The sequence below is a fragment of the Lactuca saligna genome, chromosome 4, assembly GCF_052625555.1.
Source record: "Lactuca saligna cultivar CGN05327 chromosome 4, ASM5262555v1, whole genome shotgun sequence".
Classification (NCBI taxonomy): domain Eukaryota; kingdom Viridiplantae; phylum Streptophyta; class Magnoliopsida; order Asterales; family Asteraceae; genus Lactuca; species Lactuca saligna.
The window spans coordinates 27,382,194-27,454,282 of record NC_136420.1 but is presented as its reverse complement, the minus strand read 5'-3'; the positions used below and the strand labels follow the sequence as shown (position 1 = coordinate 27,454,282).

Here is a 72,089-nt window from a genome sequence, read left to right as displayed (position 1 = left end):
TGCTCATAACCCAACAGATACTACTTACGTACATACGCCTTTCCAGGCCCTGACCTTCCGGTCCATGTGTCTCAGGGGACTTCCGTCCTAACTCGGTAAACCATCCGGTCCTACCTGCGTCAACCTTACGGTCTACATCACAGCGCCTTCCGGCCCATATCAAGCATACCATACATAGCACATATAAACAATTAACTTATCATATACAATGCATATAACTCATAACATATCCGACCTTCCGGTCACACAATAAAAACCCTTCCGGGTATAGTATAGTGAGAAAACTCACCTGACACTAAGAATCAACCTCCAATCATACTGCTTGCCAAACACCGACTTCTAACTCTGTGTCAAATCCGACAATTAACCCAATCAGGAACTAAGTCCAGTTTCTCAATCACCAGGTCTAAAGATAGACCAACTACCAGTCCGTTACGGTGCTAACCCATTGGGCCCACCAAGGCCCAATAATAATTGAGTTTTCCCCAAGGCCCAACCTCATCCTACAAGACCAGCCCAACATGAGGCCCAAGACATCAGTTTAATTCTCAGATCACAGGCTCCACTAAGCAGGCCCAAGGATCCCGACCTATCACTTAAAGCCCAAAAGATCACCTAGTCCAAAAGCCCACAGAGGGGTTACGTGGGGCGTACCTCTCTTGGTACGCTCAGCGTACTCAAACATGCACAAATTTGATCGGGGATCTCAGCCTAGTACGCGGGGCGTACTAGGATTACTCTTGGCGTACTCTCAGTTTTGCTTAAATACATTTTTGGGTCTTAACCCGTTAAGGGCTTGACTTATTAATTGGATCTGGACTTCCCAACATCTCTTACTCCATAAAGTCATCGACTTTAAGCCTTTGCATGGCTGGTGAGGTCACAACACATAAAAACTCTTACTTTCATAACCCAAAATGCTCACAACATCATGCATGGGTAGATTCGCATGATCAAGATCTCATTTTTATGGTTCTTCACCATTAGATACCCTTAAAAGGATGGCTATTAAGCTTTGGAGTGCATCAACTCATAAAGTCTCAAGCTTGGGACCAAAAACCCTAAAATGGGCCCTAAAATGCACAAAACAGAAAGAGAGGGAAAGTTTGGAGATTTATACCTTCAAATGGTGCTCAAGCCCCAAGGAAGCTCCGATCCACATGTAGCACCTGGTTCCTGGTATGTAAATCTTAATTGAGTATTTTCCTTTTTAAGCCTTGGACTCGGCGAGTCATAGGTCCGACTCGCCGAGTAGGGACGAGACCCCGGGACGCGTTTAAGTTGGCGAATCGGCGAGTCCATATCCTGGACTCGGCGAGTCACCGCTGTTGGATGAAACCCTAAGTTTCTGGGGTTCGCACCCTTTTTAATCCCCCTTTCCGCCCCAGGCCAGCCACCATTCACCCCCTAGAGCTCCCAACCCTCGTTTAAGCTTGTTCTTTGAAGAGTTGAAGCTTTTGTTGTGCATTCTTGAAGGTTTTGAAGAAGAAGGGGAGTAGATCCAGAAGAAGGGGAGCCATCCAAGCACCATTGTGTTCTCTCAGCAGTTTCTTTGAGGTATATTCCATTTTCCCCATGTTTCTATGCTTAAGGCTTCATTTAAGACATTCTTGGCTCATTTCCAAGCTTGTATGTGCATGATAATTCGAAATAAGTTGATTGGTCTCTAGATCCAAGCATAGTTGAGATCCAGGAGATCAGATCCACTACCGTTATGAGCCCATATTGCATACAAACCTTGGATCTACTCTTTTGGTGCATATTGAACCCTAAAAATCCCATACATGGATATTTACACGTAAAGTTGGAAACCTTACGTGTTATTCATGCTCTAGGAGCCCAGATCTATGAATGACATGGATTGGATTCGAGCACAATCACATTTTTAGCTCTTGCATGGAGCGGACTCGGTGAGTCCAGTCGCGAGTCTTCGGGTTTGTCCCCTTTTGTTATGTCGAGTCGCGTGGTGAGTCCAGGAGGGACTCGGTGAGTTGGGAGCTAAAACTCACCCATAGTGGAACTCGGCCAGTCGATGCCCAAACTCGGCGAGTTCAAGGCAATCTCCTTAGATCAAGATCAGACTCGGCGAGTTGTTCATACAACTCGACGAGTCTCAGTATAACTTGTTCATCGGTTGAAGATGAACTCGGCGAGTTGTTCATACAACTCGGCGAGTAGGATGAAGGACTTGAACATCAGTTTGGAAGGAGAACTCGTCGAGTCGACGCCTAACTCGACGAGTAGAAACATAATTCAGGACAGTCGTTTGGAGATGGACTCGGCGAGTTGGCGAGCCAACTACGCAAGTCGGGTCAACTGGAAATTGACTCTGACTTTGACTTAGGGCATGATCAGGGGTAAAATGGTCATTTTACCCAAGGGTCAGTTAGCAGTTTTTGACTAAGTGTTGGTGGGAATGCAGCCGGAGGATTTCCGGATCAGCAGCAGCAGTCAGACTATTCCCACGAAGATCAGCAGCTACTCCGAGGTGAGTTACCTTCCAGTAGCGGTGGGTCTAAGGCCACAATGCCGGCCCACCAGTAGGAGATGTATGATAGATGATTGTCTTTGTGATATCATCTAGGTTTGCTACTACCTGATATGTTATATGCTAGCATGATATGTTGTATGTAGTAGAGTTCGGTCGTTAGGACTGAAGGGTAGTTGGACGCCCCAGATACGTCTGACAGTATGTGATGATATGTTTGCATGCTGGCTTGTTATGTTATATGCGATAGAGGTAGTAGGAGGGGACTAGTCCCCGAGTTCGGTCGTTAGGACCGAAGGGTAGTCAACACCCCAGAATGGCTTGACACGGGTTGGTCAGCACCCCAGAATGGCTTGACATGGGTAGGACGGCACCCCAGAATGGCCGCACGGGTAGTCGGCACCCCAGAATGGCCGTACCGGGTAGTCAGGCACCCCAGAATAGTCTGGCAGTATGTATGTTATGTGTTGTATGGTATGTGGTATGATGGGGGAACTCACTAAGATTTGTGCTTACAGTTTACAGTTTTGGTTTCAGGTACCTCTTCATCGAAGGGGAAGGAGCTGGCTCGGTAGCGGCAGATCATGCACACACATTGGTTTCCGCATTTACTAGATGTCCTTGGGATTTATACTCTGATGTTTCTATTGGTTGTACGACTTGTCTTTTGAACATGGTTTATGTTGTGATGTAGTTTGGTCAAACAATATTTTATCCGTTAACATTTTCTAAAAGTAATTTTTTAAAAACGAATTTTTTGGACGTGAAAATTGGGTCGTTACACCACAGCTTGTTCTTCGACTTCACACCCTTTCATGCTTCTTCTTGACTCTCCAAAGTCCACAAGAACACAACAAGCTCATTCATGGCCACCACAAACTTCAAGGACGGATATTAGGGTTTGAGAGGGTCTAACCACTGAGGAAGGTGGCCAAAAATGAGACCATCTCTTTCTTTATATAGGGACACTTCATTTAATTAGGGTTTTCCTCTGTGCCTAGTACGCCCAGCGTACCCCCTGGTACGCCCAGCGTACTAGGTGGCTCAGCTTAAGAAAAACGTGCGTATGTACGCTAAGCGTACGCATTATGTACACCCAGCGTACTTGGTTGCCAACTTCCTAAATTTAAGGGCTTAACTTGTCAACCCTCTAAACTTTCATAGCTTCCAAGATAAAACTTTGCTTCCACCATCCTCCTACATATCGAAAAGTAATGAGATCCCTTATCTTTCACGCAACTCGCCTCAAACTGAAACCTTCTCGCGCCCGACTCGTGACTCACCAACACGAATCACGAACAATCTGAAACAGGATGTTACAATCATAACCACACCTAGTCTTTAGTTCCACGACCCCCCAACTCAAATGTTATGGGGTGCAAATGGTTGTTTCGCACCAAATACCTGGTGCATGGCTCGATTGAACGACAAAGACCTACCTCGTTGCTCAAGCCACTACAAGAAAAAGTTGAAATAACTACAGAAAATTGCTACAGAAATGCAATCTGTAGTGATTCTGCTATGAAATATGCTACAGAATTGCTATGTTGCTATGGAATTTGCTATAGAATTACATTCCGTGGCTAATATTTAAATTGCTATGGATTTTTGCTACGATATTAAAAATCGTAGCTATTCTACTGCGGACTATGCTATGGAATAGTTAGACGTAGGTATATTTGCTATGGAATTAGCTTCGAAATTATGTTTTGTAGCTAATATTTGAATAACTACAAAATTTTGCTATGTAATCGGAGTCCATAGCTAGAGTGCTACAAAATTTGTTAGGGACTTATAAGTTATAGGTATTTTGCTAAAGAATTTACAACGGATCAAAGTTTGTAGCTATTTTGCTACATAAATTGTTATAGAATAAAAATATGTAGTTATTTTGCTACAAAATCTAAGTTGGTAGCTGATTGCTAAGGCATTTGTTACGAAGTCAAAATCTGTAGCTATGCCGCTATAGAGTTTGCCATGGAATCAATGATCATAGGTAGGGCTGTAAACGAACCAAACGAACACGAACAAGGTCTTGTTCATGTTCGTTCGTTTAAGTTAACCAAACAAAAAACGAACACGAGCGGATAAACGAACGAGATTTTCTTGTTCATGTTCGTTTGTTTAACAAATTACTTTGTTCATGTTCGTTCATTTATATTCGTGAACATGCTAAACGAACATAAACGAACAAACATAAACGAACAAATATAAAAAAAACATAATTGAACATATATGAACATAAACGAACATATAATATAGCAATAGAATAAAAAATAATTGAATATAGATGAATATAAATAAACTTAAACGAACGAACATAAACGAACGTAAATGAACATCATAAACGAACGTTCACGAACATAAATGAACGAACGAGACCATTGTTCGTGTTCGTTCATTTAACTAAACGAACGATAATTTTTGTTCATGTTCGTTCATTTATTAAATAAACGAACATAAATGAACTTCCCACCGAACAGTTCACGAACGGTTCGCCGAACGTTCAGTTCGTTTACAGTCCTAATCATAGGTATATACTATAAAATAAAAAAACCTTAAACATTAGGTGGTGAAATTTTCCAATAAGCAGTTTTAAGTATTTTGAGGATTCTCAAGTAAAATTTAGACCCTTGAACGACTCTAAAGGGCCAATAATAAGCCCCCAATACTATTCAATTTTTTTTAATGTTGGAAACATTAGAAACTGATTTTAATGTGTTAAAGATTTGAGGTTGACACATTCTATTTGAGACTGGAAACCAATATGCTTTCCAAAACACAATTAAACAAAAACAAAATGAAAATCATTTTTTTTTTTCTTTTCAAAATGATAAAACTAATAAAAAGATCATACATGTCCTAATGCGTTTTATTTGAAATCAAATAAAAATACATGAACTCGGTCAACCTCGGTCGGACTCAATCAACCTCGGTACTACTCGGTCAAACACGATGCTATTTGGTTAACCTTGAAAATGCTCGGTCAACCTAGGAATCGGTTAAAGCTAACTTTCACTTAATTTTTTTTTTTTTTTTTTGTTTTTGTAAAAAGTTACATAAACCTTACATAAAAAAACCCTCTTTTCTTTTTCACGTTCACATTCGCGCTCAAGAATTCTAAGCTTCCGCTCCCAAACACGATTTTCTTTTCGTCGAAAGTAGGTACCGGTGATGTATTTCTTCTTCGACAAAAATTGGTAGTTGGTCGTTCACGTTATCATGATTGAGATAAATTTCATTTGACTATGTTCATCTAATATTTTGAGATTGCAGTAGGACTTCAAATGTTTATGAAAAAAAAATATGTTGTATACTATGTTGTTACATTGCTTAAAAAAACTGCCGATTGATGTATACTTAAAAAGTCAATGATGTATACTTAAAAAGTCAAGTTAGATAAAATATCATGATTTTATACATATAAAATATATACGAATATATACTTTAAATATATACCAAAGGAATATGTCTTTAATAGAACTTTAATTTTGCATTGTAATATAATTAATTAATTAATTAAGAAATAGTGGTTATTCATGTATGAAATCCTATGAACAAATGGAGGCATTTTCGTTGTATGACATCTTAATAGTATTCCAATAGGTTATTCTACAACCAAATGAGTTTCGACTCAATTACAAACATATTTATTTTCAAAAATAACAGCCTATATATATATTTGATAGAAATTAACTAAGATTTGACAATTGACATTTTATTCACTCCTTATATATCTAAAATCATTACATGTATAACCTCTATATATCTTTACTATTTGTTGTATATAACTAACAATATTCAAAAAATAATAATAATAATAATAATTCCATATTCCCGCTTCTTGCAAAACAAATCTCCCTATATTCACTCCCTTCAAAACCGTATCTCATTAATTAGACCCAACTTGCCTACGACCAGAAAATTTTACTCTGTACATTTTTTTTCTAGTCTTGCTTCCCTCGTCTTGAAGGTCTGTTCGTCGCTTTATATCCTTGCGATACCAAGTATGCTTTATTTCTTCTCTTTTTTTTTTTTCTTCCCTCATATTCCTATACTTCTGCTTCTTTTGTCGTATATGAAACCAACAATATAGTAAGAAAAATCGCCCATAACTGAAATAGATGTCGTTATAATTCCAAGTATGTTTTATTTCTTTCTCTTTTTTTTTTCCGTCATCTTCGTGTAGTTCTACTTCTCATCTATGAAACTAAAAGGAGTATAGGTTACTGATGTACTTTGTAAATTATAGGTTCAAGAATAAATGAATGGATGCATTTTCCAATTTTATAATCAGTTGAACACCTATTATCGTCTCTAGATCTGTTCTCTTCAGACCATTGTTATCTCTATATTTTCATGTTGTTGATGGGAGATTGTTGTGCAATGTATCTTGCATATTTCAATTTGGAGTACTTGTTTATTGATTTTAATAGAATATGACTATTAATTCCTTATTAGATGCAAAGTTTTAACTATTTGTTTATTAAATATGTACGGTACTTCAATCCAAATTTGTTTATATGATTACGTTCATTAGTTTAGAAATTATATGATCATGTTATTTCTTAAATAGTTAAATGTGTAATATATGTATGTCATGAAATTATTAATGCCTATAAATCGATTAGTTCACATGTAATATCTATTGGTATGAACCGAATATGCATGGTTTTTATGTACATGTTATGTATTTTGATTGGAAGATAATAACTAATTCACCGTGATATTTAAAAATTATCATGTTGCGTTTCTATTTAACTTATATTACAGAAAAGATGTCTCCTCTCCCGTTAAAAGGAGCTTCAATAAGGCCACACAAGAATATGCATCATTTGATATAAAGGCATGCTAATGAGTCATCTACACCATTTGGTACTATAAAAGAAAATTTTATATGTTTGGATGTGACATGTCCATTTTTTTTTAAAACTTTTCTCAAACATGCACTTCGCCGCATACAAGATCGGAAGAACATCACCTCGAGTCAAAGATCTAGAAAATGGAGAAATTATAGAGCAATAACGGATGGACTTGAATTATGTATAAACATCGGTGTGGTGCGGTTTTTCTCAGTTTCTTATATTTATGTAACCGAGCCTAAGCCGAAATTTTCGATTTTTGAAAAACACAAATCCCAACCGTTGGTTTATGTTTCGGTTTCGATTTTTTTCGGTTTTCAGAGTTTAGTTTTACTCACCCCCTTAAGATCCATTTGTACTGTATAACTATATATTGCATTAAACGTGTTGATAAATAATTAAATATTATATTTCTTTACACTTAAAAGAATACAATAAATGAATGAAGATATGACTACAAGTGCAATTTTCAGAGGCAAATACAAGAACCCGGGACTAAGCTAGCTAGGGAAGAGCACCACATATCCTCCTTATCACTCCTTCTTGACCCGTTAACGGCCTGATCTCACTCATCTTCACCATCGCTTCTGCAAACTCCGACTTGAACTTGGAAGGATTGTTGCTGTATTCAGTAACTATGCTGTCTGTGGACCCACCACTGTAAAGCACCTGATCCGATTCAAGAAGACCCTTCTTTTGTATCAGATTCTTGAAGTAATTGTAATCAAACGAATTCGGTGTCACCAAATCTAATGGTGCCAGATTGCCGTTTCCATCATTTACAGGGCAACCACGTCTACGTGTGCTAGCAAATCCGGCATCAATATCTGATCCATTGCTGTATATTCTGTCACGAAACAAGAAGCATTGAGCTTGTCCAATTGTATGAGCTCCTGATAAAGCAACCATGTCCCTTGCGTTAAGTCCGTTATCTTTGAAGGTGGAAATAAGTGAATCGAGCGGAGCTTTAAAGCTAGGAAGACTGGTCTCCGCTAGAACAAGGCTAGCGGTGGTGGAATCTCTTCTTCCGAGCTTCACCGACCATGACGGACCACCAACCATTTCTGATGCATCACGGGCGGCCACCGTCAGTATGTCTGCACAAGATACAACTCCGGGACATAGTTTCTCCACCTCAGATTTTGCAGCGTCTATCACTTCGTAGCCTCTTACAGAACCCTTATTAGGCAACGCATTCCTTTCTCCTACTATCGAAGGCCCGTCCTCCAACATGATCGATGCGTCACAACCTTGAACGAAGCAGTCGTGGAAATGGAGACGAAGGAGGGAAGCCGCCATGCGACGTTCACGAGATATGGCTGTTCTGATGGTGGTTCTGATTGTACGGAGTGCAGTGGGACATGTAGCGTCGTAGAAGGTAGAAGATAACTGTGCGTTGCAGGGTGTGTGGTTAGTAACTGAGAGAAAGAGCAAGAAGAAGATGGCTGTAGAAATATGTCGAGAATCCATTTGAGAAATAGTTTTCACTGAATTATGAAATACGATGAATGTGGGATGAATCGAAAATAAAAGGACGAAGGAGAGATTTATAGGGTCGAGACTTGAGAATAGACCGCGTGGTTAAGCTGTCTTTGTTTGATCAACAGTGGGCTGATTTTGTCTTTGGTGGTAGATGCATCGAAGCACAGTAAGAAAAAATGATTTGAATTTTTCAAAAGATTAATTAATTAACTAAATAAAAAAATTAAGTGAACCTAAATATGAAGATTCGTTTAGATTTTTTGTGTTATTATAGTTTTTTATCACAAATGTCTTAAATATGTTTGACAACATTAATATACACTGGAAAGTTACATATTTGCCTAACGAAATAACGATTTTATCTTTCTTTTTCACGTAATTTAGATTGGTTAATTAACAGTACGTATTAGGCGCGTTTTATTATTAAGCTTCATGTTAATTAATATATTATAGTTGTTTTTTCCACTTGTAAATTAAGAAGATAGATATAAAAATAATGTCAATGTGTGGCCTTTTTTGACATTTTTCGAATACAATTTTATATTCATATATTGTAATCTCCGCCGCAAGACAACATGCGACAACTCTATTTATTAATGCAATTCATATGTATGCAATACATTTATTTAATAAAATTGCTTAACCATCAACTAAATTGGGGCATGTGCTATTTCTGTTTTGAATAAACTTGGACATTCATGGTAGACGTTTTCATGGTTTGCCACTTGATAATAATATTTGATAATAATAATAAACATGCTTTACATGTATTTGCCTTAGTCCATTGTGACCTTTGGGGCCTGTCACCCGGTTAACTCCTATCACTATTATATGATATTTGTGGATGATTTTTCTTGATTCACGTGACTATACCCACTCAAGTCCAAATCAGACTTCCATGTTATTTTTGCAATGTTTATTAAATTTGTGCATAATCAATTTTCATCAAACATTAAGGTTTTTCAAAGTGATACAGGTACATAAATTTTAAATCACAATATTAAAACATTACTAAACCATCATATCATATTTCATCAAATTTCGTATCTATATACCCCGCAACAAAACGGGCGGGTTGAACGTAATCATCGCCACATTGTTGATAGACTGTGCTTGCTATGATGTTTCACGTACACATTCCGACATCTTATTGGGTTTATGCTTTTAACTCTATGGTTCACATCATCAATCGACTTCCCTCGAAGGTGCTTTCCATGTGGTCACCGTTTGAAGTTTTATTTGCACGAGTACCCTCATATGCGAATTATCGACCGTTAGGGTTTAGGGTGTACTCTTATTTACATGACTACTCAGAACACAAACTATCTCCATGGAGCATTCCGTGTGCTTTTATTGAGTACAACTCGCAATACAAAAGCTACCAATGCCTCGATCCAGTATCGTCTTGTATTTTTATCACTCTTCATACCCGGTTTGAGGAGTCGTGTTTTCCATTTGGTTCTTCTACTAAGGATGCACCTCTCACCACCTTACCATTGCACTCATTCTTGCCAACTGTTCCTCTAAACTCAGGTGATTTTCCGGTGTCTGCTCCTCATCCACCGACACCTGCTCCTATTCCCAAAGATCGCTTGTCTATGAGATTTGCGATGACTCCGCCACACCAATCCGAACACTATGCCACATATGGAAACTCCACCTGATGCACCCGATGTTGCCACTATCTTTACCGACATCTGACCCGGTGCAACCACCTATTCCAAATATAGTCTCTTCTCAACCCTATTTGCTACTCGGGATCCTACTTTCTACTTGGGATCCTACTTCTTATTCTAATACTATGCATGATTTGAAATGGTATGATGCCATGTGTGCTCCACAGCATAACCACACCTGGTCTTTAGTTCCACGACCCCCCGACTCAAATGTTATGGGGTGCAAATGGTTGTTTCGCACCAAATACCTGGTGCATGGCTCGATTGAACGTCGCAAGACCCACCTCGTTGCTCAAGCCACTACAAGAAAAAGTTGAAATAACTACGGAGAATTGCTATAGAAGTACAATCCGTAGTGGTTCTACTATGAAATATGCTACATAATGGCTTGTCGTTGCTGTGTTGCTATAAAATTTGCTGTAGAATTACATTTCGTAGCTAATATGTAAATTGCTATGGATTTTTGCTATGATATTAAAACTGTAGCTATTCTACTAGGGACTATGCTATGGAATAGTTAGACGTAGGTATATTTGCTATGGAATTAGCTTCGGAATTACGTTTTGTGGCTAATATTTGAATAACTACAAAATTTTGATGCGTAATCGGAGTCCATAGCTAGAGTGCTACAAATTTTTTAGGGAATTATAAGTTGTAGGTATTTTGCTAAAAAATTTATGACGGATCAAAGTTTGTAGCTATTTTGCTACAGAAATTGTTATAGAATAAAAATATGTAGTTATTTTGCTACAAAATCGAAGTCCGTAGCTAATTGCTACGACATTTGTTACAAATTCAAAATCTATAGCTATGCTGTTATAGAATTTGCTATGGAATCAATGATCATAGGTATATACTATAAAATAAACTAAAAACCTTAAACATTAGGTGATTAAATTTTCGAATAACAGTTTTAAGTATTTTGAGGATTCTCAAGTAAAGTTTAGATCCTTGAACGACCCCAAAGGGCCAATAATAAGTCCCCAATACTATTCAATTTATTTTAATGTTTGAAACATTAGAGATTGATTTTAATGACCCCAAAGGGCCAATAATAAGTCCCTAATACTATTCAATTTATTTTAATGTTTGAAACATTGGAGACTGATTTTAATGTGTTATGATGAGATTTAAAAACTCTTTGATCGATTAGATCTTTGTAACAGGTAGATAATGAAAGTAAAAACAATGAAACAATACTCAAGTATGGATCTGAATGAGTCGAATGATTAGAACGTTCAATCCTCAGCAGAGCTCGATTAAGAACTTCCGTTGTAGAGGATTTTAGGGTTACAAAAGAGATCTTCTAAATTACACGTAAAAACGATCTATCAGTCATCGAAAAGATGCATGCAAGCATCTATTAATACACAAACCCTAACAAACAAGACACGGATGGACAAGACCATACCGGATACAAAATGGGGCTAAGAGACGAGCCCAAGACGCAACACCAAATACCCAACAATCTCCCCCTTTGCGTCAAGAGGGGCGAGACCTCACTCCAGCTTGCTTACTCCTATGGCACTGGCTTTCTTCACAGTTTTGAATAGGCAGGGAATTATAGCAAGAAGTGTTTGTCGGAAGTGAATGTACCAATTGATCATATCGTTGAAGTATTTCTTGTCACTCTCCGAGTTCTGTTTGCATCGATTGATGATACCCAGAACATGCTCCAAGCAGGAAGTGGTGTAAAGATGTTTGTCAGCCAAAGCAAATAAGCATTTCTGACCTTCTGCCCTGGTGAACATGACCGAGTTACGTTTTGGATCAATCTTTCCCATCTGCATTCTGTTTAAATCACTTGCGGAACCGACTGGAGTGATAGTGGGCTTCTTCCTGAGAACATTTGCAACTTCTTGATCCAGCTTAGCAACCTCCAAAATATAACACACCAACATTCTCTTGAAATGATCTATGATCGGACCATATTCCACTTCATTAACAAGAAGAATGTTGTGCAAGATTATCCAGTCATGAGGGTTTAAGTTGGGAAGATCAGCTAGAGAGATGGAATGCTCGGTTTTGTCGGATCCCCTTAAGACCTTGAATCTGACATTGGTGAAGTTACCCTCCCGAACAGGTTTGAGAACCCGAACATTGATGATCTTCTGTGCGCTCCACGTCTAATACTAAGGTTGAGCTGTCCTCAGATAGAAGTCTACAAGCTCCCTATCAACCTTCGGGTGAGGATGAGGAACTTCAGCTATGTGGGTGAATGCATGGAAGATAAAAGCTTTTCTGGTCAAGGGCATGTCAAATTGGGAATCCATAGAATTAATCCGGTCCAAGGAGATCACTGGTTCAAGCCAAAGAGTGCAGGGGGACTCGATAGCTTCTTTAACAAGCTCTTCAAGAGTCCAAGGAGGAAATAGAGTTTTTCTGCTTTCAAGGAGATCATGAGCCTCCTTTATCTTCCTCTCTTTGGCTTCAGCCTCTCTGGCAATACGAGCATTTTCATCAAGCTCCTTCTCTCTGGCCTGTTTCCTCAGTAGGCTGGCAATCGGTTCTTGGTCCTCACTTTCATCACTGTCATCGATGATTTGTTTGTCTTTGCTTTGAGCACTCAAACCTGATGCAGAAATAGTTGTTGGTTTGGGTTCTTTCGGAGGAACAAGTGAAGAAACTGGGAGTGATTGAGCTTTGGAAATCGGAGGGGGTTTTGATTGAGCTGTGGGCTTCCCTTCTCCCCCTTGGTTCGGATGTTCCTCCTGCTCAGGAATCCCTTCAATGCGGCTAAGCAAGGCAAGGGCAGGAGCGAGCTTCTCTGCAAGAGTGCGCCTCACCGAGTAGTTAAGAATCGGATCATGGGCTTGTTGTTGGATAGAGCCCCATGAGCATCCGAAACACAACTCCTAACCACAGCTTTCTCAGACCGAAGAGAATCGATCTCCTTCTCGGCTTGGGAGAGCTGATGAGTTGCAAGATGAAGCTCGGAAGATTTACGAGCAAGCTCATCCTTTGTAGTAGACTCGGCGGCAAGAGTTGCTTGAAAGGTAAGAAGACGATCCACAACCGAAGACTGAAAAGACTGATTGTCTTCTTTGAGGCTCTGACGGAAGCTGGCAAAGTGGTCTTTTTCTGTTTCGAGAGAATGGACTAGCTTCTCCACAACGGTGCGAATCTTCTTGGTATTGGTTTCTGATGCTGCTTGCAAAGACTCCAGCCATATCTGAGCATCTTGAAATAGTTTTTCGACTTTTTCGATCGCCGCAACACTAGCCTTTGTAGATTTGTCAATAGCAGCAGCACCTGAGCTAATGGAGGCGTCATGTGCTTTGGTGAGAGATTCCACCATCCCCTGAATGGCGGCCTCAGAAATGTGAGATTTTGAGGTAGAGGAAGAAGCCACAAGATTATCAATCTTCTCGTGGAGTTCCTTGATGTGCTTTTTGGTAACTGGAGCATCATCATCATCATCACTTTGGACTTGGTAGGGGATGTTGTAGATGGAATCAAAGATCATATCCTCCCCTCCCAAAAATGATTCGGTTTTAGCAGAGGGAGTAGGAGATAAGGGTGTGGCGGATGGTTCGGTAGTGGAAGTGGGTTCGGGTACGGAAGTAGGTTCGGGTTGTGAAGTTCGAACCCCCGTATCAGATACGTTGGTTGGAATCTCACTGGTGGTGGTTTTGGTGGCTTCAGTGAAGATTGGTGGTGGTATGGAAGTAGTTGTGGGTGGAATGGTAGTAGAGGTAGTTATGTGGGGAATAGAAATAGGGTTAGATATGGAGGGAATGGAAATGGAGGAGGTTATGGTGGGAATGGAGGGTATGGTGATAAGAGAAGAAGAAGGAGGTTTTGATGAAACTGGTACCTCATGAGCAGGCGAGTGAGGAGGAGTATCGCCTCTAGCTGACTCATCTGAGTCAGATTGGTTATCCTCTGAATCGCTTGATGAAGAAGAGAGAATAAGTTTCCTCTTCGGCTGTGTTTTCTTATTCTTCACTGGGGGGGGGGGGGGGGGGGAAGATCTGTCTTTGAGGGTTTTCGCTTCTTAGGAGAAGGACCCTTTGCTCCCTTTGTTGCTTTCTTAGTCTTCCCTTTCTCAGGTTTCTTCCCTCTAGCAGCTGGTTTATCTACGTCATTGATGGATTGAACCATTTCCGCAGAAAGTTCCCGTGGGCCCGAAGGACGAAAGTCCTTGTAGGCCTTCGTGATAACACTCTCCTTGGACACACCAGCGGACATGGAATCCGGAATGGATCCGACGAAGGAGAACATGGTCGGATCAGTGACGATGATCTTGGTGGTGTGGAAGACGCTGATGGAGAAGAGGAGGGAATCGACAACAGTAGGAACATGAAGCTTATCCATTGCCCACTTGGTGATCAGTGTCCAAAATCTGGCATAGGACACTTCAGTATGGCGAGAGGAGGAGGCAAGGCTCTGAATGAGTTGTTGCCAGAGAACCGAGCCGTAGTCGAGGTTTATGCCATTGTATAGACCATAGAGAATGGTCATGAACAATTTACTGGCCCCATCAGAACCAGAACTTCGCTCAGATAGCCCTTTGAATAGAATGATGAAGAAGCCATTCCATGGAGGAGGAAGACACGACTTTTTGAACTTGGTAACTGTCGTGAGTATTTCTGTGTAGCCCATGTTGTAGAACATCGAGAATAACTGTCCTATATTTATGGAGTCGGGATTAACCCTAGTGTAACGCCGTAAATTTCAAATAAAACATAATTCAATTAATATTCATAAAACAACCATATTAATTATCTAATTCAAGTCAATACAAAATCCCAAGATCACAAATGTAAAACTTTGTGTGTGTGTGTGTACGGATCAAGCCGGCGCCTTCCCGCGGTCGTCACTAGTACCTGAAACAATAACATCAAACACTGTAATCACAAAGCTTAGTGAGTTCCCCAAAATATCACATATAACACATATTAGCCACTCGAGGCTATAACTCTGTGGGTCCGTGCACCCAAACTCTGTGAACCCTCAGGTTCTAGCTCTAATAAACATGCACCACATAAATCACATAGAAATAATGCAGTACAACACATAACATACATAACATACAAATACTCTATCATATAACTCTGGTTACCTACTCAAGGTAAAGTATAGTGAGAAGACTCACCTCGCGTATCTCGGTATCTCACGAATCCTGGAAATCCCTCGTGCTCGATCCTTCGAGCTCTAATCCTCCTATAACATCATATGTCTCTAGTTAACACTTTATATCTTCTAAGGTTGACTATCCCTAAGAAGTCAACACAGGTAAACTTCGGTCAACGGTCAACGGTCAACGGTCAACTTTGATGGACTCGGCGAGTGCGCTATGGCGACTCGGCGAGTCTAGACGTTTTCACCAACTCTCTAAAATTCCCTTCCTACACGTCGAGTATTCCCCCCTCACTCAACGAGTTCCATCTGGAAGAATCGCGTGGCCACCCCGACTCAACTCGCCGAGTCTCAAGAACAACTCGGCGAGTCCCAGTTCGACTCAGTCCACCTGTCGTCCCTCTCCAACTCACCCTGACTCACTAAGTCAACCCATGACTCGATTGGACCACTCACTGAGCGAACCCAAGGCAATCTTCAAACTACTCGCCGAGACCATGCCATGCAACCACTCCAACTTGCTTCTAAGGTCAGATCTGCTTCCACAATCTATAGATCTGGCCTCCCTAGACTGATTCATCACGTAAAGCTTCTATCTTGGTGCCCAAAACACACCCTATGGCTCATAAATAGAGTTTTGACCTAAGGCATAAGGATTCCAATCCAAAACCTCCATTGATTCCCAAAAAGCTTGGGCAAAGGGACACTCTGGACCTCCAAGGGTCCAGATCTATGGTTTAAACCACATAAGGGACCAAGGGGGCACTAGATCTTGACACAAAAGGGTTCAACAAACCCTAAATCAAAATAAACATCATCAAGGAAGAAGATAACTCGAAATTATTACCACAATAGTGATGCTCTGGACTCCAAACTCTCAGAAGTGGCTCCACTTGCTTTCCCTTAGCTAGTTCTCTCCTTCCTTGCAAAAATGACACCTCCAACATCAATAATGGCCTTCTACTTTGCTCCAAACACTCACACTCGATTAGGGTTTCACTCAAGGGACTGGTGAGCACAAATGACGGCCATAAGGCCCTTTAAATAGGTCCCAAACCTGAGAAATTAGGGTTTCATTACACAGCGCTGACTCGCCGAGTCCATATCCTGGACTCGCCGAGTCCAGGGGCGATCCCGCGACCAGATCCGCGAGCCTACTCGGTGAGTCTGAGCTCCAACTCGCCGAGTCCCCTCTCAAAACACCAAAGAAACATAAATATACAAGATACCTGAAAATCCGGCTGTTACAACTCTCCCCCACTAGAACTAGACTTCGCCCTCGAAGTCTCGCTCTGAAAACAGCTCCGGATGCTGCTCCTGCATCATACGCTCTGGCTCCCAGGTCATCTCTGATCCCCTCCGATGTTGCCACTGAACCAACACCAGAGGTACCTCCTTATTCCTCAGAACCTTGATCTTCTGATCTCTGATGGCCACTGGTCTCTCGACATAATTCAGGCTTGAATCCACATGAATATCCTCTAATGGAACCACTATCGATTCATCGGCTATACACTTCCTCAACTGCGACACATGAAAAGTGTCATGGATCTGCCCCAACTCTGCTGGCAACTCCAACCGATAGGCTACCTGGCCTACCCTCGCAATCACACGAAATGGTCCTATAAACCGGGGCCCCAACTTGCCCCTCCTCCTGAACCGAATCACACCTTTCCAAGGGAAAACCTTCAGGAGAACGAAGTCGCCGACCTGAAACTCAAGCTCGGACCGGCGCCTGTCCGCATAACTCTTTTGTTGGCTCTGGGCGGTCAATAACCTCTGTCTGACCTACTGTATCTACTCTATCGTCTGAATCACGATCTCTGTACTGCCGATCACTCTCTGCCCAACCTCACCCCAACAAATGGGGGTCCGACACCTCCTACCATACAACAGCTCAAAGGGCGGCATACCGATGCTCGAATGGTGGCTGTTATTGTAGGAAAACTCCGCCAAGGGTAAATACGCATCCCAGCTACCCCTGAAATCCAACACACATGCTCGAAGCATGTTTTCAAGCGTCTGAATCGTCCGCTCACTCTAGCCGTCTGTCTGGGGATGATATGCGGTACTAAAATGCAGTTTAGTACCCAACTCCTCATGAAATTTCTTCTAGAATCTGGAAGTGAAACGCACATCACGATCCGAAACAATAAAGATCGGCACCCCATGCCGAGATACCACTTCTCTCACATAAACCTCCGCCAACTTCTCCGCTGAAGAACTCTCACTGATGGCAAGGAAGTGAGCGCTCTTCGTTAACCTATCCACAATCACCCAAATTGCATCAACTCCTCTGGCAGTCCTCGACAATTTGGTGATGAAATCCATAGTGATCTGTTCCCACTTTCACTCGGGAACCTCCAATGGCTGCAACTTGCCATGCGGTCTCTGGTGCTCTGCCTTAACCCTTCGGCAGGTCAAACACCTCTCGACAAACCGTGCGACGTCCCTCTTCATACAGGGCCACCAATACTCTTTCCTCAAATCCAAATACATTTTCGTAGCCCCGGGATGGATCGAAAATTTCGATCTATGTGCTTCCTCCATCAAAGTAGTACGTGTACCGCCCACAAACGGTATCCAAATCTGGCCCTGAAAAGTCATAAGCCCTCGACTATCCGAAACGAACTCTGAAACCAAACCAATGACCCGTTCTCTCTTCTGCATCTCCGGTTGCACAACCTCGGCCTGTGCCCCACGAATGGCATCCAGAACTGGAGCTATCACGATCAATCTCAAACATACATTTCGCAGTAGAGTACTCTCCGTCGTGCGGCTCAACGCATGAGCTACCACATTAGCCTTGCCCGGGTGGTACAGGATCTCACAATCATAATCCTTGACCACATCTAACCACCTCCTCTGCTGCATATTTAGGTTAGGCTGATCCATCAAGTACTTCAAGCTCTTATGGTCCGTGTATATCGTACAACGAACCCCATACAAGTAGTGATGCCAAATCTTGAGGGCGAACACCACTGCCCCCAACTCTAGATCATGTGTGGGATATCTCGTCTCATGAGGCTTCAACTGCCTCGATGCATATGCTATCACATGTCCCTTCTGCATCAGTACCGCTCCCAGCCCTAAAATCGATGCATCACAAAACACTACAAAATCTTCCATCCCTTCCGGAAGAGCTAATACCAGGGCTCCGCACAACCTTTGGCGAAGCGTCTCAAAGGAGGTCTGCTGCTCGGGACCCCATGAAAATGCAACACCCTTCCGGGTCAATCTGGTGAGTGGCACCGCGATCTTGGAGAAATCCTTGATAAATCTCCGATAGTACCCTGCCAACCCAAGGAAGCTTCTGATCTCAGAGGGTGACTTTGGCACCTCCCAACTCATCACCGCCTCAACCTTGGCCGGATCGACCAATATCCCTTTCTGATTTACAAGATGTCCCAGAAACTGGACCTCCCGCAACCAGAAATCGCACTTGGAAAACTTTGCATAAAGTTTCTCCGATCTCAAAACCCTAAGAACTTCCCTCAAATGCTCCTCATGCTACTCTATAGATCTCGAATATACCAGAATATCATCGATGAATACAATCACTGACTGATCCAACATCGGCCTGCATACCCTGTTCATGAGATCCATGAACACAGTCGGGGCATTGGTGAGCCCAAAAGGCATCACCACAAACTCATAATGCCCATATCACGTCCTGAATGCTGTCTTCTGGACGTCCTCATCCCGCACTCTCACCTGATGATAGCCCGACCTCAAATCGATCTTGGAGAACCAAGATGCTCCCTGTAACTGATCGAATAAATCGTCGATCCTCGGCAACGGGTAACGGTTCTTGACCGTCAGCTTGTTCAATTCTCGGTAATCAATACACATTCGATGCGAACCGTCCTTCTTCTTCACAAACAGAATGGGCGCTCCCCACGGCGAGCTACTCGGCCGAATAAACCCCTTCCCCAGCAGCTCCTGAAGCTGCGACGATAACTCTTGCATCTCTGGAGGTGCAAGACGATAAGACACCTTAGCGATAGGCGCGGCCCCCGGAACCAAATCAACACTGAACTCTACTTGCCTCATGGGAGGCACACCCGGTAACTCTTCGGGAAAAACATATGGAAACTCACGCACCACCGGAACCTCCTCCACTGAACTTGGTCTCTCGGAGATCACCCGCGTATCCATCACATATGCCACAAAACCCTTACAGCCCTGCTGTAAACACTGCCTCGCCCTAGCGGCCGAACAAAAGGCTGACCCAGAACGTGTATCCTCACCGTACACTGAAAGAACTCCCCCATTAGGATCTCGTATGGTCACCAGCTGACGCTCACAGTCGATAACCGCGCCGAATCTGCTCAACCAGTCCATGCCCACAATAACACAGACATCACCCATTGCAATAGGAACCAGATCAATCGGAAACTCAATCCCAAAAATCTCTAACACACATCCCCGGAGGACCTCCGTGGCATAAATCACTCTATCGGCAGCTATGGAAACCCTCAGAGGCCGACTCAATGCCTCACGACTAACACTGATATGTTGACTAAAGGCCAAAGATACAAAAGACCGACTCGCACCCGAGTCAAATAACACTAAAGCAGGCACAGAGCTCACAAGGAAGGTACCTATGCATAACATGATATAAGCATAATATCTCAACACCAAAATAAATACATAGAAGGAAACGTACCAGCCACAACATCGGGTGCAGCGCGGACCTCCTCCGCAGTCAGCTGAAAGGCTCTCCCTTGAGCTCTCGGCGCCTCGGCCTTCACGGGCCGACTCTCTGTAGCTCTGATGGCGGCAGGAGCAGATCCCTGAGATGCTCCGCGCAACAGCGGACACTCCGCCTTCCGGTGTCCGGTCTGGTTGCAGTGAAAATACACTGCAAACCCCTTGGGGCAGCCCTTGGCCATATGCCCCTCCTTGCCACATTTGTAGCAAGATCCCGCTCGACAGACTCCATCATGACCCTTGCCGCACTTCCCGTAAGTGCGGCCCTTCTGGCTCCCGGGTTTGGGATCAGCGGGCTTGGCCCGCTTGGCTGCCGGCTGAGACTGTGCCGGCCGCCGATCCCTCCCCTAAGACTCCGCCTCCTCCCTGGCCTGTATCTCAAGCTTAATCTCCCTCTTCCGGGCATTTTCCTGAAGCTCAACAAATGTTCGATACGAGGAGTTCGCGGCGAACTCCCGAATATCTCGTCTCAAAATGCTCAAGTAGCGGCTCATACGTGCCTGCTCAGTGGACACGTGCTCAGGGCAGAACATCGCCCTCTCATGGAACATCCTCGTGATCGCTGTAACTGACTTAGTACCCTGCTTGAGGGTCAGAAACTCCTGTGCCAAACGCTCCCTCTCCACCTGGGGAACGTACTCATCCTAGAACATGGTAGTGAACCTCTCCCAGGTCACCGCCGAAAGCTCAGCAGGCGTAAAATGCGCCGTCACAAACTTCCACCAGTCCTTCGCTCCCAAGCGAAGCTGGTTCAGCGCGAATCGAACCTTCAGATGCTCAGGAGATGAGCAAGTGAAGAGGCACCCCTCCATATCAGATATCCACCTCATAGCTGCCACTGGATCCTGTGTCCCATCAAACTCTGGTGGTTTGGTGTTGCTGAACTCCCGAAACAGCGATGCATCACCTCCCTGGGGTCTCGCTGCGGTAGCCGCTGCAACAGCAGCCTCAGGAAGAGCGGCGTAACGCTCGTCAAATGTCTCAATCAGTGCGGTCTTAATAGACCCGAACATCTCTGTTGTCTCAGCTCTGATGACCGCAGCCACCTCCTCATGAATGATCTGTCGAATCTCCTCATCACTAGCTCCGGCACCCTCCGGCATATGACGTGTCCTCACCATGATCAACCTCTGAAATACAACATGTGATAAATTAGAATTCACTCGAGCATACTCACACTCGAAAATCCATCCCTCCTTGATTCTTGGTATCCCAAAGATTCTTATTTGGACCATGCACCGCCCCGGTGCTTTCAGTAGTACGGGCCCAATACTACTGTCCACACCGTCTCAGTACACACCCCAAATCTTCCTCTTCGGATCCCAAATCCCAAGTACTCTATCATGCGTAGACCACTCTCTAATAGATCTCTCATAAGCCCCTCGCTGCTACCTACTCACTCTCAAGCATCTCATAGCAGCTCACCACTCCCTAGGCTAAGGCATCACAAATCAGGCCACTCTAGTCCTAATAGCAATACCTAGCCTACTCTAGCATGCAGATACATCATATCAATATCAATATTACATAATATAAAGGTATTTTGGGGATTCACCGTTCGGGTGCTGACTGATCGTACACACGTTTCTTCTTGGAATTTGTTTCTTTTTCAAGAAAATCTTTTACTCTTAGAAAAGTTAGGTTTTCTTTTGAAAATATCTTTCCAAATTCTCAGTTTGAGTTCAAATACTCCCGAAGGTGTACCCGAATCCCTCAAACCAAGGCTCTGATACCAAATTGTAACACCGTAAATTTCAAATAAAACATAATTCAATTAATATTTATAAAACAACCATATTAATTATCCAATTCAAGTCAATACAAAATCCCAAGATCACAAATGTAAAACTCCGTGTGTGTGTGTACAGATCAAGCCGGCGCCTTCCCGCGGTCGTCACTAGTACCTGAAACAATAACATCAAACACTGTAAGCACAAAGCTTAGTGAGTTCCCCAAAATACCACATATAACACATATTAGCCACTCGAGGCTATAACTCTGTGGGTTCGTGCACCCAAACTCTGTGAACCCTCAGGTTCCAGCTCTGATAAACATGTTAATTATCCAATTCAAGTCAATACAAAATCCCAAGATCACAAATGTAAAACTCCGTGTGTGTGTGTACGGATCAAGCTGGCGCCTTCTCGCGGTCATCACTAGTACCTGAAACAATAACATCAAACACTGTAAGCACAAAGCTTAGTGAGTTCCCCAAAATACCACATATAACACATATTAGCCACTCGAGGCTATAACTCTGTGGGTCCGTGCACCCAAACTCTGTGAACCCTCAGGTTCTAGCTCTAATAAACATGCACCACATAAATCACATAGAAATAATGCAGTACAACACATAACATACATAGCATACAAATATTCTATCATATAACTCTGGTTACCTACTCAAGGTAAAGTATAGTGAGAAGACTCACCTCGCGTATCTCGGTATCTCACGAAACCTGGAAATCCCTCGTGCTCGATCCTCCGAGCTCTAATCCTCCTATAACATCATATGTCTCTAGTTAACACTTTATATCTTCTAAGGTTGACTATCCCTAAGAAGTCAACACAGGTCAACATCGGTCAACGGTCAACGGTCAACGGTCAACTTTGACCGGACTCGGCGAGTGCGCTATGGCGACTCGGTGAGTCTAGACGTTTTCACCAACTCTCTAAAATACCCTTCCTACATATCGAGTATTCCCCCCTCACTCGACGAGTTCCATCTGGAAGAATCGCGGGGCCACCCCGACTCAACTCGCCGAGTCTCAAGAACAACTCGGCGAGTCCCAGTTCGACTCAGTCCACCTATCGTCCCTCTCCAACTCACCCTGACTCACTAAGTTAACCCATGACTCGATTGGACCACTCACTGAGCGAACCCAAGGCAATCTTCAAACTACTCGCCGAGTCTGATGAACAGACTCGGCGAGTCCATGCCATGCAACCACTCCAACTTGCTTCTAAGGTCAGATCTGCTTCCACAATCTATAGATCTGGCCTCCCTGGACTGATTCATCACATAAAGCTTCTATCTTCGTGCCCAAAACACACCCCATGGCTCATAAATAGAGTTTTGACCTAAGGCATAAGGATTCCAATCCAAAACCTCCATTGATTCCCAAAAAGCTTGGGCAAAGGGACACTCTGGACCTCTAAGGGTCCAGATCTATGGTTTAAACCACATAAGGGACCAAGGGGGCACTAGATCTTGCCACAAAAGGGTTCAACAAACCCTAAATCAAAATAAACATCATCAAGGAAGAAGATAACTCGAAATTATTACCACAATAGTGATGCTCTGGACTCCAAACTCTCAGAAGTGGCTCCACTTGCTTTCCCTTAGCTAGTTCTCTCCTTCCTTGCAAAAATGACACCTCCAAGATCAATAATGGCCTTCTACTTTGCTCCAAACGCTCACACTCGATTAGGGTTTCACTCAAGGGACTGGTGAGCACAAATGACGGCCACAAGGCCCTTTAAATAGGTCCCAAACCCGAGAAATTAGGGTTTCATTACACAGCGCTGACTCGCCAAGTCCATATCCTGGACTCGCCGAGTCCAGGCGCGATCCCACGACCAGATCCGCGACCCTACTCGGCGAGTCTGAGCTCCAACTCGCCGAGTCCCCTCTCAAAACACCAAAGAAACATAAATATACAAGATACCTGAAAATCCGGCTGTTACACCTAGATTCATCGGATTCAAACCCTAGGAGCCAGCAGAATCGTTGCTTGGAGATGGAGGTCTTGTGAGAAAGGAGGTCGAAGTAGATTCAATCCACTGATTTATCATAATGAGCAGTGGAAAAGACCTGCGAAAGACATACCATGGGCACAATCTCGACCTTGGAAAGGGCTAGAACCAGTGGAGAGTATTTGAGACACTCCACCATGGGATACATATAATTATCATAGACTTTAGGGTTTAGATCGATCACCAGGCTTTGTTGAGAGTGAATGGGAAGAATGTTGGTGCGAGAAGAGGTTTCCTGAACTGAGGAAGAGTCCGCCATTGTTGAATGCAATGTTGAAGATGATGAACAGTAGAGAATAAATCGGCTGATTTTGCTCGTTTAATTTTTGATTGCTGTAAATGTGGAATGAATCAGGAGTGTTGCTTTTATACGGTGGGTAGAGGAGAGAGAAGAATCATCCCCCAAATCTTCTTGATAAATGAAACGGTTTCGGATGTGACTCAATCGCGATGGTTGGCAACCCCAATGATTACGCATGAGAGAGAAAAATTGTTCCATATTGGACGCGTGCCCGTCAACTCACTATTGAAGCCGTTACTCTATCGGCTGAGTCACCACCTTATCTGTTAAATAGCTATCATCCAAAGAAAAGATAATGATGGAACCGAACTAGACTTTTGGAAAATCAAAGATTTTCGTGCATAGAGTGTCAAAGATAAGGAAATAAAACGATATTTATGTGGGAATTTGTGATGTCAATATAGACACAAAACAATTGATCCCGGGCATGAATCACTTTCTTCAAAGTCAACAGAGACTTTAAAGTGTCTGTATGGATTCCTGTTGAATTACGATCAATCACTTGTTAAGAAGTGTTGAAAGGAATCTTTTTATAAGGCTTAAAAGGGTGGCTTTCGCTTTAGTTTAGAATTCCGGACCTTGACATAAGATCGAGACCAAATGAAGTACCTGTGAGACCGATGTGGTCTGTTGAACAAGTAGGTTGGAATATGTATATAGTGACTCATTGAAGATGTGTGTTTGTGAAATCTCAAAAAATTAAAACTGGATTCTAAGGGAAGAAATGTTATGGTAAATAAAAATTTCATAAGAATCTCACAACGGAAAGAGATTTCATGTTTACCGTCAATTCATGTTAGGTATTGAATTTAGGGTTTCACTTAGCACGTAGTGACACGAGGATAAGATCATAAACACAGAGATTGTGTAACCATAAACCTCAGTGGTTATTTCTGAGAGTCTCAAGGGTTACTATATGGAACCGATATATGATGGAGAAAAATATTGAGGTGGTGAAGAGAAACTAAAGTACCTCTGCTGAAAATGGTGACCAAGCAGTAAACTCTTAACCCATATGAGAAAAGAGTAAGGTAGCTCAGGATTAGAATAAATGTAGCAGCCTTATTGGGAAGACATGGTTTGTATATACCTAGTCTTTAAGGCTTTATTCAAAATCAGTTGAGGCTTTAGACTACATGCAGCAGCATGCTTCTAGGGACGCTTAACTAGTATAAAGTGTGAGAACGAAACCTGTCCTATCGATATTTAAACAAGAATGGAAGAAAAAGTAAGAAAATATTTTTGGAGAGTTTAAATTTTTGAAAAGAGAAAAACCAAACAAAACAAAATAAATAATAAAAAAAATTTGAACCGAACCCAAAATGGACCGAACGCTCGGTTCATTTTGGTTCCTAAAAAAATATTTTTGGATTTTTGGAAAACAACTGTACAAAAGTATACAACCATAGACAACACCTTTTTGAGATTAAGCGAAAATATGTGCAATGGGACCGAACACGAAATAGACCGAGCGCTCGGTTCATTTCGGTTCCCATGTGAACCGAACCCGAAATAGACCAAGCGCTCGGTTCGTTTCGCTTCCAACTTTTAACTTTGAGATGGTGTTTTTGGTACCGACTCTGATTCCATCATTCCTAGACCTTGAAGGATTTTATTGAAACTTGCTTCAGGTAGGGCTTTGGTGAAAATATCGTCCAGTTAATCAGTGGTTCGAACAAAGTGAATTTCGACATTTCCATCCTCCACATGATCCTTAATGAAGTGATACTTCGGTGCTATATGGTTGGTCTTAGAGTGTTGCACTGGGTTATGACAGATCCTAATTGCACTTTCTGAATCGCAATATAGTGGGATCTTTTTCATGTTGAGTCCATAATCTCGGAGCTGGCTTTGGATCCAAATGACTTGAGATGTACAAGAGGCGGCTGCGATATACTCTGCTTCGGCTGTAGAAAGAGAAACGCGGGTTTGTTTCTTTGACTGCCAACTGACCAACTTCCCATCAAGGAATTGGCAACCTCCTGTGGTGCTTTTCCTGTCTATACCGCATCCTCCAAGGTCTGCATCTGAGAAGGCTTGAACGAAGAAGCCTGAGTTTGATGGGTACCATAAATCGAGAGAGGTGGTTCGTTTCAGATACCGGAGTATATTTTTCACTACAAGCATATGTGGTTCACGAGGATTCTCCTGAAACCTAGAACATTAACAAACAGAAAACATTATATCAGGCCTACTAGCAGTAAGATACATTAAGGACCCAATCATCTGGCGATATAGCGTAATGTCAACTACTGGTTTTTCCAGGGAAGGTGTGCGTTTGGTGCCGAATGCCATTGGTTATGGCCTTTAAAATACACCCTATACTATTATATTATTACAAGATTAATATATATATATATATATATATATATATATATATATATATATATATATATATGTGTGTGTGTGTGTGTGTATGTATAACTAAAATGCTAGTCTTACCGTTAGTAGGCCTCATTCACGAAACCGATCTACAAGGGGGTATAAGGTTATGGCCTATAAAATGGCCGTTTAATGGCTATCCACTCTTACCCTCTGCTTCCTTGATTGGTGGAGGGTCGTTAGCCGAACGGGTAGGATAGGGCAATCCTCTCTTCATTAATAAGTATAATGAAACTATATAAAGTAACTGAACGTTTTTACAGAATTCCCAATCCTAGTTACTTTAGGCAAAAGTGAATTGATGCAATCCCATGAAATTACACTTTGCACCCTTGCTAAGAAGTTAGTGGAGCGTGTGTTGTTAACCGGCACACTAATTGGTTTTAAGCAAAAGTGGCAAAGGGTGACTCATTGTTTGTCATAGTTCGATGGAGCATATGTGGTTAACCGGCACATCGAATAGGTGACTGTAACAATGAGGGCTCCATGTATATTTGCATGGTTATTCACACCCGCTTTGTGATCCTCGGCATCCTAGTCACAAACAAGAGGGTCATATCGAGATTTAAACATGCCATTGAAAAGTTCAATGAATCTCAAGAAATCTAGGAATTCTCAATACATTTAAAACCTAAGCCTTATGTTTTTCAGGGTGAAAAATTAGTGAATCTTCATTCACTTACCTCCAAATTATTTGCATGTTGGATTACCGCATCCCTTTTCTAATGTGTAAATAATGTTGTTGGATCATACCCCTAATTTCTCATTTTGGGTGTTTAATTAGGGATTCAATTCTAATCAAACTTTATTCCTTTCTATTTGCAGATGTCTAAAGCACACGCAAACAACGTTGTTGCTGGTTCATTCTCGCTAATGAGCCTATGTCAAAAGGTGACATTCGACGGATCGAATATCAACGAATGGATAAGATACATTCGCATGATTGCCCGATACGAGGACAAAGAATATGTTCTCAACGAGAAGCTTGAAAAAATCAATCCAGAAATCGCTACTCCCAAAGAAATGGCCATCTTTGAGACTCATGAGCATGATGCAACGAAAGTCCATTGCATTATGCTGGCCACTATGAATCTTGAACTCCAAAAGTCCTATAAGGACATGTATCCCTATGAAATGCACCATGATTTGCTGGAGAGGTACCACCAAAGCGCAAGGCAAGAGCGCTATGAGATCATCACCAACATGATCACCGTTAAGATGGGAAGTGGAGAATCCCTAACCTCGCATTTGCAAAAGATGCAAAGGTATGTTGATCGTCTTTGCAAGTTAAATGTTAACTTTGGGGAAGACTTGGCTATCGACATCATTCTCCATTCCTTGCCCTCGTGCTACAACCAATTTAGGATGACCTACCACATGAAAAAAGAAGAAGTCACCCTAAGCAAACTCCAAGGACTCCTAAGGAATGTTGAGAGCGACCTCAAGGACAAATCTATTGCACCAACTCCCACTCCACCCGCTGCTCCTGTTTTGGACATTGGGCAAGGGAAGGGAAAAAAGAGGAAGGCTCCTTCAAAGAGCCACCACAAAGGAAAGCTCAAAGATGGTTCCTATACTAGTGGAACCAAAGTCGGTCCTGCTAAACCCAACTCAAACCCTAAGGAGGCAGAATGTCACCACTGCCACAAAATAGGACACTTATTGAGAAGCTGCCTGGAATATCTACAAGCCATCAAGGATAGGAAGATCAAGCCGTCTTTCGTAGGTATTTACACAATTAAATCTAATGATTCATCACATACTATTTCTTGAGTTCTTGATACAGGATGTGGTTTTCACATATGTTCTGATTTGCAGGGACTAAGAAGAAATAGAGATGTGGAGCATGGAAGAATAAATCTAATCATGGGAAACAGAAGATCGTCGCCTCTAACCAAGATTGGAGTGTATTTTTTAGCGCTTAGTAATGGATTATGTTTAGATTTAGATAATTGTTGTTATTCGCCAGATATGGCAAAAAAAATCATTTCATTTCATCGTTTGTTTAGACAAAGATTTAGATACTCGTTTGATAATGAGAAAGGTTCAATTTATGCTTATCTAAATGGTGTCTTATATTTTGAAGCATTGCCTTGTAACAGAATTTATGAAACTCTTATGGTTGTAGATAACTTAGGAAATGATGTGTTGTGTGTGGATTCTTCCAATGGTTTGGATAATGCATGCTTGTGACATTGTCGTCTTGGACATGTCAACAAGAAATGCATAGCTCAACTCCAAAAGGAAGGAGTGTTGGAGTCATTTGACCTTAGGGACGATGACATGTGCGAGTCTTGTTTACTTGGAAAGATAACCAAGTCACCCTTCACTGGCACTTGTGAAAGGGGTGAGGGTTTATTGGATCTCATACATACCGATGTATGTGGACCCTTTAGATCCACCACAAGGGACGCAAACCGCTTCTATGTGACTTTTACTGATAATTATAGTAGATATGGGTATATTTACTTAATCAAGCACAAGTCAGAAACTTTTCAAAAGTTCAAAGAGTTTAAACAAGAGGTGGAGAATCAGTTGGGCAGGAAAATCAAGATGCTTCGATCCGATCGAGGAGGAGAGTACCTAAGTCTTGAATTCCACGACTATCTCAAGGAATGCGGAATAGTTTCACAATTGATGTCGCCTAGGACACCGCAGTTGAATGGTGTGGCTAAGAGGCGTAATCGAACCTTGTTGGACATGGTTCGTTCCATGATGAGTCGTCCTTCACTACCTATCTCATTATGGGGGTATGCCTTAGAGATTGCCGCCTATATCCATAACTTAGTCCCTACAAAGAAGGTTACCAAAACACCTCACGAGATGTGGATAGGGAAAGCTCCCTCGTTGGCACATATATAGGTTTGGGGTTGCGAGGCTTTCGTAAGACGAGAGACTCACGCCAAACTCGAACCTCCTAGTGAGCAATGTATTTTCATCAGCTACCCACGGAAATCTTTTGGGTATCTCTTATATAGACCAAGTGACAATATTGTCATCGTTGCGAGGAGAGGGGTTTTCCGAGAGCAAGAACTCATAAACCAAGGAGACAATAGGAAGCAAATCGATCTTGAAGAGATTCAAGAGTCGAGCGATAAAGGAACCTCTAACGCTGGCACTCAACCCGAGGAGGAAACTCCGGTTGAACCAATTGACGAATCCTTACCTCTTAGACATTCCGAAAGAGTTAGAGTTCAACCCCAGTTGTATGGTTTTCATATTACTACCGAAGGGGACACGTATATTAGTGATAGTACACTAGTAAATCTAGATGAACCTAACAGCTATAAGGAAGCCATGGCAGGCCCAGAGTCTGCAAAATGGAAAGAGGTGATGGACCGCGAGATTCAGTCCCTGTATGACAACCAAGTTTGGAATTTGGTTGACAATGTGCCCGGACGTAAGACGGTTGGGTGCAAGTGGATCTTCAAGAAGAAGACAGAAATTGATGGGAATGTGCACACGTATAAGGCACGATTGGTTGCGAAGGGATTTACTCAAACTCCTGGATTGACTATGATGAGACCTTCTCACCAGTTGCTAAAATTAAGTCTATTAGGGTAATGCTAGCCATTGATGCATTTCATGATTATGAAATATGGCAAATGGATGTCAAAACCATTTTCCTTAATGGGAAGTTGGCTGAGGATGTTTACAAGGCTCAGCTAGAGGGTTTTGTCAATGCAAAGCATCCCAATAGAGTGTGCAAGCTTGAGAAGTCCATTTATGGACTCAAGCAAGCATCTCGCAGATGGAATCTTTGCTTTGCTGAGAAAGTCAACGAGTTTGGATTTGTACGAAGCGAAGATGAATCATGTGTATATATCGTAGCCAGTGGGAGTATAGTTAGCTTTCTTGTGTTATATGTCGATGACATATTACTCATAGGAAACAACATCCCGACACTGCAGGAAGTTAAGTCTTGGCTCGGGAAGTGTTTCGCTATGAAGGACTTAGGAGAGGCTTCCTATATTTTAGGAATAAGGATAGTGAGAGACCGAAGTAAGAGACTAATAGGACTTAGTCAGAACACTTACTTGGACAAGGTACTAAAACGTTTTAGTATGGAGAACTCGAAGATGGGAGAATTACCGATCCAAAGTAATGCCAAGTTGAGTAAGACTCAAAGTCCGAGTACTGAAGCCGAGATAGCAGAGATGAGCCGAGTACCTTATGCTTCCGCAATTGGGTCAATCATGTATGCTATGACTGGTACTCGCCCTGATGTGGCCTTCGCTTTGAGCATGGTCAGTAGATATCAAGGGAACCCCAGCAGGGCACATTGGACCACAATCAAGAATATCCTTAAGTACCTTCAAAGGACCAAGGAATGGTTTCTAGTTCTTGGAGGGAGTGATGACTTAAAGGTGCGAGGGTATAGTGATGCTAGTTTCCAGACCGACAGGGACAACTACCATTCACAGTCGGGCAGGGTCTTTACCCTTAATGGAGGAGCAGTGACTTGGAAAAGTTCCAAGCAAGAAACCGTAGAGGATTCAACGTGTGAATCAGAGTACATTGCAGCGAGCGAAGCATCAAAGGAGGCAATATGGTTGAAGAACTTCATTGGAGACCTTAGAGTTGTACCTGCCATAAAGGAGCCTATGGAAATTTTCTGTGATAATGAAGGAGCGGTTGCCTTGACCAAGAAACCGAGGGATCATGGTAGATCTCGACATATCGACAGAAAATACCACTTTATTAGACATTGGGTAGAAAAAGGACTCCTCGTAGTTAAGAGGATATCATCAGAAGATAACCCCGCAGATCCGCTTACGAAGGGACTGAGTAGGGTTAAGCATTTGTAGCGCGCTAGGAGCATTGGGCTGAAGGACGATGTTAGTTTGGATTAGATAGTTTAGAAATGAGTAATAGATAATTGTAATTGACATTTTATGATTAAATAAAGGAGTGTTATTTGTTAGTATAGCTACTGTCTTATGTAAGTGGTTGACTATTATTTTGCTTTGCATGTTTTGACTTCCAGAATATTGAGTTAATTAAGAATAATCGAATTATTCTAACAATCCACAGTCGTTCATATGTTGGAAGTAGGTATGAATGAAGACTGTCATGAATTGGTGTGTAGAATGACTAAAATGTATTAGACATAACAAAGGTTTGTTACAACATTCATGAGTGCTTATAAATAATTTTTGAGCATTGGAATAAACCCGCACTTGCTGGAATCACTTCATGAATCTATCACGAGTGATCGCAAGACGATAATATCATTTGGTCTTAAAACCAAGATATATGGTTTATTGGTTGCTAATTGATTGTACATTGATAATGCGAAACCGCATCAGTAAATTGATGTCATAAAACGCATTGTTGTGTATAATTGATTAATGAGTAGTAAATGCATATAAGTCGAAGTTTATCTGTTTCTTTTATCCTAAGAGAGTAAAAGAGATATCAGGTCCCCTCGATGATTTTGATTTGACTTATGTGCCGGCCCTGGTCAGGACTAAATTGATGTGTTTAATTAAGTTCTATGTCAAATGAATTTGACATCGAGAAACTAGCTGCTAGACAATAAGTATGACTATGTTCCATGAGATTGTCCGCACGATATCTGAAACAGAGGACTGTACGATCCCTTATCTAAAGGATAGGTTACTGATAAAATCAGAGTTCGACAACATCTTTGAGAGCTACGATTTCTAATCGATTTATACTTACATTTGTGGTTACTAGACTTATCCAAGTGGGAGACTGTTGGATTAGTGTCTAAGCTCGTAACCATATTTGGTAAGTACTTGACCCGGTTGTGCATGGTCCTTTTGGGTTGCCTTCATCAAAGCAACTTGATTGGAGAAATAATAGAGAAAAAGGTTATTATGATTTATTAATATATTATAGGAATAATATATTAATAGGAGAAATCATATTTGCTTAATTAATATTGGTCAATAATTAATAAAGAATTAATTTTGTGATCAAATGTAATTAATTAAGCTGGAGGGGAGGAATTGTAATTATATGATAGTTGCAAAGTAGGGCAATGGTTACCCTACAGATAGGTTGGATGAATTCAAGGGATATGGGTCCTTGAAATTGTCCAAGGATAAGGCTTTCAAGGCTTATCTTATGGTTACTTGGTGGGCAAGCAACTAGATAAGGATAAGGACTGAAACCCTAATCTATACCCTATATAAAGACCACTAAGGCTAAGGAAATCGACCACTTGTTCCCTAAGGTTCCTAGAGCCGATTTCATCCTCTCTCCTCTCTCATGTCTCTCTCTCTCTCTCTCTCTCTCTCTTGCCTCTCCAATTGCTTGTGGTGTTTGTGAGCCATTAGAGGTGCTACACTTGTCGTACTTGCTTTCAAGACTAAGAGATTGAAGATTAGTGTTGTTATTGCAATATAACAACAAGAGGTATGTGATCTACCCTTCTATATAAATTTCAAAATATATACCTGCTTGCTTGGGTTATTATTGTGTTCATAAAGTTGTGTATCTAATAGAGAAAACATAGATCCAAATCTAGGGTTGCATGCACACATAGGATTGTTTGTACAAAACCCATGAAATACATGGTCTCCCCAAAATTCAGTAGGTAGTGAAGCTTGAAAACGTAAGGCCTGAACCATTTCCAAAAGATGCCTATGTTTTCGCTCAACCACACTATTTTGTTGTGGCATATAGGGGCAAGATGTTTCTAAAAGTATCCCTCTTTCTTTATAAAAATCAAGCATAAGTTTGATTTGAACTCTGAACTGTTATCAGTTCTTATTCTTTTCACTTTCTTGTCGAATTGTGTATTGACCATGTTGCAAAAAGATGTTAAAAAATAACTAGCTTCATACTTGGTTTTCATTAGATAAACCCAAACTCCTCTAGTATGATCATCTACTATAGATAAAAAAAATAATTTTCAACATTTAAAGTGGAATTTCGATATGAGCCCCAAATATCTACGTGTATTAAATCAAAACTCTCAATTATCTTGGAAAAACTAATGGGAAAAGGAAGCTTGGGTTGTTTTGCTCTAAGACAAGGATCATAAAATTGATTACAATTACCTACATCTATTTGTTGTAACTTTTGTAAAACTCCCTCTGAAGCGTGACCCAATCTTCTATGCCATACCATCTCTGCACTCAAAACTGCCATTGCCACCTTACTCTCCTTGAACGAATCCAAGTAATACAGTCTGCCACATTCCTTACCCATCCTAATCAGGTTCCTCGAACATAAGTCTTGGATATAACATGTTTTAGGAAAGAAAGTTAGAGAACAATTTAGATCATTTGCAAGACGGCTTACAGATAATAAGTTGCAATTAAAACTTGGAACGTTTAACACATTCTTAAGTTTGAAACCATTAGGAAGATGAACATCTCCCACATGTTTAATAGGAATATAATCACCATTAGGAATAGTAACTGAGGAGCTATTCGGATCAGATTTGGCATTTTTTAATAACTTTGTATCTGGGGTGACATTTTCACTCATGTACGCTTTAGGATTACTCTTACCACCCATATATTGCTTTAGGGTTTTCTTCATTGACTTTAGCAGACTTTAGCATTCTCATTAGATTTTCGTAATCTTCTTTAGTAATAAATTGAGTAATTGCATCTTCAGTAATAGTAGCTGCCTTGGCTTGTATCCTTTGCCTTCCTGTTTGGTTTTTCACATTAGTGTTCTTTGTATTCCACCATTCCGTGTAACCTATCAACTGAAAGCAACCGTCGACCATATGCCCGATCTTTTGATAATGAGTGCACCATTTATCTTCAGATTTTACAGATTTGTTGCGATTTTCCTGTTTATTATTTGACTTTCCACCTATTTTACGCGATTGTCATGGAAAGAATTTTCAAGTCGCTTGGAAAGCTGATGATTCTGAGTTGATGTTAGTTGCCACACCGATTTGTCGTTGTTGCTCGTCTTGACTAACAAGATGATACACTGCGTTTAGGGTAGGAAGGGGACTGCTACTAAGTATTTGAGTTTTCACTGCATTGAATTCTTCATTCAGGCCTATGAGGAAATCATAAAGTCATTCCTTATCATGAAGCTTTGCAATCTCCTTATTAATTCCGCACTTACATCAGGTGCACGAACATGCAGGTATTTGATTTGTAGACTGGATTTTGTCCCACATACTTCTTATCTTTGTGTAGCAGGAAGACACGGTTAAATTGTTATGTTATATACTGGTGACGGCTCAACGCAGCTCATACGCCCGTGGTGCATTTTCTTTTCCAAACCTTTCTTTAAGATCTAGCCACATATCACGAGTAGTAGTAGCATACTTCATGCTTCCTTTTATCTCCTTCTCCATAGAACTAACAAGCCATCCTCGTACCATTGCATTACACCTTTTCCAGTTGGTTAACTCTGTTGAATCTTCTTCCGGCATAGCTAGGGTTCCATCAACAAACCCTATTTTTTTTCTTCGCGTAAAGAGCGTTTTATCTCATTTTCCCAGTCACTATAGTTCGCATCACGTAGGAGGTTTTCTCCTATGAAATTCTGTCCGGGATGATCGAAACTTGTGAGAAAATAAGGTGAAGATATGTCAAGAACGGATTTTTCTCCGCCTTTGGACGACTCTGGCTTATCTTCGCCTGCCATAGTGAGCGAACTCTAAGATTGATCTCTCAAGTTTTTCTCTGATACCACAATAAATTTGTAATTGAAAATTTTGTATTGATTCATTGAACCAATTACACAGGAACCATATATATATATATATATATATATATATATATATATATATATATATATATATATATATATATATATATATATACTAGAAGATATCCTAATCTGATAAGGATACCAAAACTTGGGAAACAAGAAAATAAAGCTAACTATACTAATTAATTTAAATCTCAACACTCACATTATCGCTCACTGGTGGGTGCCCTTCGGTACTTGACCATTACTCGCCCAGATATTGCATATGGACGTTGAACACTTTCATGCCGTGAAGCGCCTCATTCGTTATGTCAAGGGTACACCATCTCTTTTGGTCTCACATTCTCTGATGTCTTGCCACGTGTCAGTCCAAGTATGGGTACTCAATATTGCTGGGTGTAATCTTGTATCTTGGAGCGCCAAGAAACAACCAATTATTTCTCGCTCTAGTTGTGAATCCGAATATCGAGGTATGGCTAACCGTTGCTGAGATTATCCAGATAAAACATCTCTTATGTGAACTTCATGCCTTACCATCCGGTTGAACGACTCTCCTTTGTGACAATCAAAGTGCTTTATTTCTTATATAGATTCTGGTTTACCACAAGGAAGCCAATCACATTGACCTAGATTATCACTCGCAAACTTTTCACTATGTTCCTTCCAACCAACCTTCAAGTTGCATACATCTTCATTAAGAGTCTTCTGCGCCAACAATATTGACTAGTTTCGTCACATGTTGCACCTTGGTCCGACACTATTTTTGCTTGAAAGGGATGTTAAACTAGTATAATATTTATTGAATAGATTTGAATTCTTTATTTATTCAGGGGATGCATGTGTAACGTTTCCTCCTATATATTGTGTATAACTCCTCTATATCATTCAAGGAGATTTCATCTATCTCAAAAAGGATGTAGCAGAGATTTATAGCGTCGAGACTTGAGAGTAGTCCACGTGGTCAAGCAGTCTTTGTTTGATTAACAGTGGGTTGATTTTGTCCATTTTCTGGTAGATGTAGAATTGTAGATGCAAGGAAGCATAGTAAGAAAAAAGATTTGAGTTTTTCAAAGTCAATAAATCAGCAAAATCATAAAAAAATAAGCTAACCAGTTAACGTTGTAAATTTCATGATAACTTATAAAATGAAGATTCGTTTAGAATTTAACCTTTCTTTTTAACATAAATTACATTGGTTTATTATAATAAGATTAGGCGCGTTTGATTATTAAGCTACATGTTTATTGTAATAATTTGTAGGAGTTGTAAAGAAGATAGATATAAGAATAATGTCAATGCGTGGCTTTTTTGACATTTTAATTTCTTTCCAATACAGTTTTATATTCATTCATTTGCAAATTTTATAAATGAAAAATCCAAGATCCATCTATTATTGACACGAGTTTGAGGGTCAATTATAGGAGACTTCCAAATTTAAGTTATTAACCACTTGTGATTTTAAATAGTATCGAAATAGTGCTTGCGACCTTTAAAACCTGCTTTTAAAGGGAAAAATGTCAACATTTATCAATATTTGTATACAGTATCTAGTGTACCACACTCTATGAACAAACTTCAACATGATAGTTCGACTATAAGGGTAGTACTCGCACATCGGAAACTAGCCTGCCTAAAAGGTGTATCCACCAATGACATGACGTCATAAATCAAGTTAACATTGATCATGTTTCGTTCTATTAATGATATATCTAATTCCATATCTTAGAGATATTATATACCCTATAAACTAAAATAGTAATTTGTTGTATCTATCTTTACCTTATTTTATACATTTGTGTAGTATAATCACTTAATGAGATATCCTACTAAATATATGGTGAATATATTAAATCTTCTCTTGTATTCTACACAATGTGTGGTGAATATATCAAATCTTATATTATATCCGTCTAAATTCGATCATCTTCATTCTAAATAAAAATTAATAAATAAAAATATTTATTTATCAAATATATCAAATGGTTTATATATTAACGTAAATTAATTAATTAGTATAAATAACTAAATATGTTTAGGATACTAAAATTAATGGTCTAAATGCTTTCTTAAAAATACACATGTTAGTGTCTGTACGCAAAAAGTTTAACTAATCGGGTGTTTGGATAGGAAAAAAAGAGGTGCTTATTGCTTATTCCCACAATAAGTTAATTTAAGTGTTTGGATAAAATCCAGCTTATTAGGCTAAATAAGCTAATTTTAATAAGCATCCATCCTAATGCTTATTGCTTATTACTTATTCCCACCACAAATAAGCTATAAACAATAAGTTAAATATCTAATCCAAACACCCCCTAAGTTGTTGGTCCTTGTCATTTAAGAAATCCTAATTTGATACTCTACCCTTATCGGTGAAATCAAAGCCTCTAAGGTCTTCTTTTTATTTTGTTTTTTGATCAAGGACAAGGGAAGAAGCAAGTTGACTTGCTCTTTTGATTGGGGTGTTGCAACTTTTTATGTTGCTTGTGTGGATATTGTTACCGGGTAATAACCTTAGATCGTAGTCACCTGGATCGTTAGAAATGTCATGGTCGACGTTTTGGATTGTGTGATCCAGTTCGTGGGACGTTTTAGATCTAAACATCAGTGCAATGCAACTTGGATCATGATACTAAAGAACTTCAATTTTGTATCAATTGCGTTGTGAGTTATGAATCGGGGAGATGGAAATGGCGAATTGGAATCTTGATGCCACCGATTTGGAACGTTGGTGTTTGTTTGGAACATTTGATGTCCATTGCATGGAACACATATATGAATCGGTACGAGGTTGATTCTTACATCCGATGTTAAACGATTTCAATTTTGATACTATTGACGCAATATATTGGTTCTATACTTAGCTTAAATATACGTAAGTGATTATGTGATTGTAAAGGAGAATAAGATTTAGGTACACTATTTAGATTTTGAAACCTCCCTCTTACTGAATTTGTTGATATAATCTATAATATATATATATATATATATATATATATATATATATATATATATATATATATATATACTAGCCGTCTACCCGCGCAAAGCGGCGGGGCACGTGAGTTCTTTCGGTGATATGTTTCCATTACAAAATTGTTATGTTAAAAAAAAGTACATGTTGAAGACAATATAATCAAACTATGGTGTTATTTGTTACATCATGCATCAAATAACCAATAAAAAGCAACCAGTCAAGACGACACAAAATATTAATCGTGCAATACTTCTTTATACACCACATTTGCTGTATAAACCCCATCACCTTTTGAATTTTCGTTAGGCTTTACTAATACTTTTGTATTGCAACGTGAAACCCCTCTGGACAATGCAACATAAAGTTGTCCATGCGAGAATACTGGTTCTGGAAGATAGATACCTACATATGGAATTGTTTGTCCCTGAGCTTTATTGATTGTCATTGCAAAGCACAATCGAATAGGAAACTGTTTCCTCATTAGAGGATCGATGGTTGCTACTAATTGCTTGTAACTGGTATTGGTTTCATATCGATGGATGTGGATTCGCATATGAAATCAATTGTGTTCGCATCTATGAAATCAGTTCGCATATGACATCAATTGAGTTCGCATTTGGTTTTGTGGGTCAAAACAGTTCGCATAAGAAGTTCACGATTTGTTTGAGGTTAATTGATTTTGATTTCGCAAGCTTGGAGTCGGAGATCTGGATTGTGTTCGCATCTATGGAATGCGAGGAGAATTTAATGGTGATATTCAGTTCGCATTTGGTGACACAAGTACGTGGTTGATGATTTTTGGTTGGTTCGCATTTGAAATCAGTGGGTTTCGCATTTGGGTTCGTATCTGGGTTTCTCAAACAACTGAAATGCGAATATGAGACAACTGATTAATTTCTCAGTTAATGCGATGAAATGCGAATGAACTCAAAGACGGATAGATGCAAGATGCGAAGAATTTGAATGAAAATGCGAAGTTTTTAATGTATAAATGCGAATTGGGGAAGAAAGCTTAGAGTTTCGCATTTGGCACCTGATCTTTTCAAGAAATAATATAAGTGGTCCAACTTCGCAAAATGGGGTCATAAAAAGACAAGTGCAGAATTTTCATTTCGCATCCCTGTAGTCTTCGCAAAATGGAAAATTTTACCCAGTTTCGCATTTGGGGTAAATTTTTTTGAGAAATTGGAATATTTTCAAACTTTTTTTCTTAAAGAAAACACATTGTCTTCGTCTAAGATAGGGAGAAAAACGATTAGGGTTTATAAGGGAAATACTTCATGGCAGTGGGATTTATAGCAGGGTTTATAAGGTGGAGAGAACAAACACACGTCTGCTATGAGATATTTTAATCAGCTGCAAATGCAACATTTAAAGGATATTTGTTGAAGCGTATTAGGATGAAAAGGTTTTAAATTTCGAATGACCATGAAATTAGGATTTTGCTGAGAAATATAAGGAATCAAAACAAATTTAAAATTTAATATTATTTTATTAATGGTTGTTTGTAATATTAGCTTAATCGTTTGTACGTCTTACAAAAATAATATTATTATATTCAATCTATTTATAGAAATAGTTAGATTTCTTTTATAAGTAGTAAAGATATATATAAGGTTAGGTTCATTTGAGACCACCTATATTTTGTAAGACCGTGAGACGCATTTTTTTATTTTTTTTATTTTTTTTAGTTAATTAATGTTCCGAAAATAATATTTAAAAAAAGAATTTTTTGATTTTTTCATTTATTTTGCATTTTAAAATTATTTTTAGAATATGTACAGTGTAATATTCTATTTAGAGTATTTCACGTATTTTTCAAAAAAAATAGAATTTTTTTTTATTTTTTTTAGTTAATTCAAGTTCCGAAAATAATATTTAAAATTTTTTTTTTTAGATTTTTCCATTTATTTTGCATTTTAAAATTATATTTTAGAATATGTCAGTGTAATATTCTATTTAGAATATTTCACGTATTTTTCAAAAAAAAAAAACGGAATTTTTTTTTATTTTTTTTATATTTTTTTATATTTTTTTTAGTTAATTCATGTTCCGAAAATAATATTTAAAAAAAGAATTTTTGGATTTTTCCATTTATTTTGCATTTTAAAATTATTTTTAGATTTGGTCTCACGGTTTCACAAAATTAGAATGGTCTCAAATGAACCTGAACCTATATATATATATATATATATATATATATATATATATATATATATATATATATATATATATATATATATATATATATGCATGACAATTTTCGTGTTTAGTACACATTATTCATTAAAAATAAAATTTACAGAGAAAATGCCACATTTATCATAGGAATTTTTTTTTTTTTGGTAAAAATGGGTCCGAGTCTAAGGAGCATATTGTAGTAGATGAAGATGAAAATATCATCCAACAGAACACATTTGTAGTGGAGACTCAAGAAGTTCAAATCCATGAAATGAGAGACGACATGCCATTGCTAAAAATGAACATTATTTCTGCTACACTTGGCAAGAATGTTGGTGGGGGTTCAAAGGTATGAGCATGTAAACACTGCTTAGGATGAACATGGGTCGGTTTGTGTCTGTTTCGACCTAAAACAGAACCCAAACCCATAATTTGGGTTTCCAAAAATTTAAAACTCAATCCAACACCTAAATCCAGTCATAAACTAAGTAATAAGTCTTGCAAGTCATTATATAGAGGCTGAAGATGTTGTATGCAATGATTGATGTGGGACTCCTCAAACACTATATAAACACTACATAAAAATTGTATGTTGGTGAAAGTTTTATGTACTACATAAAAGTTGTAGTTGGTGAAAGTTGTATGTAATAGGCGATAAGGGACGACTCTAGTGGTTGTCATAAAAAAATGAAAATAGGGAAAAGGGCATCAGAAAGATTAAGAGACAAGTCCTCTAGTACCAATTAATGTCCAACAACTTACCAACACTATCAAGTTGATACTTGTAATTTATTTACGTTGATTTATATACAATACATAAAAATAATGTGTTATATATAAACATCGGTGCAATGCGGTTTTCTCAGTTTCTTATATTTACGTAACCGAACCTAAACCAAAATTTTCGATTTTTGAAAAACACAAATCCCAACCTTCGTGCTTCGGTTTTTATTTTTTCGGTTTTCAGGTTTAGTTTACTCACCACTTTAAGATCTTGTTGTACTAGCAGATCCCGAGAAGTATCATATAACTATATATTGCATTAAAAGTGGGGATAAATAATTAAATCTAACCGGTTGAGAATAGTCATAAACTTTTATATTTCTTTACACTTAAAAGAATAGAATAAATGAATGAAGATATGACTACAAGTACAATTTTCAGAGACAAATACAAGAACGGGGGACTAAATGAACCAGGTAGCTTAGTGAAGAGCACCACATATCCTCCTTATCACTCCTTCTTGACCCGTTAACAGCCTGATCTCACTCATCTTCACCATCGCTTTTGCAAACTCCGACTTAAACTTGGAAGGATTGTTGCTATATTCCAAAACAATGCTGTCTGTGGACCCACTACTATAAAGCACCTGATCTGATTCAAGAAGACCCTTCTTTTGTATCAGATTCTTGAAGTAGTTGTAATCAAACGAATTCAATGTCACCATATCTAGTGGTTTCAAATTTCTGTTTCCATCATTTATAGGGCAACAACGTCTACGTGTGCTAGGAAGATTGGTCTCCGCTAGAACAAGGCTAGCGGTGTTGAAATCTCATCTTCCGAGCTTAACCGACCATGAAGAACCACCAACCATTTCTGATGCATCACGGGTGGCCACTATCAGTATGTCTGCACAAGATACAACTTCGGGACATACAAGAAAGGGGAGCATTAGCGGCGATGGACGCTATTAGTGACGACATGTAATTGACGTGTTACATGTCGCCGCTAATAGCGGTCGTCACCGCTAATACTACTACAGTGTCGATTTGCGTCAAATTAACCCTGTCCGTTCGATTTGCTTTTCATCCAACGGCGGGGAATGAGAAAAAAGGGCATTTTATTTTCCCTTAAAGGGTGTCGTTGCTAATAACCTGTTGTGGCCGCTAAAACCCTAGCGGCGCCGCTGATATGCATCGCAGATACCCCCCCCCCCCCCCCCCCACTGCGTCTCTTTCATGTTCGTTCTGCCTCCTTTCATTCCCCCAACGATTACCGGTGACTGCACCTCATCTCCTCGTCCGACAACTTCGTTTGGGCCACAGGACTTGTCTCCGGTAACCATACACTCATTTCCAGCGACATAAGTTCAATTTAAGGTCTGATTTCTCCCCTATTTTCTATTTTGTTTTGGTGTTTTCCTTACTGGTTTTAAGGCTATGTTTAGCGCGCCATAGCTAGCTGATAAGTTAGCTTATTTTTTGATCTTTTTTATGTTGTCGTGTTTGGTAAGCCAAAAAGTGGCTTATAAGCTAGCTTTTTGAAAAGCTACCTAGACTAGCTTTTTAGGAGCTTTTATAAAATTTTCCAAATACACCCCTTAATTAATTATAGAAACACATATTATTACATGTCCGTTTATGTAATTTTATATATTTCAGCTAACTTTTCAGCTAATTTTACGAAATATTATTTTTTTTATCAGTTAGCTTTTCAGCTATCAGCTAGCTTTTCAGCTAGTACGCCAAACATAACTTAAGTGTTTAATGTGAGGTTTTTGGCAACCATTACTGCTGGCTAGCAGTTACCTGATGTGCGTACAATCCCTTGGGCAAAAGCAAACTTGAATTATATTGCTCAAGCACTCATTATATCTGGGTATGCTCCAAAATTTAAACTTTTCAACTGATTTTAGATAGATATAGTATGATTTTATGAAAATTCTTGTGGATGTGATTTGATTGTTTTTTGTTGAAAGAACATCCATTGCTGCATACTTTATCACTGTTGACAAAACTATACTGGAGTGTGCAAGGAAATACACACGCACTCTTTATGATAATTCCGCTTAACAGTTTAAAATTAATCAATTATGATTATGATACCTAGCTTCTGTTGTTCGTATCCAGTTTAATCTTCACATGTAGGCCTCGAAGTTTATGCTTTTAGATCTCTATATTATCTACCAGCAAGATAGATGCATAATTAAAAAATAATAATAATAATTGTTTTTATGCATTGATCTTTAGTGGCTGTATGTGGATATAATTTGCTTAATAATTCCTGCCTTGCATTGTTGACTAGAATTGCATGTTCTTCTTGCTCCATTTGAAAACGTTGTTGTAATAAACTTAAACTAATTGTTGGCTAAGATAATCAATATATTAATTAAATAGAAAATTAAATTATGTTAATTTTCAAATCAAATTGAATTAATTATAAAATCAAATTAAATTAATTTAAAAAATTAAACTAATTGTTAGGATATTATGGAAATAAAAAGAATCAGAGGTAATAAAAACTTGTGTTGTAATAAACTTAAACATATAAACTTGTGTTGTAATAAACTTAAACATATATGCAGTAACGTGGTATTTTAGTTTTAAAATTATTCATAATCATAAATTGTTTTGTAAATCTTATAATTTTGCAAGATTACTAACTTCTATTCATATTGTATTTTTGTATTGTACATCTTTAAATTTTACAGGTTACAAATGAGGTTTACATGGGCGATATTCTTTGTTATGATGTCCGATGTTATGGGCCTTGGTCACGGGGGTGATGGAGCTGGGGATCCACCACCTCCGGGGGGCTTTGGTCGCGGGCAGCATGAACAAGATAGTAAGTTTTATTATAATATATTTATTAGCTATTTTTATTAGTTTATTATATATTTTTAATTGTATTTTTTAGTCGATCTTCCAAAGAAAAGAAGGGGTTTGTCAAAGAACATAGAACTTGGAAAGTGGATACAGGCAAACAAGGGAAAGCCTGTGGATTTGGATTTCGACAGGGAGATCACATATTCCCCTATCAGGAAGCCTACCAATTGGTTGACACATGAAATTGGGAGGTATTTGTGGAACAACGTCCCTTTCAACGTATCTGTTGGGACAATGTTTCCCCTACGTTAAGGAATGCAACAGTTGTGCATCTAAAGATAACTTGGCTAATATTTGAAGTGTAGTTGTGATTGTTATTTAATTAACTAACTTTTTTGTATTTGTATAATAAGTTTGATTTCGATAAGTTTAACTTGGATCCGGAGCGTGCATAATTGTTGCGGAACATTGATTCGAGTCTTGCAAAAGTTTACAGAGGCCGAAAAGTAAAGCTCATTCTTATTTTAAGGAAATTAGGGGGCTTGCAGATATCTCAATGGCACTAAGCAACACCCCCCCCCCCCCCCCCCCCGCGGGAATGTCACCTGAAAATTAGGCGAAGACAGTCAAATATTTTCAATTGCCCATGCGTTCGACGTCAAACAAAGAAGTTCGCGCAAAACAACTATTTGTAAATAGAGGGGGATCAAGCTCGTACAGTAATGCATGCTTCAAAGAAGTAAGTTATGATATATTTAAATGTTTATATAAAGTATAATTAATCTAATTTTTAATGTTAAATAGGATATCACTCGAATCGAAGCATTTCGTAAGGCTAATTCCAACCGCCAAGGGGTATTTTATAGTCATACAGTCGAGCAACAATAAGTAAATGGTTAATTTGTATTTTCATATAAGTGTTTATATCGTCAATGGTATTTAGTAATCTAATTTTTATGATGTTTATCATTTTTTGAAAATACAAAATGTGTTACTTCAGGAGATCAATCAACAAACTCAAGCTTCTTCTTCAACAAGCGGTCTAACGCCAAGTGATACAATGCTATAATGGTTTGTTGGTTATAGTTTGATATGTTGATATTTTGTACTTTGGTAATTTTTGGAAAGTAGAATGCTATAATGATATGTTGGTTATGTTTTGATATGTTGATATTTTGTAATTTGGTAATTTTTGAAAAGTAGAATGCTATAATGATATGTTGGTTATGGTTTGATATGTTGATATTTTGTAGTTTGGTAATTTTTGGAAAGTAGAATGCTATAATGATATGTTGGTTATGGTTTGATATGTAGATATTTTGTAGTTTGGTAAAATTTTGAAAGTAGAATGCTATAATGTTATGTTGGTTATAGATATATTGGTATTTTTTTTATTTTGGTAATTTTTGAAAATTATAATACTATTATGATATATTGGTAATATATTTTGTTTTCTTTATAGTTGGAAATGTTGCAAACGACACTGAAGGACTTGGTATGCTCTGCGGCATTGAAAGAGTGGTTTCGTTCATTGTCACCACCAAATAATGAAGAAATTGATGAAAGTGGTGGCGAGGAGTAGGAATTTTAGGATTTTTTGAAATGTTTGTTTACAAGAATACTTTAGGTTGTATGAACTAATATTTTGGATTATGGATCAATATTTTATAAATGTTGAATTGTTTTTGGTTGTATATGGGTTAAGTGTAACCGATTTTATAAAATTGTGGATTATTATTTCATAAAATTGTAACGTATTTTATAAATGTTAATATTAAATAAACAAAAAAATGAAAAGAGTTTTTGCAGCGACAATGACGTATTAGCGGCGACAAACCAATAGCGGCAATAGTGAAGCATTAGCGGCGACTAAAAGGGTATTATCGACGAAGCATTGGCGGCGACGTATTTGCAGCGACATGTTGCCGCTAATACATTTAGCAGTGACAAGCCTTATCTTTTGCGGCGACTGTCGCTGCTAATGCCCGAAATTCTTGTAGTGTTTATAGTTTCTCCACCTCAGATTTTGCAGCGTCTATCACCTCATAGCCTCTTACAGAACCCTTATTAGGCAACACATTCCTTTCTCCAACTATCGAAGGTCCATCCAACAAGATTGATGTGTCGCAACCTTGAACAAAACAGTCATGGAAATGGAGGCGAAGGAAGGAAGCCGCCATGTGAGGTTCACGAGATATGGCTGTTCTGATGGTGGTTCTGATCGTACGGAGTGCAGTGGGACATGTAGCATCGTTGAAGGTAGAAGATAATTGTGTGTTGCAGGGTGTGTTGTTAGTAACTGAGAGAAAGAACAAGAAGAAGATGGATGTCGAAATATGTCGATAATCCATTTGAGTATTGAGAGATTGTTATATTCGATTATATATATATGTAAATCTGATGAATGTGGGATGAATCCAAAAGAAAAGGATCGTAGTAGAGATTTATAGCGTTGAGACTTGAGAATAGACCGTGTGGTTAAGCAGCCTTTGTTTGATCACAGTGGGCTGATTTTGTCCATTTGCTGGTAGATGTGGATGTATGGAAGCACAGTAAGAAAAAAAGATTTGATTTTTTCAACAGACAATAAATCAACAAAATCACAAAAATTAAGCTAACCTAGTTATTAACGTTGTAAGTTTTACGATAACTTATAAAATGTAAAATGAAGATTCGTTTAGAACTGTTCTTTCTTTTTAACATAAGTTACATTGATTTATTCATTAAGATTAGCCGCGTTTTATTATTAAGTTATATGTTTATTATAATAATTTGTAGGAGTTGTAAAGGTATAAAAATAATGTCAATGTGTGCTTTTTTGACATTTTCTTTACAATACAATTTTATATTTATGTATTTGCATGTTTGTGCGTCTGGTTATCTCGTAGTCTCCGCCGATTGCATGCGAGAACTCAAAATTGGGTAGTGATATTTCCACTGCCCATTTTGATTCATCCACGAAATTTACAGAAAATTGACGAACACACCCTTTATTAGTATTTGAGTGTAATTATGGTAGATGTTAGTATTTAATATCTTGGTTAATCCTTCTGTAATAAATAAAAAATAAATTAACTCACTAGCCTTATCATTGCTATTCTTCCCCCTCACCCCGATGCCTTCCCCTTCATTTTTCGTACGCCTAAGTCACCCAAACCTTCGACCAACACCCACACCCTCGCCGGAAACCGCTCCCTCTGCCGCCGCCCGCAAAATCGACAACCACCTTTCAAAATATGATTTGGTGGTCCATGGGGTTTAAATGTTTCAAAATCGATACTTGTATTTTTTTTATTGGACGAAGACAAGATTTTCGAGGACCACAGACGACGAGGGAGGCAAGGAGCGAGAAGATGCACCTTGGTTGCAGGTCTCCGGTGTGGGTGAAGATGAAATGGGAGGGAAAGGCTATCAGATGGAGACGAGGAGATCAGATAAAGGGGATGGATCACCAATTGAATATTTTATTTATTACAAAAGAATTAAAAATGATATATTGTATTAATATAGACCATAATTACACTCTAAATGTAGATAAGGGCATCATTGTCAATTTGCTTTTAAAATCTGTGGATGAATAAAAACGAGCCGTGGAAATATCAGCCCCCCTTTTTCCATATAAAGCCAGTTACACTGAGTTCCCCTTCTAAGCATTAGCATCTTCATTGTAATGTTTTTACTTGAAACTTACATAGACGCAGCGGGTAAACCAGCAACAAGCTGTACTGTAACCCTTTTTTGGATGGCAAAACTAATTTTTTTAAATATATCTATAGATCTTGGAGTGATAAAATTACCATCCATGACCCGTTGGACTCTATTGAGTAACATTACAATGCATGACCCGTTTTACTTAATAAAATTATTTAACCATCTTTTAAACACAACATCTATAGATCTTGGAGTCATAACATTACAATGTATGACCCGTTGGACTCTATTGAGTAACATTACAATGAATGACCCGTTTTACTTAATAAAATTATCTAACCACTTGGGTTGTGGTGACTTGGTAAGGCATGTGGAAGATATGGTGGATAACCTATTCATCCATGTTCAAATCCTCACACCACTCAGCCCTTGTGGCCATGGAGGTTCGCCTGCAGTGACTCCAGGGCATGAGGCAAAGCTTTATGTTTGCAGCGGGGAATTAGTCGGTGCGCGAAAGCTGGCCCGAAAACCCTCGTTAGGGAAGTTCCCTTTCCAAAAAAAAAAAAATTATTTAACCATCAACTAAATATAATATAAGAATTTTATAAATGAAAAATCGAAGTTCCACCTATCATCGAGACGAGTTTGCGGGTTAATTATAGGAGACTTCTATTGAAGTTACTAACTACACCTGATTTTAAATAGTATTGAAATTGTGCTTGGGACCTTTAAAACTTAAACTATAAATTGTGCTTTTAAAGGGAAAAATGTCGAACATTCATTGATAATTGTACGTAGTAGCTAGTGTACCACACTCGATGAATAGGCTTCAATATGATAGTTCGACTATTAGTTGCATTTTTGAAACAAGTCTGCCTCAAAGGTGTATCAACCAATGACATAACTTTTGAGATCGAGCTAACATTGGATCATGTTTCGTCCTATTAATGATATATCTCATACCATATCTTAGAGATATTATGTAGCCTACAAACTAAAATAGTTATTTGTTGTGACTATATTTCCCTTAAAGTAAATTAATTAATTAGTATAAATAACTAAATGCGGGCTACTAAATTAATGGTTTGAAATGCTTTCTTAGGGGGTGTTTGGATAGGGAAAAAATGACTACTTATTAGCTTATTGCTTATTCTCACCATAATAAGTTAATTTAAGTGTTTAGATAGGATGCTTAAAAAATCAACTTATTGTAGTTGGAATAAGCAAAATAGGCTGATTTTAGTAAGCTATGAGAGCAATGCTTATTGCTTATTGCTTATTTTGAATGATTCAGAAATTACCGAATTACCCTTCAATAAACTATACATAAAACCCATAAACCCTTCAAATCCGATCGTTTGCTTCACCTATTGTTGCTGCCGATCGCTATTCCTTTTCTCCCTTGGCCATCATCCCTGGAAGCCATCGACAATTAGGTATGTTCTTGATCTTCCCTTTTTTTTCTCTGCTGCTATCGTTCCCTGCAATGAGGTATGCCTTTTTTTTTGATCGGTGACCTGTTCACGAATGTGTTTTTGTTCCCTGCTATATTTCCCTGCAACCATTGATTGTTCTTCATTCTTGATGCAACATGATTGTTTTATTTTTTTTTTTTTTTTTTTTTTTGATCAGTGATGCAACATGATTGTTTTTTTTCTTTTTTTTTAATCGGTGATGCACCATGCCCCTGTGATTATATTCCCTTTTGTTTTTTAAGGATGTTGTTCACAATTGTGTTTGTGTGTTTTTTTTTTTTGTTCCAGAAACTGCCCCTGTGATTATTCTTGTTTTTTTTGTTCACCATTGTGTTTGTGTGTGTGTGTGTTTTTTGTTCCAGAAATTGCCCCTGTAAGAGGCTTTTGGAACGAACGGGTAAAGAATTGGATAGAAATCAAATGAAAAACAAATGAGACATAATGTGGAAAGAGTTCAAATATTACGACCGTTTAACAATACTAGAAACGGGAATTTCAGTTGATCCCGTGAAAAATACAATCCCAGCATCAAAGGAATGGTGTGATAATAAAATAAAGGTAATAATTAAAATTTTTATCTAACTATATATTATTAGTATTGTGTTTTTCATGACATTCTAAATTTGTACATATAGGAAGATAAAGAGTTTGCTAAGTTTAAGGATAAGAATTTGGATGTATATCAGACATATTATGAGGCTTTATTTCGGGATACTGTAGCTATTGGAGACAAGGCTAAGGTACCTTGCGAATTTGGCGACAATAGCACTCCGAATAATGTACATCTTGTGGATATTATGGATGGCAAAAAGGATAATGATGAATTCCTCTTATTTGATGATGGTGTTCCTTTTTTCACAATGGATAGTTCTAGTATGAATAGGAGGGGAAAAAAGTTAACTCCCAGGCGTAACAAGAAAAGAAAATTTGAAGGAAAAAATGAACGAAAAAATGAAGAAAAAAGTGAAGGAAAGAGTATGACAAACTCGTCATATGAACAGAAACTCCACTGTTTTTGATGTTTTGTTAACAAGGAGCACTCAACCCTCAAGACAAACCACACAGTCACCCACAACAGAAGAATGCATGGAAATTGTCTCCACTTTCCCAAGTTTTGAAGAAGGCTCAATAGAATATTTAGAAGCGTTAGAGGTCTTTTTAAAGAAACCAACTCGTCAAACTTTTATGGTTCCAAAGAGTAATGAAACAAAGATGGAGTTTCTCAAGAGGCTTATAGAGAAAGAGAAGCAGTGTTAGACTTATCCTTTTATTTCATGTGTTAGACATTCTCTAATTTTTTGGTCAATTTTTCCCTTGCCAGATGATTATGTTTTGTTTCCTTTTTCTATGATTGTATCTATTAGGTAGACTTTAAATGGTTGTCATGTGTCAGACCTATTCTTTCAACTATTATGTTAAATTTAAACGGTTGTTTTGTGTGTGTTTTATGCAATGTCATTTGATGTTTGTTTTGTGGTCAATTTTGCCCTTGCCCCATGATTTTCCTCTTGTTTTCTTTTCAATGATGTTGCTATGATTTTATCTAGTATGTGGTGAATTTCAATGTTACCCTTGTATCCTTTTCGTTAGTAATAGGTTATATTCATGGGCAGTGACTGTGAAAGTGACAACTCATATGAGAGTGATGAAATTGAAGAAAATGAAGAGATTCAAACACTTCTTTTATGTGAGCTTGCTGTCAAAGGGTTACTATTGACTCAGAAATCAAAAAACGTGCGCAAACGTCGCCGTTCATCTACGCGTACAGGAAGCATGCTTATTAATGAAATACTTAACGATCACGAGAGCCGATGTTATCAACTTTTCAGATTAGAAGTCCCGGTTTTCAACATGTTATGTAGGGATCTTGTTGCACATTATGGGTTAAAGAAATCACGTCGTGTATCTATTGAAGAGTCCCTTGGTATTTTCTTGTTGTACTTAGCGCATGGATGTGGAAATCGGTTAGTTCAAGATTTCTTTAATCATTCTGGAGAAACAATCCATAGGCATTTTCATAAAGTCTTGGATGTTGTGGTTAACCTAAGTAAGGACATCATCAACCAAATGCTAACTACAACGAAACTATACCAGAACATATTTTAAATAACCCTCGGTATTATCCATACTTTAAGGTAGTTACTTAGTTGCAAAGTTCTGTTATTTGGTGAATTTGTGTACTTGTAAAAATAATTGGTAACTTGTTATATTTTTTGAAATTGTAGGATTGTATTGGTGCCATCGATGGAACACACGTGAAGGCCTCTGTTTCGCAACATGAAAAAATCAAATTCATTGGGCGAAAGAATTGCGTTACTCAAAATATTATGGCAACATGTGATTTCAACATGTGCTTTACCTTTGCGTGGGCTGGATGGGAGCGGACTGCACATGATACGAGAATTTTCAATGAAGCGCGAAGGAGACGTGAAGTTAGGTTTCCACTTCCAGCCGATGGTTAGTATCATTACTTATTAATACAAGTTTTATATTTTCAAACGGTATAAATGAATGACAATCATATGCTTTATTTGTACATGTATAGGTAAGTATTACCTTGTAGACGCCGGATATCCTAATACAAAAGGTTATCTTGCTCCCTGTAAAAGTTCAAACATCCGTTATCATATTCCCGATTTTCGACGTGGACAGACTTCTGCCTCACAGGAACCAAAAGGCTTTAAAGAAAAATTTAACTATTATCATTCGTCACTTCGCAATATAATTGAACGAATTTTTAGAGTCTAGAAGGGTCGATGGGTGTTACTAAGAGATATGCATGTAAATTTCGACTTCGAGACCCAAGTTAAAATTGTGCTAGCTTCAATGGCGATTCATAATTACATCAGAATGAGCGGTAGTGGTGATGCAACATTTCAAATGGCGCAAGAAGAATCGTATATTTCGCGCAATGACGAAGGACCCAATAATGGTATTGAGCCACATGACGAAGTATCAAGTACATAACGTAGAACGGAGGATATGTATATGTGTGTAGTACGCGATATGATTGCAGAACAAATTTTCTCAAGGTCAAACACTCGTGCACGTAATGGCGTATGATTTGTTTTGAAACTCTGTAGTATTTTCATTTTATGGTTTAATGTAGTAGCATGGAACTATTTTGTGTAATATTTTGGATAATATGGATTTGGAACGAAATTTGTGGTCTAATATTATTATTATTATTTTTAAAAAAATTGTTTTGTTTTAATTAGAAAAATATGTAGTAGTATGATAATTGTTTTTTTAGTTCTTATGAATAAGAAATTTTTTATTATTATTTAAAAAAAATGTTTTGTTTTAATAAAAAAAATATGTAGTAGCATGATAATTGTTTTTTTTAGTTCTTATGAATAACAAAATTATTATTATTATTATTTATAAAAAAATGTTTTAATAAGATAAATATGTTAACATATAAGAGGAAGTCATTTTTGGTCATTTTACTCATATAAGCTATTTTGTTTGTCAAACACTTAAAAATACTTATTGCTTATTCCTTATTCTCACCATAATAAGATAATCCAAACACTTTTTAAAAAACTACTTATTCCCACCACAATAAACAATAAGCAATAAGCTAATAAGTTAAAAATATATTTATCCAAACACCCCCTTAAAAAACACACTCATTAGTGTTTGTAAGCAAAAGGTCAACTGAGTTGTTGGTATATGTCATATAAAAAATCTTAATTTGACTCTCTAACCTTACCATTGAAATCAACGCCTCTCATGCCTCCCTTTTATTTTGTTTGTCGATCAAGGACAAAGGGAAGAAACAAGGTGACTTGCTTTTTTGATTGGGTTCTTGCAACTTTTCATGTTGTTTGTGTCGATATTGATATCGAGGTAATAATTTTAGATCATATAGTCATGTGGATCGTTAGACATGCCACGGTCGGCGTTCTGGATCATGTGATCCAGTTCTAGGGACATTTTCGCCCTGAATGACATACCAATGAATGACATACCAACGTGAGTTGGATCATGATATTAAACGACATCAATTTTATATGAATCGCATTGTGAGTCATGAACCAGGGAGATGGGAACATCGAATTGGCATGTTGATGTCCCCGACATGGAACACGATTTTGCTTTGGAACATTCAATGTCCATTGGAACACAAGTGAGTTAGTATGAGGTTGATTTATACTTATGATGTAAAACGATTTCAATTTTGATTCTATTGACGTAATATATTGGTTTTATATTTAACAGGAAGTAATTATTGGATTTTAAAGGAAATTAAGACTTGGGGTACATTATTTATATTTTGGAACGTCCCTCTTAGTGATTTTATTGATATAATACGTAAAATTGATTCCATAGAATCAAAATTTGTTGAATTAGTTGATTTTACACAAACCGAATTAATACAATTAATGTCTCTTAGTACTTTATACCTACATTAGTTTATAACCCGTGGAAACACGGTTATAAAATTAATTAATTTTTTATCGTAAAATTTTAAAATTATTGATCAATTATTTTAAATAAATTATTAATTAAGAGATATTTTTATTACTTATGTGAAATTATAATCGTTGATTTAAATAAATATGTAAAATTAATTTTTAATATATATTAGACATTTTTTATTTGTGAATTAATGAAAACAATAATATATAACTCAAATTTTAAATTTAATTTTAAAATAGAGAATAAATATATTAACAAATAACATCACATTAATGAGGATGCCTAATACATTTAAAATTGAGAAGTAATAGATTGACAAGTAACAACATATTAATTAAGAGGTCTAATATGATGACACATGGCAAAAGAACTACTGTTTTATTAGTATAGGGATATGCATGGCGATTCTCATGTTTAGTACACATTTTTCATAAAAACAATAACAATTACAATGAAAATGCCTCATTTATCATAGGAAAAATGTTTTTTTTTTTTTGGTAAAAGTATGTATGAGTCTAAGGATCATATTATAGTAGATGAAGTTGAAAATAACATCCAAGATAAAACATTTGTAGTGGAGACTCACGAAGTTTAAAGCCATAAGTGAAGGAGTACAAGCCACTATTACAAGAAGTAAATTTTCGGTTTTAAGTTTACATCCAAACAGAATCACAAACTAAGTTATTAGTCTTGTAATTCATTATATAGAGGCTGGGGTGGGTTGATGTTGTCTGCAATAATTTGTGTAGGACTCCTAAAACACTATATAAGAGTTGTTGATGATGAAAGTTTTGTGTAACGGGCAATGTGAGATGACCCTAGCGGTTGTCATAAAAAAAAAAGACAAAACTGCAAATTTGGTCCTTGTGGTATTCAAAAACTTTGGATAGGATCCAAAAAGTTTCCAACTTGCATGGAAAGTCCAAAATCAAAGTTTTTCTGGGTTTTTGGTCCCTGATACACTTGAAAAGTCGATGTTGCCCTTTTCATTTCTTTTTTATATTTTCTTTATTTATTTTGGTATTTAAATAATTAAGAATAAAAAAATAAAAAATAAAATCTCACCCAACCCTTTCTCTCTCTCTCTCTCTCTCTCTCTCTCTCTCTCGTCTGCAACCAATAACACTCACATATATTGCTTTTTTCTTCAACATTCAAGAACACTGTTGTTTCTTCCTCACTCACATCCTCTCTCGACTCCGACTCAGGTGAGGATTTTCTTTGTAATTGGTTACACGAAACCTTCCACACATTCGCCTTGGCGTCCTCGTGTTCATTTACTTTGCGCCAGGAAACAAAGATCAAGCAGAAAAACCATAACGATTTTACCAGAACTTCAAACCCTAACTCTGCAAATCCAGAGATTACCTCCATGGCAAGCGGTACTGCGAAGCCTATATCTCAACAAAACCCTGAAAACGAAATGAAAATTAAAGGCAAGATATTGATTTCTGAACAAAACTTTGTCTCCGTCTTCCTCCATCTCGATTTAGGAACATCAATTGTCAAATATACAACACTATCATCTTCTTGAAATCTCCAACCTATTTTTTTAATCAATTTTTGATCTGGAAGCCTTGAACTTTTGGAATCAAATTTTGAACCAATTTTTATTCGTCTGGGCTCTATGGGGGGGAGATGAAATCTAGAGTTGAGTTACAGAGTAAAATCGGAGGTCCAAGAACACGTAGATCCAAAATCGGAAGTCTAAAAAAAGGGATTTTTAGAAGAAATCAAGAAATTTTTGTGTATATATGTTCTTGTAAGTTTCAGAATTAGACTCCGAGAAATTTGTTGCTGTTGTGTTTGTTATGTTTTTCCCCCTTCTTCTTCCATCTCGATTGTTGTTGCCAGACGCAAAGTGAATGAGGCAACGGAGCTGCTATCGCTTGCCACCCGTCACCGACCACCACCTCGTTGCTGCCACTGATGTGAACCATCGCCACCTCAGAATGCTGCTTCCGTCAACCCTATCTGTCCAGCCACCACTCTAATTTGAAGGTGATTGCCTTACCCCTCTTATTTGCTTCATCCGATTGAGACAAGAGACTTACTGTGATAAGATTGTTTCCAATCGATGTGGGTGCTTTGCGTTAGAATGTGTGTGTCTTTGTGTTTGGGTTTCAATTTCTTTCTATTGCTTGATTTTGGCTTTTGTTCATCAATTTGGGGATTTCAAAAATGAAGTCCATGAGATTTTTTAGAAGACGAGAGAGAGAGAGAGAGAATAGTGGGTGGGGTGGGGATACTTTTTTTTTCTTTTCTCTTTGTTTGTTAATTAAAACAACATTAGAATAATTATAAAAAAATACAAAAAAAGAAAATAAAAGGGCATAATTGTCTTTTTAAGTTTTTTTGGACCAAAAACCCAGAAAAACCTTGATTTTGGACCTTCTATGCAAGCTGGAAACATTTTGGATCCCATCCAAAGGTTTTTGAAAACCACAAGGGCCAAATTTGCAGTTTTCCCTAGAAAAAAGAAGATGGGGAACAGGTGCGTTAGAAATATTAAAGCACGAGACCTTTGGTAGCAATTAATGTCCAACGATTCACCAACAAAACCAAGCTGATACTTGTAATTTATTTACGTTGATTTATATAGAGATATATACAGTAAAGTCGCAATATTTTCATTGATTTGACAAGAAAGTCATAAACTTTATTTTATTGATAGTAAAGTCCAAATTACCGGCAGTTTTTGACTCTTTTACCATTTTTTTTCCCGGTTAGCCGGTAATTAGGACTTTTTTTGTAAACAAAATAAAGTTTATGACTATCTTATCAAATCGTTAATTAGGACTTTACTGTTAAAAAAAATAAAGTTTAGGGTATTTTTGTCAAATCGTTGAAAATATTGGGAATTTAGTGTGTATATAATTTTTTTGGTTAGAAATTTAATGGTATGATACTCTTTAAGCATAAAAGTTATTGAAACTTTCTTTAATCAGCTAGATCCTTTTAAAATCCTTTACGTTTGCTTCTTGTTAAATCGTTTTTTTAATCTCAACAAACTGACATTGAAAAAAATTGAGATAATCAAGAAAGAAAGAAAGAATCAGGGTTGTGTTGGTTTTTTTCAGTCTAAAAAATGGAGAAATTAGAAACCTAAAAAAACGAAATTGCCTTGGCTTTATTCAAACACAAACAACACATGCCTAATTAAAAGGTGTGAAAGTGCAGAAGGGAAAGAATGGCAATTTTGTTTTTTTCGATTTCTTATTTCTCCATTTTTGGGGCTGCAAAAAGCCAACACAACCCTGATTTTTTCTTTCTTTCTTTCTTGATTATCTCAATTTTTTTCAATGTCAGTTTGTTATGATTAAAAAAACGATTTAACAAGAAGCAAACGTTAAGGATTTCAATAGGATCTAGCAGATTAGTGAATGTTTCAATAACTCTTATGTTTAAAGAGTATCATACCATTAAATTTATAGCCGAAAAAAAATTATATATACACTAAAGTTTCAATATTTTCAACGATTTGACAAAAAAAATCCTAAACTTTTTTATTTTTTTAATTTTTCTTAATTTTTTAATTTTTTATTATTTTTTTTACAGTAAAGTCCTAATTGACGATTTGACAAGAAAATCATAAACTTTATTTTTTTGATAAAAAGTCCTAATTACCGGCTAACCGGGAAAAAATGTTAAAAGTGTCAAAAACTGTCGGTAATTTGGATTTTACTAAAAAAAAAATAAATTTTAGGACTTTCTTGTTATATCGATTAAAATATTGGAACTTTACTGTATATATCCTATTTATATACAATACGTAAAAAACTTCTGTGTTATATAAACTTTCGTGTAGTGTGGTTTTTCATAGTTTCTTATATTTACAACGAACTCAAAAAAAACTTTTCGGTTTTTGAAATACTAAAACCCAAACCATTGGTTTATGCTTAGGTGTCGATTTTTTGGTTTGCTTTCGTTTTTCTCGGTTTTTTGGTTTTTAAGTTCCGTTTTACTTACCCTTTTATTCCTGTTGTACTAACAAATCCTTCTTAATAAATTAAGGGTTTTTTTTTTTTTTTTTTATTTTTTTTATCAAATGTTAATTTCTTATGAGTTTTGACACTTATCATTTTGAGTTATTTTTGAAATAAATATTATCTACTTGTCAATTTTTGGTTTGCTTCATTTTTTAAAATTAAAGTCATATATTTATATATATAAAGTATTAAATATCATAAATATGATATTAAATTACAATAAATATGTTTTTTTCTTATTTTAAAATTATCCATTAAAAATATTTTTTGTTTACACTTTAATTTAATGCTTAATTTTTTTTTTAAATGAATTCGTGTAATATACGGATCTCACACCTAGTCTAACCTAATAAATGAAAATCAATTTTGTTAAATATCATATTTTTATTGAATTTGATACATGTCATTTTTTTAGGTTTTTTTTTTATTTTTCTTAAATTTAAAATCGAAATTTTAATAAGATATATATATATATATATATATATATATATATATATATATATATATATATATATATATATATATAGTAGATCATTATATTAAATATCTTAGAATATGTATTAAATTGATTACTGTATTTATTATATCATTTGTATTTCTACAACACTATTGCTTTAAAAAATCACATGATGCTTATAATTTTATATTAAACTTTTATTTTTAATAAAGTCGTGTATCACACGGTCTTATACCTGTTAGGAGAAATAAGATATAACAATATATTCCATTTAAAGTGGTGATAAATAATTAAATCTTACCGGTTGAGAATACTCAAACGTTTATATTCCTTTACACTTAAAAGAAAGAATAAATGAATGAAGATATGATTACAAGAACAACTTTCAGAGAGAAATACAAGAACCCCAAACTAAATGAACCAGCTAGCTAGGGAAGAGCACCACATATCCTCCTTATCACTCCTTCTTGACCCGTTAATGGCCTGATCTCGCTCATCTTCACCATCGCTTCTGCAAACTCCGACTTGAACTTGGAAGGATTGTTGCTATATTCCGAAACAATGCTGTCTGTGGACCCACCACTGTAAAGCACCTGATCCGATTCAAGAAGACCCTTCTTTTGTATCAGATTCTTGAAGTAGTTGTAATCAAACGAATTGGGAGTCACCAAATCTAGTGGTGCAAGATTTCCGTTTCCATCGTTTATAGGGCAACCACGTCTACGTGTGCTAGCAAATCCAGCATCAATATCTGATCCATTGCTGTATATTCTGTCACGAAACAAGAAGCATTGAGCTTGTCCAATTGTATGAGCTCCTGATAAAGCAACCATGTCCCTTGCGTTAAGTCCGTTATCTTTGAAGGTGGAAATAAGTGAATCGAGCGGAGCTTTAAAGCTAGGAAGACTGGTCTCCGCTAGAACAAGGCTAGCGGTGGTGGAATCTCTTCTTCCGAGCTTCACCGACCACGACGGACCACCAACCATTTCTGACGCATCACGGGCAGCCACCGTGAGTATGTCTGCACAAGATACAACTCCGGGACATAGTTTCTCCACCTCAGATTTTGCAGCATCTATCACTTCGTAGCCTCTTACAGATCCCTTATTAGGCAACGCATTCCTTTCTCCTACTATCGAAGGCCCGTCCTCCAACATGATCGATGCGTCACAACCTTGAACGAAACAGTCGTGGAAATGGAGACGAAGGAGGGAAGCCGCCATGCGACGTTCACGAGATATGGCTGTTCTGATGGTGGTTCTGATTGTACGGAGTGCAGTGGGACATGTTGCGTCGTAGAAGGTAGAAGATAACTGTGCGTTGCAGGGTGTGTGGTTAGTAACTGAGAGAAAGAGCAAGAAGAAGATGGCTGTAGAAATATGTCGAGAATCCATTTTAGAGATGGTTTTATTAATTTATGTAATCCGGTTGAAAGTTGGTGAGAATGTGAGATGAATCGAAAGAAAACAACGTAGCAGAGATTTATAGGGTTGAGTGTATAGAGAACGCGTGGTAAAGCTGTCTTTGTTTGATCAACAGAAGAATCATAGGGAGATGGGCTGATTTTGTTCACTTGCTGGTAGATGCATGGAAGAAGGGTGATTTGACTTTTTCATATGTCAATAAATCAACTAAATTAAAAGGGTTAAGTGAATTGAATCTATTTATTTTTGTGGTAATGTTTACGAAGTAAAAAATTTATGTAGGAATCTAAAGGTTTTTTTCTACATGTTTTTTTCTTATTCATTTGAACACATGGTATTTTTCTAGAATTTTTAAATTTTCTATTTTCCATTTGTTATTTTATTGTATTTTTTATTTTATTAAATTAAAATTCCACATTTAATGTGTAAGGTAATATATATGTAAAATATTTATTAGAAAAAGTTTATATATGTAATGTATTCAATACATTAAAATTTCATTAATTTTAATAATTCAAATTTTTTTAATTTTTTCTTATAAATTCAAACTTTTCAAATTGTTAAAATTTTATATTTATTTTTTTTAATTAAACCTATGTAATACATGAGTTTCATACGTAGTATCCACAATAAATTAAACTGTAGTGGTTCAATAAATTATACACTACAAGAAATATATCCTTTAGCGGCGACTATGGGCTTTACCGGCGACGATAGCTATAGTCGCCGGTAAAGCCCATAGTCGCCGCTAAAGGTGTCGCCGCTAAAGAGTTGTCACCCGAATCCGCACTTTCCCCCTACATTGCATCTCAACCGTTCGATGAGATATCCAATCCAACGGGTGGGGTGCCTTATCCGGTCTAACCTAATACCGGCGACACGCATGTCGCCGCTAAAACCCTAAAAAAGTCGCCGCTAATTGTATGCTAAAAATGACGCGGTACCCTTCCCTCCAGTTTGTCGCCGCTATTAACAAATGTCGCCGGTATTGATCTCGCGTCGCCGCTAAAGGTGTCGCCGCTATTGATGATCCCAGATAAAAAAAAAAACGCACGCAGATTACAGCCTTCTTCATTTCCCTTTCTCCCTTTCTGTTTGCTTTGAGCTCCTTCACCATTTTTCCGATTTCTTCTTCAATCTCCTTCTTTCTAGCAAATTTCTCCCTTCATTGTTCCAAGCAAGTGTCCCTAGGTGTGGTTAAAGGTTTGGGATCAATTTCTACCTCCATTTCTTGAAGAAAGGTAAGTTTTATTTTGATGATTTCATTTTTGTGTTGTATGAATGATAATAAATTGCTCATGTTCTTTATTTTTGGTGGTGTTGTTTTGGATTAGAAGCATTGTTCCAAGCAAGTGGTTAAAGCTTTGTGATCAATTTGTAGGTGCCTCCATTTGTTGAAGAAAGGTAAGTTTTTTTTTTATGATTTCTTTTTTATTTTGTATGAATTTTGATTTGTAGCTTTATGTAGTGATTGAATGATAATAAATTGTTCATATTTTTGTTTTTGGTGGTATTGTTTTGGATTAGAAGCAAGTTATTCAATTTTTTGTTTGTGGTTATTTAATTGCAATTAGTTGTATAGCTTCAAGTTATATTTATATGTGAAATTATGTGATAATTGTCATATGTGAAAATTGGATTGTATATTTTGTATTTGTTTGAATATATGTGAATTTGGTATATATATTCCAATGTATGTGTGTTTGATGTATATGTGGTATATTAGTAGAAGTTATATGTATTTGTTATAAGTAGAATGTTATTGTGTGTATGTGAATGTATGTATGTTTGTTGTAAATGTGATATATGATTGTGAAACTTTTGTATTTGGTATAAATAGGATGTTATTATGTATATATGTGAAATTATGTGTATTTGGTTTAAATAGGATGTTATTTTGTGTGTATTTGTATTTGATGTATATGTGGTATATGTATGTAAAAGTATGTGAATTTCACCTTCTTATGTATTATGTAAAACTATGTGGTTTTGGTATAAGTAGGATGCTATAATTGAAATAAAAAAAAATACATTATTTTTATAATTTGAAAAAAAAAACACAAAAAAAAACTATAAAATTGTTTAAAAACTTATATACAAAAAACTAGAAAGCTTCTAGTTTTTACCCAAGCTAACTCCAAATTAATTAACCAATAAGTTATATAGTTAACTTATAATTGGAAAAAAAAACACAAAAAAAATTATAAAAATCTTTAAAAACTTATATACATTTTAATCTCGACGGTAAAAAATACAACACAACAACATAATACGTATGTAAAACTATGTGGTTTTGGTATAAGTAGGATGCTATAATTGAAATAAAAAAAAAATTACATTATTTTTATAATTTGAAAAAAAAAACACAAAAAAAAACTATAAAATTGTTTAAAAACTTATATACAAAAACTAGAAAGCTTCTAGTTTTTACCCAAGCTAACTCCAAATTAATTAACCAATAAGTTATATAGTTAACTTATAATTGGAAAAAAAAACACAAAAAAAATTATAAAAATCTTTAAAAACTTATATACATTTTAATCTCGACGGTAAAAAATACAACATAACAACATAATACGTATGTAAAAGTATGTGGTTTTCTTATAAGTAGGATGCTATAATTGAAAAAAAAATACATTATTTTTATAAATTGAAAAAAAAAAACACAAAAAAAAACTATAAAATTGTTTAAAAACTTATATACAAAAACTAGAAAGCTTCTAGTTTTTACCCAAGCTAACTTACAAGTAATTTTAATTAAAAATAATTAAAAAAATGCATAAATAAAAATTTTTAATTTATTTTTTTCATTTCTTTATTACTTAATTTTTGTATTATTTTAGATGTAAAAAAATGTGGATTGAAAAAAAACAATGCTAATTCTGTATACTAAACTCTAAACCCAAAATTATGTTTCAGCAACATCATGTCTATTGATAAAAGCTGGACTACTAATCCATATCGAAACCATCCCGAGTTCCAAGCAGGACTCAAAGCTTTTATTGAGAAGTCGACCGACCAGCACAACTCAAATCAAAACTCAAATCAAAACTCTTAATTTAACGGAAATGCATAACATGGAATGGTTTGTATTGAATAGCTGTGAAGAAGTCAGACAGTATATCAAGTAATTAATCTTATCTCTAACTTTCATTCTTAATTTTATATTTTATCTTTTTAAAATCTATATCTTTTGGTCATCAACATAGGAAATTCAAATCTGAGCATCCCCAAAGTGATGAAAAGAGAGAATTTTGTAATTGGTTTCGTGAAAAGGTAATATAAATTAATAAACAAATTTTTTTCATTGATCTAACGAATACATAATACATATTAATTTATAATTGTTAGGTTCATCAAATGAAAATAGAAAAATCTCCAGAATTCCACGAAGAGTTGTCGGTTCTTGCAATGGGCCCGCAAATGAATGCCTATTCTTACACCGCATGCATAGTCAATGGTGTTAGGTTTATGGTACTTAGTCGTGACACACAACGTACAACACAAAACTCTGGGGTTTTAGCGGTGGGTGAGAAAGGCGAGAAGTATTATGGTCAGTTAGAAGAGATTATAGAGTTGAGGTATACACATGATTATTCAACTGTACTATTTCGTTGCAAGTGGTTTGATACTCGAATAGGAGTTATTTCTAGTGATAGTTTCACCAGTATCGACACACGACGCGAAGCATACAAAGATGATCAACTCATATATGCGTCACAAGCCAAACAAGTGTTCTACATCAGAGAGCCAAACAATAACCATCGGTGTGTTGTCGAGCATGTTAATCATCGAAGTATTTGGGATCTACCATCGAACGATGACCTTGTTCAAAATGTTGACAATGTCTCACACGAAAATGTAGACGATGTCGATGTACTTCAAAATATCTCTTCATCCGATGCTCCACTTTTTATCGATTTCAGCATGTACTTTCAAAACATTCCTAGAGTCATTGTTGATGTAGAAAGTGCATCTGAAGTTCCTCCGCCAACTGGTAGAGTCAATGATGTTTCTGATTGCGATACTGATTACGATGACACCGATTCTGACTATGATACCGAAGAAGACACTGAAGGATATGAGAAAGATTCTGATTAGAATAGTTCTTATGTAATATGTATTTGTAATATGTGTTTATAATATGAACTGTATTTGGATTTCTAGTTTAAATGGAAATGTTTATTCCTATCTAAATGTTTATTCCTATGTAATGTGTATCTATAATAAAAATTGTATTTGTATATCTTATAATTTTTCAGGAAATGATGAGAGTGTGGCTGTTGTTTATGTTTACCATGGCTGCTGTCATGGGTCGTGGACATGGGGGAGACGGAGCTGAGGACCCACCTTTCCCAGGTGGTAGAGGTCCTGGCCAGCACGAGCAGGACGGTAAGTCTTATCATGAATTTTTATTTACTATTTTTGTTCAATTATCATAAATTAAATGTCGTTTCTAATAATTTTTAATTACATTTGTAGTTGAGGGACGTGCCCGAAGGAAAGCTCGAGGAAAAGCAAAAAATATAAAGCTTGAAAAAGCAATCTTGCAGAACCAGGGGAAACCAATAGCCATGCAATTTGATAGAGATATCACATTTAATCCCGTAGGAGAGGCGGGAGACATGTTTTCCCGAGAAGTTGGGAAAACAATGTGGCAGATGGTCCCTTTCGACAAATGGAGTTGGAAAAGAGTTTCCCCTGAAATAAAGGAAACTGTATTACAACATTTAGCGGTAATTATTTATTTAAATATATTTTATAGGTTTAACTATAATTGTTTCTTACTTGGTTAACTTTTTTTTTTTTAATTGTAGACAAAGTTTGATCTCAATCAAATGTACCAGGATGCACAAGCTACTTTATGACAGAGAGTTTTCAAGCAGCCTTGTTAAGAGGTTTTCGAGAGCGTAAAGCCGACGCAAAAGAATATTTCAACATGGTCGGAGGGTATGAAGATATCCCGAGAGCATTGGCAAATCCTCCGGATGGTATGCTTGTTGATAACTGGGAGAAGACAGTTGAGTATTTTCAAACTGACGAACACAAAATTGCTTCAGAAAGGAACAAAAAAATCCGTGAAAAGCAAACAACTGTGAATCGTGGGGGTTCGAGCTCGTATAGCAGTACTTGCTATAAGAAGGTACCGTACGATACATGTAATTATTTATTTAAAATATAATCTAATTTTTAAACTTAAACAGAACCTTAAGAGAGTGGAAACATTTCGCAAAGCTCACACCGATAAGAATGGTGTATTTGTTACTGCTGAATCGGAACAACAATATGTAAGTATTTAATTATAATTTTATCATATATTTAAATGTTTATTTATACTTAATTGTTACTCACTTTTGGGAGTTACAGAATCGGTTAGTTGAAGAGCTGCTAGAACAAACTCAAGGTGAAAGTGAGTTTACGCCAACTCAAGAAAGAGCTACGTTCGAGAAAGTATTAGGAGAGCGACGTGGCCACATTAGAGGCATTGGCCGCAAACCTTCTGGTCTCCCGACGATTCCACAGCCTTCGCAACCATCACAACCACCATCACAACCATCACAGGTAAAATAGCAATCTACTTTAGCATCGTAAAATGCATGTTGATTTGGTAGTTTTGGTTTTGTGGTGGTTATTTACTAAAAAGTTTGGTAATTTAGTTTTTGTCCCAAGTGCAAAATATAGCAATGTACTTTGGTTTTCTATCTTACTTTAAAAATAACAATGTATTTTGATAGTTTATGTTATTAATTATGTAGTTGGAAAATATAGCAATGTACTTTGTTTATGTTTGACGATCTAACTTATAATTTTATATATATATTTTTATTAATTATGTAGTTGGAAAATCTTCGTGCAATGCTCGCCGACCCGGCATGTAGGGATGAGCTTTATTCGTTTTTTCAATCCCAAAACAATCAAGGAAACGATGGGAACAGCGATGAGGGTATGTAAAGAATGGGTTTTATTTGCATATGTTGTTGTTTTGCTACTCGGATAGTATGACTTTTGATATTTAATTGTATATTGGATGTTTGTTTGACACTATTATGTTTGATATTTAATAGGATGTTTGTTTTGTAATTAGCGTCGACACTATTGGTTTTGATATTTAATCGAATATTGTTATTACCGGCGACACTTTTACCTGCGATATTATCACCGGCAACACTTTTATCTGCGATATTATCACCGGCAACGAAAATCGTTATTTAAAAAAAAAATTGAAAAACAAATTACCGGCGTCACTTTTACCGGCGACAGTTATCATTACCGGCGACAACTTTTCCCGGCGACACTATTAGCGGCAACATATGTCATTACCGGCGACAATATTATTAGCGGCGACAATTGTCAGTAGCGGCGACATACTAATAGCGGCGACTATTATCTTTAGCGGCGACAAGTTGATCAATAGCGACGAGTCAGTACCGGCGACTCATTACCGGCGACGCGTCGCCGCTATTATCATTACCGGCGACATTTGGGACTTTTACCGGCGACTTTTGTTGCCGGTAATGGCCTTTTTCCTTGTTGTGATACAATAATTCAAAGGACTATCATATATAAATATTCTGATTGCATATTGAAATCTATCATTTTTTTTTTTTATAATCCATTAAATTTACAAAGTTTAAAATACGGTGATATTACTATCATTTTTTTATAATGCATTAAATTTTAAATTTTATAAAGTTTAATAGATTGTGATAATTATTCGTTCCACACTCATGACTTGCTTCTTACATAATTTAAGATAGAAATGATATTACATAAAACTTAAGGATTCAATAACTTAAATTGATATATTTAAATTAAAATACATTAATTAGTAAAATTTATTAGGTTATTTCTTCAAGTATGAGTCTTGTAATAGATTAAAAGTAATATTTTAATGATTCTAAGATAACTTCGTCAAATGTGAGTCATGTAATAGTGTAATGGTTATGTTTTTATCAAAGATATAATTATATTTCTTTTGAACTCTACGAATAATTTTGTATAACGTTTCATTTATAAATTGTTAAAACTTTAAATTATTGATATTGATTTATTAAATTATATTTTATATTATTTTGAGATATATGTAATAAAAAACAATGCATAAAACCAAAATAAAAAGTTCATTTTATCTGATGCAATATATAATTATATAATAAATAATAAATAATATAAACAAATATTTGTGTCAATTATAAAATAAATCTATATGATTTAATATTGGTTAGTACGATATATATATATATATATATATATATATATATATATATATATATATATATATATATATATATATATATATATATATATATATATATATATATATATAATAGGGGTATATTCATTTAATTGAATGGTTCAACTAGCATCAAACAACTCTATTAAACTCTAAACTCTTGTTGAACTCTCATTGTTATTGCCCTATATAGAAGATAAATATACAAATAACGTCAATGTGAGGCTTTTTTGACATTTTCTTTTCAACACAGTTTTATGAACATATATACTTGCATGGTTGCGTCTTGTTGTCTCCGCTGCAATACCTCATGCCACAACTGGAATTTATTAAATTAAAGTATAACATACTTACATACGTATGGAATCTTTCACTTGATATATATATATATATATATATATATATATATATATATATATATATATATATATATATATATATATATATATATATATATATATATATATATTATTTTGTTTTTACTAATTATTGTATGTAGAATGCACAGATCTGAACTAACGGATGAAATTAATGAATGAACATGATTTGATAGTATATGATATTTCAATGGGATAGCATGTATCATATAATTACATAAATTTTAGCAAAAGTGCATTTTGGACAATTAACTATAACTATAAAAGGAATTTTTTGGATTTTTAGGGATAATTATTCTCCTAATTTTAAATTTTTGAATTTTTTTAATTAACTCGATTTTAATTCTAATGTAATTTATAAACATAATCGATTTTATTCTGTTACAATATTTTTTTTATTAGAATGATGCTCTTTCAAAATTTTATTCAATGAGAATATTATTAAAGAATAACAAAATTCTTGAATCCGGGATTGAAAAATAACAAAATTCTAATATATTGTTATACATCCGAACTTAAATACAAATTCATATATATTCTTACAAACTAAAAGTCTTATACATTTTAATATAATTATACATATTCTAAAAGAATATGAACAAAAATGAATAAAAATCTTTAAAAATAACATTATTAAAATGTGAGTATGATTAAACTTTATTCATTCTTCAAGTTATTCTTATTAGTCTTCAACGCATTTTTCCAGCAATTCCTATCACAAAGACAATAAAAACTAAGAATGATTAAAAACATGTTACTTGCAATTAATTATCACTTTATATATTATGTTAGAATACATAGAATATGAGAAAATACACATAATATATTAAGGCAGAATACATAGATTTTATTCTGGACGAATATATTTTGACAGAATACATATAATACATTCAAAAGTATCATATTTACTACTAATATAATTTTAGATTCCAAAGACATAATAATGAGGAACAATAGAAATTGGAATTCAAAATCACAAATTGAACCAAAATAATACACAAACAAATTAATTACCTTTTTAAATAATTTTCTAGAACAAGATGATGTAAATAGATCTAACACTACAAGAAATATACCCTTTAGCGGCGACACTATTAGCGGCGACTATTGGCTTTACCGGCGACTTTAGCTAAAGTCGCCGGTAAAGCCAATAGTCGCCGCTAATAGTGTCGCCGCTAAAGGGTTGACACCCGAATCCGCACTTTCCCCCTACATTGCATCTCAACCGTTCGATGCGATATCCAATCCAACGGGTGGGGTGCCTTATCCGGTCTAACCTAATACCGGCGACACGCATGTCGCCGCTAAAACTCTAAAAAAGTCGCCGCTAATTATTTGCTAAAAATGACGCGGTACCCTTCCCTCCAGTTTGTCGCCGCTATTAATAATAGTCGCCGGTATTGATCCTCGCGTCGCCGCTAAAGGTGTCGCCGCTATTGATTGACCCAGCTAAAAAAAAAAAACGCACGCAGATTACAGTCCTTCTTCATTTCCCTTTCTGTTTGCTTCGAGTTCCTTCACCATTTTTCCGATTTCTTCTTCAATCAGCTTCTTTCAAGCAAATTTCTTCCCTCATTGTTCCAAGCAAGTGTCCCTAGGTGTGGTTAAAGCTTTGGGATCAATTTCTACCTCCATTTCTTGAAAAAGGTAAGTTTTATTTTGATGATTTCATTTTTGTGTTGTATGAATGATAATAAATTGCTCATGTTCTCTATTTGGTGGTGTTGTTTTGGGTTAGAAGCATTGTTCCAAGCAAGTGGTTAAAGCTTTGGGATCAATTTCATTTGTTGAAGAAAGGTATGTTTTTTTTTATGATTTCTTTTTTATTTTGTATGAATTTTGATTTGTAGCTTTATGTAGTGATTGAATGATAATAAATTGTTCAAATGTTTGTGTTTGGTGGTATTGTTTTGGATTAGAAGCAAGTTATTCAATTTTTTGTTTGTGGTTATTTAATTGCAATTAGTTGTATAGCTTCAAGTTGTATTTATATGTGAAATTATGTGATAATTGTCATATGTGAAAATTGGATTGTATATTTTGTATTTGTTTGAATATATGTGAATTTGGTATATATATTCCAATGTATGTGTGTTTGATGTATATGTGGTATATTAGTAGAAGTTATATGTATTTGTTATAAGTAGAATGTTATTGTGTGTATGTGAATGTATGTATGTTTGTTGTAAATGTGATATATGATTGTGAAACTTTTGTATTTGGTATAAATAGGATGTTATTATGTATATATGTGAAATTATGTGTATTTGGTTTAAATAGGATGTTATTTTGTGTGTATTTGTATTTGATGTATATGTGGTATATGTATGTAAAAGTATGTGAATTTCACCTTCTTATGTATTATGTAAAACTATGTGGTTTTGGTATAAGTAGGATGCTATAATTGAAATAAAAAAAAATACATTATTTTTATAAATTGTAAAAAAAAAACACAAAAAAAAACTATAAAATTGTTTAAAAACTTATATACAAAAACTAGAAAGCTTCTAGTTTTTACCCAAGCTAACTCCAAATTAATTAACCAATAAGTTATATAGTTAACTTATAATTGGAAAAAAAACACAAAAATAATTATAAAATTCTTTAAAAACTTATATATATTTTAATCTCGACGGTAAAAAAAAACAACACAACAACATAATACGTATGTAAAAGTATGTCGTTTTCTTATAAGTAGGATGCTATAATTGAAAAAAAAAATACATTATTTTTATAAATTGTAAAAAAAAAACACAAAAAAAAACTATAAAATTGTTTAAAAACTTATATACAAAAACTAGAAAGCTTCTAGTTTTTACCCAAGCTAACTCCAAATTAATTAACCAATAAGTTATATAGTTAACTTATAATTGGAAAAAAAAAAACACAAAAAAAATTATAAAAATCTTTAAAAACTTATATACATTTTAATTGAAAAAAAAAATACATTATTTTTATAAATTGAAAAAAAACACAAAAAAAATATAAAATTGTTTAAAAACTTAGCTTCTAGTTTTTACCCAAGCTAACTCCAAATTAATTAACCAATAAGTTATATAGTTAACTTATAATTGGAAAAAAAAAACACAAAAAAAATTATAAAAATCTTTAAAAACTTATATACATTTTAATTGAAAAAAAAAATACATTATTTTTATAAATTGAAAAAAAAAACACAAAAAAAAACTATAAAATTGTTTAAAAACTTATATACAAAAATACATTATGTTATTAATTATGTAGTTGGAAAATATAGCAATGTACTTTGTTTATGTTTGACGATCTAACTTATAATTTTATATATATTGTTATTAATTATGTAGTTGGAAAATCTTCGTGCAATGCTCGCCGACCCGGCATGTAGGGATGAGCTTTATTCGTTTTTTCAATCCCAAAACAATCAAGGAAACGATGGGAACAGCGATGAGGGTATGTAAAGAATGGGTTTTATTTGCATATGTTGTCTCGTTTTGCTACTTAGTAGAATGTAAAAATTTTGTTGTTTTGCTACTCGGATAGTATGACTTTTGATATTTAATTGTATATTGGATGTTTGTTTGTAATAGGATGTTTGTTTGACACTATTATGTTTGATATTTAATAGGATGTTTGTTTTGTAATTAGCGTCGACACTATTGGTTTTGATATTTAATCGAATATTGTTATTACCGGCGACACTTTTACCTGCGATATTATCACCGGCAACACTTTTACCTGCGATATTATCACCGGCAACGAAAATCGTTATTTAAAAAAAAAAATTGAAAAACAAATTAACGGCGACACTTTTACCGGCGACAGTTATCATTACCGGCGACACTTTTGCCGGCGACACTATTAGCGGCGACATAGTTCATTACCGGCGACAACATTATTAGCGGCGACAATTGTCAGTAGCGGCGACATAGTAATAGCGGCGACTATTATCTTTAGCGGCGACAAATTGATCAATAGCGACGAGTCAGTACCGGCGACTCATTACCGGCGATAATTATTCTCCTAATTTTAAATTTTTGAATTTTTTTAATTAACTCGATTTTAATTCTAATGTAATTTATAAACATAATCGATTTTATTCTGTTACAATATTTTTTTTATTAGAATGATGCTCTTTCAGAATTTTATTCAATGAGAATATTATTAAAGAATAACAAAATTCTTGAATCCGGGATTGAAAAATAACAAAATTCTAATATATTGTTATACATCCGAACTTAAATACAAATTCATATATATTCTTACAAACTAAAAGTCTTATACATTTTAATATAATTATACATATTCTAAAAGAATATGAACAAAAATGAATAAAAATCTTTAAAAATAACATTATTAAAATGTGAGTATGATTAAACTTTATTCATTCTTCAAGTTATTCTTATTAGTCTTCAACGCATTTTTCCAGCAATTCCTATCACAAAGACAATAAAAACTAAGAATGATTAAAAACATGTTACTTGCAATTAATTATCACTTTATATATTATGTTAGAATACATAGAATATGAGAAAATACACATAATATATTAAGGCAGAATACATAGATTTTATTCTGGACGAATATATTTTGACAGAATACATATAATACATTCAAAAGTATCATATTTACTACTAATATAATTTTAGATTCCAAAGACATAATAATGAGGAACAATAGAAATTGGAATTCAAAATCACAAATTGAACCAAAATAATACACAAACAAATTAATTACCTTTTTAAATAATTTTCTAGAACAAGATGATGTAAATAGATCTAATTAAGTTGTGAGAAGAATGAAATTGAAACCTTAGATTTACTTGCACTTGCTGGCGAACATCTTAGCATTCTTTTGTAGGTTATTCTACCAGAATATAACATTCTTTGTTGAACATTCTAACAGAATAATATACTTATTGCATAATATTCTTAAGAAATGAATCATCTATTGGAAAGATTATAAATGTTTGATGATATGT

General features: G+C 36.4%; 1 protein-coding gene and 2 pseudogenes across 1 annotated transcript; all 3 read right to left on the bottom strand.

The window, feature by feature from the left end:
• Positions 1-7,741: 7,741 nt before the first annotated feature.
• LOC145041428 (lignin-forming anionic peroxidase pseudogene) lies at positions 7,742-8,855 on the bottom strand (annotated as a pseudogene).
• A 32,904-nt stretch (positions 8,856-41,759) lies between these two features.
• LOC145038377 (lignin-forming anionic peroxidase-like) lies at positions 41,760-46,451 on the bottom strand (annotated as a pseudogene).
• Positions 46,452-58,406: 11,955 nt separating this feature from the next.
• LOC145038376 (lignin-forming anionic peroxidase-like) lies at positions 58,407-59,589 on the bottom strand. The gene has a single exon (XM_078986762.1). It carries the CDS (start codon positions 59,489-59,491, stop codon positions 58,526-58,528), a length of 966 nt encoding a protein of 321 aa, XP_078842888.1. The 5' UTR covers positions 59,492-59,589; the 3' UTR covers positions 58,407-58,525.
• Between the last annotated feature and the right edge of the window lie 12,500 nt (positions 59,590-72,089).

Excerpts from the sequence above, each read along its gene's own strand:
- LOC145038376 (XM_078986762.1), bottom strand. The coding sequence starts at position 59,491 with ATGGATTCTCGACATATTTCTACAGCCATCTTCTTCTTGCTCTTTCTC.